Here is a 72,089-nt window from a genome sequence, read left to right on the forward strand (position 1 = left end):
TAGACCTCAGCTGAATTTGGTAATGAATGGTGTGGCTGTTGAACAAGTTGAACGGACTAAATTACTTGGTGTTACCTTAGATTGTAAACTGTCATGGTCAAAACATATAGATTCAATGGTTGTAAAGATGTGGAGAGGTCTGTCCGTCATAAAGAGATGCTCTGCTTTATTGAAACCACACTCCACAAAGCAAGTTCTGCAGGCTCAAGTTTTATCTTATCTTGATTATTGTCCAGTCATGTGGTCAAATGCTGCAAAGAAAGACCTACAGTAGTTTAGCTGCAGCTGGCCCAGAACAGAGCGGCACGTCTTGCTCGTCATTGTAATCAGAGGGCTAATATTAATACTATGCATGCCAGTCTCTCTTGGCTAAGAGATGAGGAAAGACTGACAGCATCACTTCTTGTTTTTTTTAGAAACATTAATGTTGGAAATTCCAAATTGTTTGCATAATCAACATATACACAGCACTAACACACACACTTACTCAACCAGACATGCCACCAGAGGGCTTTTCACAGTCCTCAGGTCCAGAACAAATTCAAGGAAATGTACAGTACTATACAGAGCCATGATTGCATGGAAATACCTTATATCTCATATTGCGTGAGTGAACAGCAAACCTGGTTTCAAAAAACAAATAAAGCAACACCTCACGGCACACCGCCTCTCCCCCACGTGATCTACTTGTTGTGTGTATGTACTGACATATATGTGTAACTGATAGATGCGCACACACACACTACATGTTACTGTTTTTAAATGCATTTTTTGTTATTTGTCGGACCTCAGTAAAACTAGCAGTCGCCATTGGTGTCGGCTAATGAGGATCCTAATAAATCAATCAAATCTAAAGTATACTCGATTTTCTACATTTCATATACTATAAAACTTTGTTTTTTCACATACTGAAACGACCTACTATTTAGGATGCAAGTATGGGTATTTGGACATGGCCAATTCCATGAGGAATTTCATCAGTGCAGTACCCTTTAGACTAAATGGATGAATTTCCTGTATTTAGTCTTTATGTTTGTTCTTTCTCCATCTGTGTTGCACTGTCACATTGAAATCCCACAGGGAAAAGTATGTTTAATGTTGACTTAAACACTGTTGTTGGCTAAATCCAACAAGTTGAAGGACCAATCGATATGGCCTGTCACTTGAAATTATATCAACAAATTTGACATCCAAATGTCATGACACCTTGGGACCACAACTTGTCACATAGTTCATAGAACTGCAGAGTCTAATGTGGTGCATTCATCTACATAGCTACAGCTTCTAACATAAATTCATGGTCATTCGTGTTCCAGGCTGTATCACAACCGGCTGTGATTGGGAGTCCCATAGGACGGCGCACAATTGGCCCAGCGTCATCAGGGTTTGGTCGGTGTAGGCGGTCATTGTAAATAAGAATTTGTTCTTAACTGACTTGCCTAGTTAAATAAAGGTTACATTTAAAAATGTAAAAATTAAAACTCCATCAACAAAGAACAACCAATATTTGCATTGTTTTTCAGTCAGAGGTTATTTAACAGTACAATGGCATTTTGACTTGGTAAAACCTGACAATAAATAAATGTAGGATCTTTGTTTCCATTCGCAGGTATTATATACTGGTGTTTGTTTGCTTTATCCATGGTTTCTTCCAGGGGACGACATGCGAAATGTAAACCGTTCTTTACTGTACAAACACAGCTTAATCACCATGACACTTGAGATTCAGGGTCTAGGAAGGTGCTACAGTTCAATTTCTTTGAATATGAGGCATGAAGGGTAGGCATGGCTGGGGAGGCACACAGCACTGCCACTTTATTTGTTTCATGCGTTGTCCCCCCTGCTTAAGATTTATCACTTTTACTCTGCTCACTGGCTGGTTCCTATAATGGAAACCTCAGGCTCCTCAGTGAGAGGGAAAAGAGAAAGGAAAGAGGATACCTAGTCAGTTGTACAACTGAATGCATTCAAATGAAATGTGTCTGCCGCATTTAACCCAAGAGGGAGATGCTTTAGTAGTTTTATCTCTGTTGTTAAAGGCAGTCAATCGTCTGGATTCTGAGGATCCAAACTAGAGAAGTACCGTATGTCTAATTAGAGAAGAATTGGTTTGTCTTTTTATTTGTCTGAGTTCGACACATGGTTAAGACTTTGAACAAACAGCAGAGAGCGACAGTATGTTCTCATGGGTGATTCATAAATTGTGCTTCGTCTTACATTAGGGGTCATGTATGCCATCGCAATGAATATGTATGCCATCGCAATGCACTACACTGGATTGCCATTGACATTGCAACGAGACTCATTGGGAAAATGCCTCCCCTTTGCTGTGTTCTTACGGCGGGGGCGTGAGACGGACTGTATGCTAATGAAACATTGTCACCATCTGTTGGGTGTCAGGTAGGACAGGCAGCACTTGAACAAGAGACCCTGAGAGGAGCTTTTCCTATCCGATTTCCTTGAATGGTTCTGAATCGAGAACATCTCGAGTCCATTTGAATGTATGGCACTCAATCTCATTTCAAATGAGGCAGAAATGGGAGCGGCTACTGCTATGTGCCCTTACACTTGCCTCGGAGCCCAAACGCTGTGCAGCCAGCAGTGTGTTTAATAACCTGCAGCCGACATGCTGTTTTATGGGCGAACAGGGGTCAATTTCCCTATCTTTCTCTTGATAATTAAGCATAAGCACTCCTGTACTTCGTTTTGGGACATTTATGAGACAATGTCATTGTAGAACCTTGAATAGAGTCAGTGAGGATAACATACACTTAGTCACGTAGCCATGTCACATAGACAGGATGTCATTTATTCATTAGGTATGATAAATAGATATTCCCTGGATTTCTCATGGGCCAGTGGAATAATCAAGTGGAACATTTCTCAAAGAAAACACCAGAAGAACCATAACCACAGACATACAAGTTGTGTCAACCCCATGACATGTATGATTATGGAGCTGAATATCCCTCTTTGTGTGGTGCATCTAAAGATAACAGTGACTTAACCCTGGCACTTTAAATAGTGGTGACCTCAATTAATCTCATCATAACTCAGTTTAAATACACTTGAAGAACAGCTGTATTTATTTTCCTAAGAGGCACTGTTGACGGCGTAATCTTAAGCAATGCAGTTGCCTCATTAAGAAAATACTGAAAAGAAAGCGTGAAAAATGTCCATGTTAAAGGTTGCTTTTAAAACCTCTGATCAAAACACAACTATCCTACTGTCTTTTCATAGAGCAGGGCTGTCCAACCCTGTTCCTGGAGAGCTACCCTCCTGCAGGTTTTCACTCTAACCCTGTTCCTGGAGAGCTACCCTCCTGCAGGTTTACACTCTAACCCTGTTCCTGGAGAGCTACCCTCCTGCAGGTTTACACTCTAACCCTGTTCCTGGAGAGCTACCCTCCTGCAGGTTTACACTCTAACCCTGTTCCTGGAGAGCTACCCTCCTGCAGGTTTACACTCTAACCCTGTTCCTGGAGAGCTACCCTCCTGCAGGTTTACACTCTAACCCTGTTCCTGGAGAGCTACCCTCCTGCAGGTTTACACTCTAACCCTGTTCCTGGAGAGCTACCCTCCTGCAGGTTTACACTCTAACCCTGTTCCTGGAGAGCTACCTTCCTGCAGGTTTACACTCTAACCCTGTTCCTGGAGAGCTACCCTCCTGCAGGTTTTCACTCTAACCCTGTTCCTGGAGAGCTACCCTCCTGCAGGTTTACACTCTAACCCTGTTCCTGGAGAGCTACCTTCCTGCAGGTTTACACTCTAACCCTGTTCCTGGAGAGCTACCTTCCTGCAGGTTTACACTCTAACCCTGTTCCTGGAGAGCTACCCTCCTGCAGGTTTTCACTCTAACCCTGTTCCTGGAGAGCTACCCTCCTGCAGGTTTACACTCTAACCCTGTTCCTGGAGAGCTACGTTCCTGCAGGTTTACACTCTAACCCTGTTCCTGGAGAGCTACCCTCCTGCAGGTTTTCACTCTAACCCTGTTCCTGGAGAGCTACCTTCCTGCAGGTTTACACTCTAACCCTGTTCCTGGAGAGCCACCTTCTTGCAGGTTTACACTCCAACCCCAGTTGTAACCAGCCTGATTCAGCTTTTCAACCAGCTAATTACTAGAATCAGGTGTGCTAGATGAGGGATGAAGTGAAAACCTACAGGGCGATAGCTCTCCAGGAACAGGGTTGGACAGCCCTGTCCTAGAGCATTTATCTCCTGCGGCAGAGGTCAATGCAGAAAAAGTCTGAGGCATTTTATTTAAGATTGCAATCAATGAGAAATGCCACATTTCCCTGTGAGAGTACAGTCCTGGATTTGCGCGAAACATAAACATTTTGGTCTTCACACAGAGGCATGGTTTTTGTTTGGGTGTTGACCTCTCTACCTGTTCCTCCATGAAACACTCTCCATATGATGCTAACTTGGTGATTTTTCCCTCAAATATCAACCAGGCCGTAAATGGTGGACCACTCTTTAATGTCTGAGCCCTATTTACGAGATATCTGAAGTATATACTGTGTACATGTACCACGTTGACCTGTGAGTACTGCATTTTCTCACACAGCAATCAATGGTACAAATTCCCATCTCCTGCAGGTTTAAAACTTTCCGGAAAGCACTTTACATTTAAATATTCCAGCCATCCACGGTTCAATATGGTTGGGTTGATTACCATTTCTGATAATACCTGACTGCTTTTCCTGATAAAAGTCGATATAATTTCCCTAACACTGACGTCAGTACATTAGTAGAGTCAATGTATTGACGTAAGGTTATGATTCAAGCTGGTTTTAGCGCTTGACATAAAGGATGGCTATCAGCCAACACATTCATAATCCACCCAACAATCCCCCTGTGGCCAGCTCAAGGACAACCTTCCAATGGTTCCTGGTCTGCTGGATTTTACTGTGCTTCAGTGCCTTATTGATTAAGTTGATAATTTACTGAATGTTGTAAAAAGTCAACCTTTAGGGCGGGGATCATCAACTAGATTCAGCCGTGGGCCAATTTTATTATTGAGGGGATGGTCAGGGAGCCAGAACATAATTACAAATAATTAGTAGACTGCAAATTGAAGCACAAACAGATATAATGTTTGACTAAAACATAATCATTTCAAAACATTCCTAAATGTTTATATGATCACGTGTCTCTCTATTATGGTTGGGAATACTTGGGAACGGATTTCTTGGTGTTTTTACAGTCTTTCATGTCCAACAATGAAAACTTACTCAGAAAACTTGGGGGGCCAAAAAACTTGGCCTGAGGGCCGCCATTGGTGAACCCTGATTTTGTTATCCAGGAATGGATCAAGTTCATCTCAATCAGGAGGAGGGTGGGAGTTCCTGGAGACAAGAGATAAACACATGCCGCAAGCCTCAATTCTTTCATTCCAACCATCAGTACAAGAGAGGAAGCTGATCTGGCCCACTTCAACCATCCTGAGACAAATGATTCAATGAGTGATTCATTGAATCATTTGTCTCAGGATGGTTGGAGTGGGCCAGATCAGCTTCCTCTCTTGTACTGAGAGTCAGAGGTGTGAATCTGACATACAGTATGCTGGTCTTCCAGCACCTGAGATGGGCAGCAGAGCTCCAAGAAATCTGCTGCTATGAAGCTCATGCATGCAACAGCTGCCAGACTGCCACTTGCCAGTTGGAGGACTTTGGCCTGCAGCCACACAGCAACATTCAGCCTGCATCCCTAATGATCCCTGACAAATGATCCCGCCCAGCATTTGGACGTTTCCACTTCTGATGTCTGACATGGGTTCTATGTTTCTCATGTGTTTCCCCTGCATATCCTTATCTTGTCATCTTTCCAGCCAGAGGAGATGATATCCTTCTATTACTATGTCTCCCAGTTTGTAATACTGGATCACTCTCAAGGCAACATTTATCCAAGCTTAGTGAGTTATTCAGCTGTCTCCTGCGCTAATTTATAACGTGCTCTCTTGACAAACACTATGACTGGTGTCATGTCAGCTGTCAGCAGCACCAGCCTCAGCTGCAGGAGTAACAAGACACATCTTGTGAAATGCTTGAGCCTGAGCATTGTGCCAAGAGGGCTTCTGTGGGCTGCCATTGTTACAGTGTGTTCAGGCAGAGACTTAGCCACCAAAAGTCTCTCCGACTGCTGTCGCAGGTCTTGTTTCTTAAACATGCATACTCCACTCGATGTCACAGTATCCAACTCTACTTGTACATAATATCATAATCCTCTCATTATTCCTCTCTTGCTATTTCTCGCTAGTTTCCTGCCGCTATTCCCTTCCTTGCACCCCGCCTTCTCTCCCCCTTCCCTTTCTCCTTAAATCTGCAAAGTAAGAACTTGGCAGCTCTCTTCTGACCTGGGTGAACCCTCTAAATTGTGATGCACTGGTTCCCTTGGATTGTTGTGCAGACATCAGTGAGGCTCTGTAAATCAGGCCTTTTCCCTTGTACTGCTGCAGGAGGTGGTACTGGAGGTTCCTTTTGCCTTGTGATGGTCATGGTGCTGAGAATTGCTACAACGGTTTGTTTCTGTTTATCCTGATACACCCCAAAGTTGCTATTGTTTGAAATTAGAGATGGTGGCTGAATGAGGATTTGGTAAGTAAGCCATGCTGCTTTTGTGCCATCCATAACATTAATTCCCACACCCCAGCAACGAAAATTATATTTTGAGAATGTTTCCTCTCTCCTTTCCTCTCCTGACATAGCTATGCTGCTCTTATTTCTCAAGTCTTGACATACACAGTCCTTGATCGATATGCCTGGAGATTAAACAGTGGAGTTACCACTTCACAGGGCTCCCCCCAACCCACCTCTGACCCGTGCTAAGGGTGAATGATGGCTATTGAAACAAAGCTCAGTCTTTCATTCATCCCCATGAGGAAAAACAAACCAAGAACCAACAGTAGGCTAAGCTAGCAGGGTCGTTAACCGTAATTGACTCGGGGGCCCCTTCTCTCCCATACATCCCAATCAGCGTTGGAGCCCCAGAGCATTGCTGGAACATGCAGCTGCAATCCATCACTTAACGAAGCGCACTGCAAAAACAACAGCAGAGACAGCTTATCAGAGAATCACCCAGTGTCCTCCCAGAAGTGTGCTGAGATGAATAATGGCTGTCAGAGATAATGGTGGTCACACACAAAGCATGTTTCCTGGTAGAGAGCTATAAACAGAATACAAGGGAATAGGTTGAATGGATAGATAATGATCTCATTGATAAAGAGAGGGAGTTACTCATATTACTCAGAATACCTGTGCCAGCTTTTGCTAGTTGGGAGTGTTATGACAACAATTGTGTGCTGGCAAAACAAGGAAGGTTCATGGATTAATTAGTAACTTCTTTACCATGAGGGGTGGAGGGCCAACTTCACAATAAATATCATTCCTTAGCAATACACTGAGGTATCCCTGTATGCCCAAGAATGTGAGGGTGGAAAGTCACCCAACTGGTTGACATTGAACCCTGCCATTTGTCCATTGTAACCCTGAACGAGTTTGTTGCTGGTATGTTGGGTCTAGTGTGGGCGGTCATGTGGGATTGGAGAGATAGGTTTGATGTGTAAACAGTCACATTACCTTTGTGTGGTCAAGTGTGCGTGAGAATATGAACAAACATCGAAACAATACGTTGCGAAACAAACAGTGTGATTCTGGCACAGTTAATATTCAATGAATTACGATTTGTTTAGTAAGACAGTAAAGATTCAAGTATTCGTGTCTTTTGACCTCTGAATATCCTTAATCCAGGGTCATTCTCTGATCAATTTAAAATATAAAATACTTCACATAAATATTTGGTCTTTCCAATTTGTTTTGCTTTGAAAATGAATACTGAAGACCCGTCGCTGTACCTTTTAAAGGGGCAATCTGCAGTTACTACATACATTTTTGGAATGTTTAATTAATGATAAAGCTTAAACCCATTGATTCTTGAAGAGTTTAACCTTTTACCAAAACAGTGAATTGTGAAAATGTTTTGTTATGGTTTCAACTGCGTGAGCGACATCATTTTCCAATTGTATAGTGTTTCGTGCATTTCTGAGCGCCCAGCGCAGTCGACAGAGAGTGGGCGAGCCGTGTGCTAATTTGGTTCAATTCCCTGCAGAGTGGTTTTAAGCTTCACAAGTATTTCAGTGCTACTGGTGGAGGCACCTCTGTATCACAAACCTTATTGATTCCTCTACATACGTGTAATTTTGAAATACGCTCTGTATTTGCAGTTTAAAGGCCATTCCACTTGCGCACGGGATCTAGACAAGTAACCTTCACTGAAAAAAATGATTCCCAGAACGGTAAGATAATGCTTTCATTATGAATTGCAGTGATAGTGTTTATTAATGGTCTAAATTACATTGGCTGGCAACTTTGTAGTCTGCATTGATAGATGCACTTTTGCGCATAAATTATCTAAAATAGATATATTTTTAAAGTGGTTTAGCGCAGTGTGAGGCACATGAGCCACTTGCTAATAATTGTGCATAATTTGCCCAATTATTGTGCAACGTGATTATCATTCAGTGACTTCAGGCGTCCAGGCTTATGCAATGTTATTTAACATCAGACTTGCGCCTGGAGACGTATATTCGGCTTAATAAAAAAAAATGTATTCATCATTATCACAGTAACAATTGAATAGAAATAGTAGACAATATTATTATTATTTGTTGTTGTAGTAGTAGCTGTAGTGGTAGTAGTAAGCCGAGTGCTATTTATATGATTATTATCCTATTATGTAGAGTAGACTTTATATTTATATGTTATACTTTATAGTTTATGCTATCCCCGCAAAATCTACGCGGAGAGCAAAAAAATTCAAGCCCCTTGGGAGCTGCCATAGAGGTAAATTAGAAGTGCCCATCCAAGAAGGCTCAAGGTCAAATCACGTTATATCTACAGTAACTTTGATTGGACTGACTTTCAAAATCTTAGCTAGCAAGCTAGCAGTTATCATCATGAATCAAGTCGACAATCTACTGGCAAATTCTTTTCAACCCTTGTCATAAGAAGTCAAATGATTGATAAAACGTATCGGTGCTCATCGGCCTTTGGACATAAACATTGCACAAAGAGTTGGAAATCGCAAATTCAACAATGGAAGGAGGGAATCAGGAATCAGTGGCTAACTGCAAGCATTGCAAAGCAATCACTAGCTTGCTATTCAGTGAAGTGGATGTGTGGTCCAAGTCTGGGTTTAAGGGTCTTTTTTACAAGCTTGGACGGATAAACATTCAACATTGGCCATGCTGTCAATCCAGCATGACTTCTGCCGCTTTCAAAACAACTGGAAACTCAAAACTGGGAAATCTCAGACCTCAGTCAAGACAACTGGGAATACGTTTTGAAAGGTCATCCATCTCAGAATTCCAAGTCGGGATCTCTAGAGCTCCGACCTGAAGGTCTCTAACTTCATGATTTGACCTTGTTTTTTTCAAGTTCCCAGTTGTCTTGAAAGCACCATAAATCCAGAGAATGCCAGACTTTGACAAAGTTTGATGACAAAATGTGCCCACAAAGGAACGCAGCTCCACCTTCCTGTTCAAGTGAGCACAGCACAACAAGGTGAGTCCAAAAATGTCTTGTATGCTGCTGCATAAATTATGTAATATGCCAGGGATGTGTGTATACCATCGCTAAAAAAGTAATACTAAGTGTAGCTTGTGTAGTAAGCTGTTAGTAGCCATTTCCCCCTCATACTTTAGCCTACTGTTCTGACTTGGTGGTGCACATGTAGCCTATAGTCTGTTATAGAGAAATGTAATCTTTGAATATTGTAAGAGCTTTCATTGTATGCTTATATGCCCCCTTTATTTATCCTACGGTTCTGACTTGGTGTACAGGGAGAATACTGTAAGAATGGCCCATGTTCTGAATTTTGTCGCTGTACATTTCAAAAGGGCTGAACAAATAGTTATATTGACTACGTCCGTCCTGGCTCGCTCCTTAATGTCTTAATCGAAATTGCCTCTAATCTGCTCGTAGTCCCTTTATGCCATAGTTTGTGACCGACCGCCTTGATCCGGTCTTACGTAGCAACATTTGAAATTGTGTTTTTTACATTGGATAAAAGCAGACACAGAGCTACAAAATGGTATATCATACACTGCATTTTAGGAACAATAATTCTGCTTTGAAAGTTGATCAACTTTTAACCTCACTTTTGAGAAAATGGCCTTTGAATGTTTTGGTGCCTACTGGAGAGCTCTTCTTTGTCTACACCCATTAAGCATCATTCACACCCTCTTAAGCTTTAGTCCCACCCAACTCTTTAAGGGTTGATCCGAGCATTAAAATTGCTACGTCTATCAACAGTTGTCGCAGTTACATTCTAACAACAACAACAGTCAAACACCCAAGCTAACTGGCTAACTGGCTAACATTGGCTAGTTTGCTAGCTACTTCCAGACACAAATGAGAAAATGGCTCACTGACCATTTTACTCCCCTAGCAGCTGGTTAGGCTGTTTTTATGTTATCCAGAGCGTTGGTGACTGCAACTGTGCTGCTGGCAACAATTAAAACATTTTTGCCAACGTTTACTGACACGACACTGGCCATATTCAACAGGCGTTCATAAATTCATCAGTTATTCTGCGCTCTGGCACACTCAGACGAGATTTCTCTGTAATCGGAGTAGATAGCCAGAGCGAATTTACCAGCTACGTCTATCAACAGTTGTCGCAGTGACATTCTATTGAAATGGTTACTTGCATAGTGGAGTCTTTTGTTAAGAAGTGTAGTTAGCTAGCTAGCCAGGTAAACAATGAACCATAATCCCAACTCATGACGTTACTACCCTGCATGAATCTGCAGGTAGCTAACCAACCAGGTTCAATGTTAGCTAGCTAACATTAGGCTATATCTAGCAAAGCAAATGGCTCTGAGATACAAATAATAAGATCAGACACGTAACGTTAGCTAGCGAGCCAGACAGTCAGCTAATGTTAGCTAGCTAGCTAACAGTACACTTTAACTTGAAATGAAAACGACTTTCTGTCAAAATTAGAAATGGGTAATATCTGAAAATGTAGCTAGCTAGACTGTCTTACTCATATACATAATGGATGGACGCCTATCCCTGTCACGGATGCCATGGTTGCCCTTAGTTTGAAACAGGTGTTTCATCCATCTCCTTAGCTATCATACTCTAATTCCACTGATTTCAAAACTCAGTCCTACAGAAAGTGGAGCAACACTTATGCAGTTCTACTACGTGATACATAAAAAAGCCGCGTTAGACAGGATTACCTACACATACTGACCAGCTCCAAACTCATCTCTCGGCATTTCCATTTCTCATTATCTCAGCCAATCATGGCTAGCATGGCTAGCGGAAAGGTTGCTGGCTTTTTCGGTGGCTAAACCAACTAGGCTCGTAATTTAACAATTTTATTTGTATATACAGATGGCATACAAGTCTGTTATTAAGGCACATGGAAGTTCACATGTTCCAGAAGGCATTTCTGCCAAAAAACGCATTTTGATTAAAAAAAACTTTCCATTCAAATGGCTCTGCTGTGAAGTAGTGACCCGCGACATACGCCTAGTTTCCTGAAACAAGTCACATTTGTTTAAGCAAGTCAGCCATATCAGCTATGTTTGTTTAAAAGGCAGTAAATGAGGCTGAATGAACTGTTTCGCTGCCAGACAAGGCTTCGCTGATAGCCAGGTGTAGCAGTGGTAAGGTTTTGAGACTGCTGTTGGGACTCTGCTGTTGTGACAGCTTTATGTAGGCCCTAACAGTTTGTGGGCACCGTTTGTCACTGTTATAGTCCAATTAATGTATTATTCAGTGTTGTGTTGTGTAGTGGCTTTGCTGGCATGCATCTAAAAAAAATGTGAGTTTGCCCCACGAAGATTTACATGTTAAAATCACAACTGATGATCACTAGGATTTATGTTTAGAGATGTTAGTTCGGAGTAAAGTGTCCGTACAGTACTGAGAGCTGATAGGCACTCACAGATTTGGCTGAATGATAATACTGATGGACTGTTACATGTGTTTCTCTTCGCCCTCTGCTCTCCACCCTCCTGTTAGTGGTAGGGGCTTATGCAAACAAAAACCTTGGCTTCCATTGTCACGCAGTAAAAAATGATGAACAGTACTGTTCATAATTTTTTTTAGACCAGTGCTGTTTCCTAAACATCATCCCCAAACACAATCACCTCACTACCGTTGCCTTCTACTGGGAAAGCATGCAAGCAAGATGATAGTTCTTTTACTTTTTGAACATGTGAGAAGAAAGCACTGGGTAACAGTTCAGCATGGCTTATTGCTTCTTCTTTCGTACCAGGTGCTGTCAGAAAGTTACATGCAGTGCATGTACACATATTTGGTACTTGAACATCCAGATGTATTCATATTCACAGAGATTCACCACAGATACACATCAGCTTAGCAACTCACACGCACATATACAGAGTCTCTCTCTCTTTCTCTCTCTGTCTCCCTGAGAGACGTGATCACGGAGGCCAGCTGTAGTAACAGTCCCGTTACGTAAAATGAGAGCTCTTTCTGTCGGGGGTGTCAGTGTTAATTGGGCTAGCACCTAATGGCTCTGTGTGCTCCTCTGTTAGAGACACAGACAGTTGTGTCGTGTGTCTGTCAATGCACTGGCCCACGCACCTGACACCACTCAGAATGACAGGGTTGTGACATCAGGCCCTCCAAGGATGTGGTGCTAATGGGTTCAGTAATCACTGTTTAGAGCAAAGGAATTTTATACCAGCAGGGGTGTCTGGTTGCTGGGATATGCCACAGCTCCTATACTTTACAAGGAGTCCAGGAGTACATTGCTGTAATGCTTTGGTTGGCTTGGTAAACATCAGTGGCTTGCAATTTGTTTAAAGAGAATTTGCCGCAATACGTGCAGACGGACACAGAATGGATGTCGTGAGCAAGTCAAACAGTGTTATCTGAAGTACAAAGTAAAGTGTGTGTGGGCATTGCCCTATGGCACCTGAATGAAATAGATTACTGCCTTATTGTGTCCTGACCTATTTGTGCTAACAGTGAGCCAAAAGCCCAATATGTCTTATTTGATTTAATGGATTGTATTAAAATATGTGCATGTAAAATCTAGGAAGATTGGTCAATGCTTGATCAAGGTGTTCTACTTTTGAAGATTAGAAAATGTATCTGTTTCTTGAATGTTATCAATGATCTTCCAAACATGTTTTTTAGGATTTGTTTGTGATTTTCCATAATGGATAGTGTTTATGTACCGATATCAAGATGGGGAATTTCCTTTTTATCGGTTTGCTGTCTTGAAAATATAAGTAAACAACACAAACATCTTGTAGGTTGTTAATTGGTTACTTTCCTAATTTCAATTACACGTGCAGTATAACTTTCCATTCAGTCATACCCATGATCTGATCAAGCACTCAGATTTAAAAAATCTCATTTGGTCAAAGAGGTCAGCATGAATGGGCAGAAGTCTATGGAGTCCCTAAGTTGTACAGAAAGTTGATCATGGCAGGATAAAGGCCAGTAACGCCAACTTTCAGTCAGACAAGCATACATAAAGCATCTATGACCATCTTATGAGACACCACCCGGCATAGACAACAAGAAAACAACCTGACAACAGACAACAACAAAAAACAGAAAAGTTGCTTAAAACATCCTATCCTGTCATTCACTATGGGACGTTCGCGTCTCGATTTGAAGGGAATACCTTAACTGGTATGTTATTGTTGCAGGTCTTTCTGTTGGCACTTCTACAGTACATGGGAACCCCACGAACAGTTCTCCCCTCATTTCCTTCCCCCTCTAACTTAGGTAGACTTCTAAATTGCCTGAGGGGTTTAATTTGTTTCTAATCCTCCTCTATGGGGATGTGCCAAGGCATAGCCCCGCTGCAGCTGGGCTGAAGATAGACAGCGCATAGAGCTTTTCTTATCTGCGTCGTGTAGAGAGGGAATCTATGAGGTATTAGTGCAAATATGATATCTGAATCTCTTGACCATTTTAAGGACGATATTGGGATGTGAAGCTACTCGCAAAGGTCCAGAAGTCCAACCTTGGGTTTATTCTTATAAGCTACAGAGTTCTCATGAATGTACTGGGGCTTTTACAACCTATTTTCTTGTCGCACCAATTGTTGATGTTAGATTCTTCTTTGATGAGTCTTTGGTCTTGACAGAGTAGGTGAAGTCCTATTTGTTCTGTTTACATTAAGTAGGCTATTGCATTTATAAGGAAACATTTCTTCTCATGTTTACTCAGTCCTCCATATTTCACCTTTGAACTTACTGACCTATGATTTTGACAGCCTAAGTTACTTCCAGGGAATGTCTGCTTAGTGATTGATTAACTGTCTTGCCAAGTCATGGCTGTCATGTCATGTGTTTAATTACTAATTAAAAGGACTAAGGCGCCACTTATGAGGAAATGGGGAAAATGTGCCTATCATCAAGCATTCAAGACAGAGAAAAATAAACTGGGGAATTTAATGACGCCTTCCCCTTTTATTTGGCAATGTGGTCGCCTCATGATTTATCAGGGAAAGATCGTAACCTATCTGTTATGAGATGTCAGACATGGCTATTGTTTGTTTAGCATTATTGTGTGTGTGTGTGTGTGTGTGTGTGTGTGTGTGTGTGTGTGTGCGCATACATTTAATTTGTATAGCGCTTTTAATTACAGAGTTATCTCAAAGCTCTACTGAGGATATTTTTTACAATTATATAATAAAAATAACATTTAGAATCAAGGCAAGTTAAATAGCGATAGTGGGCTAGGTGCTAAATACATTTTAGATTGGGACAAGGACTATCAAAAGTACATAGGCACGGGAGCAGAAGGCTCGGTCCCCCATAGTTCGGAGATGTGACTTGGGGACTTGAAGCCTTATGGGAGTGGCGGGAGTGGAGAGTGCGAGGTGGCTCGCTGATGTAGATGAGTTCGTTGGTTTAGGTGGGGCTCAATCCATCAAGGCTTTAAATACTAGCATGAGGATTTTATAGTCGATCCTGTAGTTGACCGGTAGCCAGTGGAGTTGGACCAGGATTGGGGTGATGTGGTCTGATTAGGGCTGTTGCGGTGAACATATTACCGCCACACAGGTGGTCACGAGTCATGAATGCAGTCAAATTCCACGTGACCGTTTAATCACTGTAATTAGGCTTCTCCAAGCTCTGATGCTCCTGGCAGTCATTAGTAGCCTACCAAACGTTCTAATTACCTGGTACTCAGCACTCTATTGTCCCACTAATCACTCTGACATCAATGTAAATTGCAAAAATCTAATCAAACACTTCATGAGAGCCCATGAGCTCATGTGGCGCAACATTTCTATAGGCTATGCAATTTCAGGAGAAAACAGAGTGATGGGCTCTATTAAAAAGAGGAGGATCCCATCAGCTTTCTATAGGCTAGGCCTACTATATTTATTTCTCACCTCCCTAATATTGAGCACATTGCTTCCCTTTAAAACAGTAGTATAGCCTATCTAGCTGGTATGAAAATTAACCACGGGAAAAGCGTCCTCCATGCATTGATGACATGTATTTTTTCCCGCTGCCCCTGTTTCGATACAGGTGCATGATAATGGTCCATTCTAAATCAAAACAAATTTCACACATATATTATTTAGTATATGTAACGACAAGATTAAATCAAGAATAGTTTGATGGGTGAAAATATTAGCCTATCACTTGTGAATGATATATTATCACTTGATGCCCAGCATAAAGCAGGAAACAATGTCTTTTTTTTGCCACTTTTTCGAATCATAGTCACACACCTCATGTAGCCTAGCCCATAGGCCTATAGGTTTTGATAAGGTTTGTATCACAACTAAAGTGGTCAAATAACTTAAAATTAAGCACATTAATCTGCTTTACAAGGGGTGTAGAGCCTAACTGGCATACATAAGCCGCGCGTGTGTTTCAAGTTTGGGAAAGATAATTTTCACCATAAAAATGCACCTTTAGCCTCCCGAGTGGCGCAGCAGTCTAAGGCACTGCATTGCGGTGCTTGAGGCATCACTACAGGCCCGGGTTCGATCCCAGGCTGTGTCACAGCCGGCCGAAACCGGGAGACCCATGAGGCGGTGCACAATTGGCCCAGCGTCGTCCGGGTTCGGGGAGGGGTTGGCTGGCTGGAATTTTCTTGTCCCATGGCACTCTAGTGACTACTTGTGGCGGGCCGGGCGCCTGCAAGCTGACTCCGGTCACCAGCTGGACAGTGTTTCCTCCACACATTGGTGCGGCTGGCTTATGGGTTAAGCAAGCAGTGCGGCCGTGTTTTTTTCGGGGGATGCATGGCTCTCGACCTTCGCCTCTCCTGAGTCCGTAGGGGAGATTCAGCGATGGGCCAAGGCTGTAACTACCAATTGGATATCACGAAAAAGGGGTACAAGTTCCAAAAGAATAATGCACCTTGTGGCGAATTCCTGCATGGAGCCTTCACCGTGCGCTGCCACTTTAAGAGCGCATCAGCAGTCAGAAAGGAGGAAATAAAGATGGCTCTTCCGGCTCTCTGGGAGGTAACTCTCGGTTGGCGCAGCAGTTTGATTGGGGTGTGCAATGCTGCAGAAGTCTTCTCTATTTTCAGCATGCTGAGTTTGTAAAGTGTTTAACTCGATCATCGGTATTACCTCTCTAGATCGGGGTTGTTATCTTTTGGGAACGCACCAGTTATTGATCGCATGGATAAGTAGCAACGTTGTTGCGAAGCTTTGACATACAAACAAACCATCAGACGGACAGACAGTGCAACTACAAGCCTGAAGTCAACAGCTAAGACCACACTCTCTCTCTATCTTCCCTCTATCGTTCCAGTGCTTTACACTGCAGCAGACTTTCTATTTTTTCAATGCACTTCGCTTTGATGTTCAGTGTCGCTGGACTATTATTGCCAGAAGTATTTGGGTTTACATTGTAGTTAAAAGGGAGGTTGCTTGCAAGTTTATGGTGTATTGCTATTTGAACTGTATTAATGTGGGGTGATACTATTGACATGTGGCCAAGAAGATGTTGGACATTTTAAGGCCTTTGTTTTGTCTATGAACACCCCCCCCCCCCATTCATACCCTCTGCACTCCTCCACTGGGAGGTAATACAGATTATTGCAAATCCTCTAATGTTGATGACTGTGTTCTTTCTTGTAAATTTGTTTCTATGAAGTTGCCGTTAAATTGCTCTGCCATTCTTATTGTATGAGTTATTATTGGTTGGGTTACCCCTGTGCTGTGATGTTTGTTTTATATGGTGTGTCTTATCTTTTCTCTTCACTGGCTATCTGGTAAACAGGCTACACTCTAGGCAGTCTCTTCTGCTGATGTGTGTGGGTCTGGTAGTGGTACTCTCTCTATCCTACTCTTTTCCTTTCGGCAGGGTTAATACCTGCCTGGCACAGGTATTTTTACCCCCTCTAACAATACCGCTACAACCTTTATAATAAAAGCATTACATGCATAATCGCATTTGCGGCCACTTTTGATGATGATGTTTTCCCCGCTAATGGAACATTTGCGCTTATAGCCTACTGCCATGTGTACATTGCTGCGCTTATAATGTGAAGAAATAGCTTAATACTTTATCAACATTGAAAGCTAAACGTGTTGATCTGTTGTGTCAGCCACATTGCGTAAAACCTTTTTTTTATGGTAGTGTTTGTATTAATTTGGGATCTGTCGCATCCCACAACTCTCCCAGACTATGTTTGGAATATTTATTTCTCACACAGAATAGAATAGGTCAACTTTTATACTATGGGGATAGTAGATTGACATAGGATAGTGCTTTTCCTGTTCGTTAGGCCTACTCATCTTGTTGGCTGACGAAAAGTAAATGTGGACAGTTCTTCCAATATCTTCAATATGCACCTTGGAATTTGTTAAAGAAATGCGCAGTTGCATCCTCAATGTGTCTGTCTTTACTTGTAGCCTGTGAGAAAGAACTGATCACGTGATGGAGAGCCATTTGAGTGACAGGTGCTTCGGACCGTGCAGCACTCAGGGAGAAGGGCACAACGCAGCTCTCCGGGCCAAGGGCACAACGGCCACTGGCCGCAAAAGGCATGGATTTTTTTTACGGTGCATTACGGCCACACAAAGGGGATGCCGCTGTGAAATTCGAGGGATTATCAAGTGATTGTCAAATTGTGAATGAGAGACTGATGAAGTGTGTACAGCCTGCGCAAGAAACAAAGCAGAGATCATGCCTTTCAAGAGCCTTTTTTCAAGTCATCATTAGAGTCGCATCATGCAGCGTTACAAAGTATTAAAAATCAAAACATATAATCCAACATTTATAGAACAACTAAAGTTACATTAATAACTCTAAATTAAGCATATAGGAGTACCTATTTCTTTGTTAATCACTCAACAAAGAATAGCCGCATGTGCGCACTTCCCTCAAATCGTTTGGAGAAAATATCCTTTCTATTTTATTCAGCTTTGTTCAATTGTATTCTTCAAACTATCAAATAAAATAATGCCAAGGAATTCTAAGCAAATCTTGTCTGCTAAATTAACTCGTGTAGCCCACAGCCATATGGCATAGCCACATCAGGGTATGCTATTCTGTTTTTCTGAAATAGACTATTTAAACCTGTCTTGAATAAATCATGGTTTATTGTGGAGGTGTAGGTTATATTACATGGATTTATTGGACTTTTTTAAATGTAGATGTTCCAAAGGTCTGCATCAGTGGCTTGTAGGCCAGGAGATACTAAATGTGTTTGTTAATTAACGCTCAATCACCGTGAGACCCACAGTTATTTGCTTGACAATCACTGTCTGATGACATTTCGTGCCCTGGGTCTGACTTTTTGGTCCTGGTCAGGACATTGGCAGCACTCTTCTGGATTAGTTGAGTCCTCTGGAGTGATTTGGCTTGGAGGCCCCCAAACAGCGTATTGCCGTAGTCAAGCCGAGAGAAGATGAAGGTGTGGATGAGTTTCTCTGCATCTGGCTGGGAGAGTGATGGTATGACCAGGGCAAAAAAACATGTTTTACATTTTGTTTTATGTCGACATTGAAGGACAGAGAAGGATCAAACTTGACTCCTCAGCTGAAGATGACAGAGGACAAGTGGATGGCCTGGCCGCTGATGGTAGGGCAGATGTTTCCAGCACTGGTGACCTGCTTGGGTGTCCCAATAAGCATAGCCTCAGTCTTGCTACTGTTCAACTGGAGGAAGTTCTGACTTATCCCCAGTGGAGGCTGCTGAGGGCAGGACGGCTCATAATAATGTCTGGAACGGAGCAAATGGATTGGCATCAAACACAGGGTAAGCATGTGTTTAATGTATTTGATTCCACTCATTCATTTCCAGCAGTTACCTCAAGTCCGTCCTCCCCTATTAAGGTGCCACTAACCTCCTGTGATCCATACCCATGCGTGTGTGTGCTTTTGTATGGGTGCCCACATAGCCGCCTGTGCGTGTGTGTGTCTACAGTATGTGCGTGGGTGCTTAGCAGCCTACCATTTGGGTGTGCACAGGACGTACATGAGATGTAAGGAGAGTTGCATCTTTAGCCATCTTTGTATACATTCTCTTGGAATGTTATCAGCCCTGATGAACTTCTTGTGGAGACGTGTTTTATAAAAGCAGACAGAGGAATCTGTATATCATAGTCCAGTTCTCTGTGGCCTACAACCTCTGTCGTGCAATCCTGTGTCATTGAAATTGTAATTTAACCAGCCTTTTCTCTTTGGCATTGGGATGTCTTATGATTTATCAGGAAAATAATGTAAAGTAGCCTCAATCTATTATGTATGCACAGACACAATGATCTCATAATTAGAGCCAGGAGTTTTGGGGCACTTTTTGAGGCACTATGTTTTTACTGGTAATTCCAGCATTGTCCACTAGTGTTGCTGGTTGTGCGTGTACAGTATGTTCGGTAGGGGGGATTGCCTAAGCCAGGGGCTCTGCAAACCTTAATCACACAAAGTATTCCCTGACAAATAATAGGCTATTTGTAGATCAGTGATTCTACACTTCACTTTGCTCAAGCTGATCCTCTCCAACAGACTCAGAAGTTGTATCTAAAATCTAGGTCATGTTTGGGCAGTTTAAAAATATATAGAGATTTTTTTTATTATAAGTATTATTATTATTATCTTTATTTAACTAGGCAAGTCAGTTAAGAATAAATTCTTATTTTCAATGACGGCCTAGGAACAGTGGGTTAACTACCTTGTTCAGGGGCAGAACGACAGATTTTTACCTTTAGGGATTCGATCTTGCAACCTTTCGGTTACTAGTCCAATGCTCTAACCACGAGACTACCTGCCGCCCAGAGTTAAAGAGGAGAGTCAATGAAACCAACCATGGAAGTACATTGGAGCGAATTCAGGGGGGTAGCCCCGACCGGTACTCAAACCGATGTCCAGTAACTGTCAAGCCAACACCTTAACCATTACAGAACATTTCCTAGGATTTCCTACTAGCAGCAACACTAGTGGACAATGCTGGGAATACCAGTAATAGCATAATGCCTCAAAAGTGCCCCCAAACTTTTTTATGAGATGTCAGACACTGTGTTTTATCATTATTGTGTGCCTGTGTGGGTGTGTGCTTGCGTGGGTATGCTGGCTTGCGTGCCTGTGCATATCTGCATGCATGTCTTTGCCCATTTCTGTGTACTTTGCCATATAGTATACCGGTATGTGTGTGTAAACATGTGGAAATTACAGCTTTCTCTCTGAAGTAAAAATCACAGTGGTTACTATGTGGACCCCCCATCCCTCCCTCCCCTCCTCTACACAACAACATGATTGAAGATGGATGTCACACAAGGAGAAGGGCCAAAGGGTCCACAGCTTCCTGTAACTTTCCTCTGCTCATCAGAGCTCTGATCTGCCTCAGAGATACTACAACAGCAGGAATTCAACAACAATTCCTCTCCTCTTCCCTTGTAAGCTATAGTACTGAATCTGACCCCAGCTTCTGAGTTTGAATGTCTGAATTTTAAAAGGCATTAATTATTCTTATCTCTGTAGCTTACGCCATTTTTTAAATATGCTGCTTGCGTGTCAAAGTGCTAAAGCATGGAGAACGTTTATTTTTTCCCTGCTGACTGTGTCTACAGTAGTGGCGACCCCGTCATTCGGGGCAGGTTTTTGAGCCCCACCTGTTTAGCTAAAAAGATATATACAGTACCAGTCAAAAGTTTGGACACCTACTCATTCAAGGGTTTTTCTTTATTTTTTACTATTTTCTACATTGTAGAATAATAGTTAAGACATCACAACTATGAAATAACACATATGTAATCATGTAGTAACCAAAAAAGTGTTAAACAAATCAAAATATATTTTCTATTTTAGATTCTTCAAAGTAGCCACCCTTTGCCTTGATGATAGCGTTGCAAACTCTTGGCATTCTCTCAACCAGCTTCTCGAGGAATGCTTTTCCAAACATCTTGAAGGAGTTCCCACATATGCTAAGCACTTGTTTGCTGCTTTTCCTTCAACTCTGCGGTCCAACTCATCCCAAACCATCTCATTTCGGATGTGGTCGTGTGATTGTGGAGGCCAGGTCATCTGATGCAGCACTCCATCACTCTCATTGGTCAAATAGCCCTTACACAGCCCGGAGGTGTGTTTTGGGTCATTGTCCTGTTGAAAAACAAATTAAAGTCCCACTAAGCACAAACTAGATTGGATGGCATATTGCTGCAGAATGCTGTGGTAGCCATGCTGGTTAAGTGTGTCTTGAATTCTAAATAAATCACAGACAGCGTCACCAGTAAGGCACCCCCACACCTCCTCCTCCATGCTTCATGGTGGGAACCACACATATGGAGATCATCCGTTCACCTACTCTGCGTCTCACAAAGACACACTGGTTGGAACCAAAAATCTCAAATTTGGACTCATCAGACCAAAGGACAGATTTCCACTGGTCTAATGTCCATTGCTTGTGTTTCTTGGCCCAAGCAAGTCTCTTCTTCTTATTGGTGTCCTTTAATAGTGATTTCTTTGCAGCAATTCGACCATGAAGGTCTGATTCACGCAGTCTTCTCTGAACAGTTGATGTTGATGTCTGTTATTTGAACTCTTGAAAGCATTTATTTGGACTGCAACTTCTGAGGCTGGTAACTCTAATGAACTTATCTTCTGCAGCAGAGGTAACTCTGGGTCTTCCTTTCCTGTGTCGGTCCTCATAAGAGCCAGTTTCATCATAACGCTTGATGATTTTTGTGACTGCACTTGAAGAAAGTTCTTGAAATTTTCCGCATTGACTGACCTGGTATATAGAAGAGAGCCCATCTTCTATATACCACCTCTACCTTGTCACAACACAACTGATTGGCTCAAACACATTAAGAAGGAAAGAAATTCCACCAATTAACTTTTAACAAGGCACACATGTTAATTAAAATGCATTCCAGGTGACCACCTCATGAAGCTGTATGAGAGAATGCCAAGAGTGTTCAAAACTGTCATCAAGGCAAAGGGTGGCTACTTTTAAGAATCTAAAATATATTTTGATTTCTTTAACACTTTTTTGGTTACTATATGATTCCATATGTGTTATTTCAATGTTGTGACGTCTTCACTATTATTCTACAATGTAAAAAATAAAGAAAATCCCTTGAATGAGTAGGTGTGTCCAAACTTTTGACTGGTACTTGTATATGTCACGCCTGCTCCCGCTCCCCCTCCCTGGCGCTCATTACGCACACCTGTCACCATCGTTTCGCACATCAACGCTTCATTGGACTCACCCGGACTCCTTCACGTTTTTGATTGCCTCCCCTATATCTGTCTATTCCTCAGTTTCATCCCTGTGTCAGCATTAATGTCGTTTTGTTTCCCCTGTCCAGACGCTGTTCATGTTCTGTTTCATGTCCGTTGTGTATTAAATGTTCACTCCCTGTACATGCTTCTCGTCTCCCAGTGTCTGTCCTCACAGTATATTATATATATATATATATATAAAATATATATATTTGTTTTGTGTGGCTGTTTTGCATGTTATTTTGTTATTAATATATGTCACATATCAGTTTGCAAACAATGTAAAATAAAAAAATCATAGAGTTAATAAAGCCGCATACAAACATGGTCTCTTTTTTGCTTTATTGAGTAAGGCAGCTCCATAATGCAGGTGTTTCAGCCTAGCTCAGTGCTTTCTGCGGTGGTGGGGCAGCCAGCGGAAAATATGGTGCGTAGGGGTTGGTAATGTTCTCTAGTTGCGCCATGTTCTGTCACTCATGGGGACACTACGTCGCCGCAAAATCTACAGGGAGAGCTAAAAGGTTCACCCCCTTGGTGCTGCCATAGATTTACATTAGAAGTGCCCATCCAAGAAGGCTCAAGGTCATTGGCCACAGAAAAAACAATGTCAAATCATGTTATATCTACCGTAGCTTTGATTGGACTGATCATGTCAACATCGTACTTTCAAAATCTTAACTTGCAAGATAGAAAATAAGTCATGATTATGAATCAAGTCGACAATCTACTGGCAAATACTTTTCAACCCTTGTCATATGAAGAGAAATTATAGGTAAAACGTATCGGTGCTCATCGGCCATTGGACATAAACATTACACAACAAGTTGGAAATCGCAAATTCAACAATGAGTGGTTTGGATGGAATCAGTGGCTAACTGCAAGTGTTGTAAAGCAATCACTAGCCTGCTATTCGGTGGACAGGGTGTGTGTTCCAAGTCTGGGTTTAAGGGTCTCTTTTCCAAGCATAAAAGGATAAACATTCACATGCAACACCATTTGCCAAAAAAGTTTGAATACATTGGCCATGCTGTCAATCTAGCATGACTTCTGCCGCGTTCAAAGCAACTGGATACTCAAAACTGGGAAATCACAGACAACTGGGAACTCTGAAAAAAACGAGCTCCGACTGGGAACATATGTTTTGAACGGTCATCCAACTCGGAATTCCAAGTCGGGAACTCTGGCCTCTTTCTAGCGCTCCGACCTGAAGATCACTGACGTCATGATTCGACCTTGTTTTTTTACAAGTTCCCAGTTGTCTTGAAAGCACCATAAATTTTGATGACAAAATTTGCCCCCTAAAGGAATGCCGCGCCACCTTCCTATTCAAGTGAGCACAGCAGAACAAGCTGAGTCCAAAAATGTACTGGATGCTGCTGCATACATTATGTAATATGCCAGGGAGATATGTATACTGTAGCTGAGAAAGTAATACTAAGTGTATGTTGTGTTGTAAGGGGTTAGTAGCCCATGTGCCTCACCCTAATAATTTGGTCCTTTTCCCCCTCATAACTTAGCCTACTGTTCTGATTTGGTGGTGCACATGTAGCCTATAGCCTGTTTTAGAGAAATGTCATCACTGATTATTGTCAGAGCTTTCATTGTCTGCTTATATGCCCTCTTTATTTATCCTATGGTTCTGACTTGGTGTACAGGGAGAATATTGTAAGAATGGCCCATGTTCTGAATTCTGTCGCTGTACATTTCAAAAGTACTGAACAAATAGTTTGACTACATCCGTCTTAGCTCGCTCATTAATGTCTTAATCGCAATTACGGATTGCCTCTTATCCACTCATTGTTCCCTTATGCCATAGCTTGAACAGCTCAACAGTCAGTAGAAACCACATTTGTTAAGCAAGTCAGCCATATCAGCCATGTTTTTTTAAAAAGGCAGTAAATGAGGCTGAATGAACTGTTTTGTTGCCAGACAAGGCTCTGCTCATAGCCAGGTGGAGCAGTGGTAAGGATTCACTCCATGGTGCTGAAAAGAAATCTCTGCTGTTAGGACAGCATTATGTAGGCCCTAACAGTTTGTTGGCACCGTTTGTCACAGTTATAGTCTAAACAATAATGTATTGTTTAGTGTTGTGTTGTGTAGTGGCTTTGATGGCATGCATCTAAAAAAAAATGAGTTTACCCCACCAAGATTTACATGCTAAAATTGCCACTGGTCTACAGCACTATAAAGTGAGCAGTGGGTTATGCTGGCTTGCCCCAGCTTGCCGTAGATAGACGGCCTCTGTCTGTCAAACTGGTCGGGTCAGGTCGCACCCGTCCATTGCCCTAATTATGCACACAAACTCAAATCCCCAGGTCTAATCTTTCCCCTGTTTGAAGCTGCCGCACTTCCAGGCCTTAGTGTTATTACCTTAGTCACAGATGATGAGTTGGAGGGGTCACCGAGGGCCACTGGACTGACCTGAAATAGCCCTGGTGTTAAGGAGATCCAGTAGCCTAGCTCTGATCCTTTTACACCCTCTGCCAAAACAGTTTCCTGTTTGACCAGGGTGGAGAGGGTCACACATCATCCACCCTGTTTTAAAAGCATGTCTGCCCTTGATGACAGAAAAACTGTGACAGCACTGGTCAGAGACAGTCCCTCTACTGCAAGTTACACGCAACCAGAACCCCTGGCTCATGTGCTTCCTATTACTGTTTGTGATTGGTGAGAGATGCCAGCTTCCATGGACACAAGATTAACTGTATTGTAGAAGCTTGGGAAATAGGAAAAACACAACCTGAAAAACGGTGGCGCAGTTTAGATAACACAACTGTCTAGATATCCTTAAACCTTGTGTTTGGTTGGTGAATTACTTGCAGTTCTCTCTTGTTTTCATTCTCAAAAGACTGTGACTCTACCATATATGATCAGGTTGGCATTGATACATGAAGTCATTGACATGGTAAGTAGACCTGAAATACAATAACTAAATAACCGTCTAGATCTGTGCACTATAGACACTATATCAGCCAAACTCTCCAGGCTGTCATTGGTGAATATTACACCACTTCTTGACAGTCCCATTTTACGTCTTTCTTCAACATCTTCATCTGCTTATATTTTTGTCCATTTGACTCCAGACGAAGTGCCGAAGCGATATTCTGTTTTTCATAGTCATAGTCATTTGGGCTTAAAATGCGGTGTAGTCTAAGCCTTTTATCATTACAGGGTGACGGAGGTTTGCCAAAGACACATGAATAGAATCCGTTGTCTCCTTCAAAGCGTATCGTCAGTTAAAACCTGGGCCAATGTTTTGAAGGAAGCATAGACGGAGGACATTTCTCACATCATTTCATCTGGTGGATTGAAGCGTGTATGTGTTCCTTCACTGGGCCAAGCATATCACTGCCAACACAGTGCAGGGATGGATTAAACCTACTTAACCTACACACAAATGTCAAAACATTGCTACCTTATCACCCCTCATGAAAGGAGGCATGATTAACATGCCATTAATTATATAAAATACTCTAGATTCTATCACTTTTTGAAAATCACATGTGGTACCTTGATGAAGAGTGTCTGTACTGTAGCTTGGTTTTGAAAAGTAATTTCTTCCTTGACATAAGTCATCCGTGCTATGTTGCCTTTCTCCCTATTCCTCACGTCTCACAAACTTTGTCCAAATCTGTTATGGCAGCCCAGGTTGTCTCATGATGCTGCCTCTTACCCGTCTACATTCTGGCGTCAGATAGGTTCGAGTTTGAGTGGTTTCCTGCCAGGTATGACTGGCATTGAGGCAGGTTATCATCATCATCACTCCCATCTCATGCCAAGAGAGCTCTTTGTATAGATACAGTCTATGTGCATACTGTAGCTGTACATTCCACTGAGACCCTACAGAAAATACCTATTTTTCAGATAAGTCTGTAATTGTTTACCTAAAACCCCAGCAGCTTTAACAGTAGGATCCCCTGGATGTTTTGTGAGATGAATTCCAATAATGAGAATTCAATCCTGAATATTCTGGCAGAACGTAAACTCTCGTAAAAAGTCATGTTTTATTCACCGTGGTGCACTGAAATTGCCCGAGGCCTCACTAACGAGTTGGGTTTTCATTAGGATTCATTACTGTGCAAATATGACCAACCACATAATGAGCAGGCTCTCACCCATCAGATGTGCAATCATTTCCTCATATGTTATAATGTAACATATTGTCTGTTGGATAATATGGAACTTCCTTTTCTGTTTTGCACGGCCATAGTACGTGTAAGGGGTGGATTAGGGTTCAGTAGCTTGACTGACATGTTGACTTAAACGAAGATGTGTTTATCATGATGAGATGACATGGTAATAATGACCTGTCAGGCTGTTATATGTCGGTTCTTGGTTTTAGTCCAACACCTTCACGGGTCAAGAAAACCCTCACAGTTCGTGTGCTTGTTCAAGAGTTACTGAATAAGTCAATCCAGTGGCATCTCCAGCTTTGAACCTTAATAGTTTTTGTCAGAGCGTTCTTCTGAAGTGAAGTCGAGGCTTTTCCTGGTGTTTTGAAATGGCTGCGCATAGTTTGTGCAGGAATAAAGTACCGACGGTGTACTTTGGATCACAATCTGTGTTTTGAGTAGCTACTCTTGATCTTGTGTGTATGCTACAGTGTTTGACTGCAGACTTACTGGATTTTCTTTTGTACAGAGGGAAAAAATAGACACCTGCTGGGAATTGGCCCCTGAAAAGAAAAACAAGCTAGATGAAGGCAGGATACTGTGCAACTCCCCCTCAACTCTTTTATGCCCTAAAACTCAAACATGTCATGTTCGATAAATGTACACAGTTGGGGTTATTTTTGTAGATGTAGAATGTTTTTCAAATCATGAGAGATGTAATACATCACAAGAAAAATAGAATTCAGAGAAAAATAAGTCTTGCCAATGTGTGTAATGCTCGTAATAAGAAGGAGAAGTGGACCAAGGCGCAGCGTGGTAAGTGTTCATGATACTTTATTTCAAGAAACACTCAAACAAGAATAACCAAAAGCAACAAAACGAAAGCGAACAGTTCCGTCAGGCACAGACACTAAACAGAAAATAACCTCCCACAAACACAGGCTGCCTAAGTATGATTCCCAATCAGAGACAACGATAGACAGCTGCCTCTGATTGGGAACCACACTGGCCCAAAAACAAAGAAACAAAAAACATAAACTTCCCCACCCGAGTCACACCCTGACCTAACCAAACATAGAGAATAATAAGGATCTCTACGGTCAGGGCGTGACAATGTGACTGATGTTATGCATACAATTTCCAAAATCCTTGTGAAGGAAAAATTCTCCATCTTAAAAGGATCCTCTGTGTGCATGAAGCATGGCCCCAAAAGGAATAACTCTTTGTAAAAAAATGTTGCTCCCCAACAATGAGGTTAGTACAGTACAGTATGTAGATTGAGGGAGTTACTGTGTAGACCAATGTGTTACAACTCTTTAAGTAACATAGAAGGCACAATGGGGACAATATTTTATGTTCAGTGTTTGTATTCTTTTATTCAAATTGTTTTTTTCTCCACAATTTTGTGGTATACAATTGGTAGTTACAGTCTTGTCTCATCGTTGCAACTCCTGTATGTACTCGGGAGAGGCGAAGGTCGAGAGCCGTGCATCCTCCGAAACACAACCCAGCCAAGCCGCACTGCTTCTTGACACAATGCCCGCTTAACCCGGAAGCCAGCCACAGGAAGGAAACGCAGTGTCGGAGGAAACACATGGCGACCGTGTCAGCGTGCATTACTCTCGGCCCGCCACAGGAGTCGCTAGTGCGCGATGGGACAAGTACATCCCTGCAGGCTAAACCCTCCCCTAACCCGGACGACGCTGGGCCAATTGTCCACCGCCTCATGGGTCTCCCGTGGGTTTCCAGGCCGGCTGCAAGAGAGCCTGGACTCGAACCAGGAACTCTAGTTGCACAGCTAGTGCTGTGATGTAGTGCCTTAGACCTCAGCACCACTCGGGAGGCCGTGTTTGTATTTTTTAAGATAATTCACACAGTGTTTCACACTGTTTAGCACAACACCCCCCACAAAAAAAACATTTAATAATTGACCATAACCCGGTCATACATGATTGAACAGAACACTTTGTCTCTAGATACAGACATGCAGCTTCTTCAGAGCTATATTTAGAGTTAGGCCAACTTTTAGAATTTTGAATATTGTTCTAATTCTAGACATTCAGTTACATAGCATTATACCATGGCATTGTTGGATATTCGTTTCTGATCGGCTTGAAGGGCATTCTAGATTGTGCATTATTTCCCCATAACAGTGTATTCGCACGGTAGAATTCAACGGCTATAGTTCATTCTTACTAGTTTGAACTGCTTTTGAAAGCAGAAGTGGAATTGAAAACATTATTGGCATTGTTGAATTCAATTTTCTTAATAGCAAGCTAGGACTGATGGTTTGGTTAGTTAAACTAGCTAGTGTGTTTGTTTGGTTACCAAGGCAACTACTGTAGCTATCTAGTATACTTGCTAGTTACTACAGTAGCCCCTCGTTGATTTATCTGTTACTTGTTTAAATATTCCCCATGTAATATTCATGGCTGCCATAATTATGTTGTAGCAACATGTAAATGCATCATAATGCAGAAACCTCAATGTCCTAACTCTCTAAATACAGTATATGGCTCTGGGCTTCTTTATGTAGATGTTTCCAAGATTACAACGATTGGCCCTCCCATCAGATTGTTAGATAGCACTCTGGTTAGATTTCATTGAGATGTCTTTGGGAGACTTGGGTGTGGACATGATTTCAATGCTCAAATTAGCCTACACTACAGTAGCAACAAAATGGGTGTCTTGTTGTCACAGTGTCGTTGGGAAATAGTGGGCCGAAACCTCACATGCTCTAATCAGCTACATGGCTTCATTGGCCTTCATGGATTCATTAATGATTACATGTTGATTGGGCTCATTAACATTTGAACTAAGTGGCTACATCACTTATAAATTCAAATATAAATTCTCATCTGCCACAATTATTGGGCCGGCATCATTGATCCCGTGCCATTACGTTTTTACTTCCTTTCCACAAATCAAATGCCAAATCCTATTCCCATTGTGGACCACAAGCTTGTTTTAGCCTAATATGTGATAAGAATTGTAACCCAAACCATATTGTGTGATTGCTCTGTTCTGTACACAGCAGGTCTAACTGGTTGTGTGTGTTGTTTTGCAGGGTGTGGGCTATGGGGTGGAGGTCTGAGGCAATGCCTGGTTCTGGCCCCCCTGGGTCAAAAACACCCAGCAGCCCTGAGATGATGAGTGGCCCTCTACCCTGGCACTCCTCTAAGTGATGAAGACCCCTGCCATCCTCATCCTGTCTGTCCTGTGCAGAACTGTGGTAGGCACATTTAACTTTGTTTCTGCTCATTACGGCAGTAGTGATTGTACTTAACATTACTTTCCACCTTCAATCCATCCATAGAAGTGTGTCGTGTCATTAGACGCTTCCGTCGTTAGTTTGTTTCATTGTCCTCAGGAGCTGTTATGAAATGTAAGTCATGTGAAGATGATTCACCGTTCTGAATCACTGCAGGTAATAATGGTCTGTGTGCTTTATAGAACATAATCAGAGTGCTGGGAAGCTGATCTTAACACCAGTGTCAGTTTAATGTGCTTTGCATCCTCAATCAATGCAGCTGGTTTAGTGAATGTATGTGTCAGCTTTTATGGAGAACTTAAGTTACAACACTACACTAAGCCAAGGCATTAGTGCTTTATATCCAGTCAGGTTTAAAACCCAGTTAGGTATTGTAGGGCTTACCCAGAAGAACCCACTGGGGTTGACCCCTGACCCTCAATCTTGTGATTTATGACCAGCAGCTTGTGTCAACGAAGACGGTGAAGCACACGGTGGAGGAATGGAACAGATACAGGAACGAGTGCCTGCTGAGAATGAGCACGGACCTCACACCCCCAGGTAAGACGCAAAAACAGACGCCTGACCTAATCAGACACACCCCATTATGGGTTTTTAAATCGAATAACATCTAAAACGTTATCGTCTAGAGTAGACAGTAGAATTATGCAGTTGGCTTCACAATTATAATGGCATCATCACCCCTCTCCCTCAAGCAAATATATATTTCAGAGTCCACAGAATCTACCCAATTATTAGAATAAGTACCATGAGTCAGGCTTCGACTTAACATCTGACCCAAAGGACTGCATCCATTGCAGGGCAGTATCCTCATCATTACTATTGTTTTCCCAGGTGTTCTTCATCCAAAAACTAAAATGTCTCTATCCTGTTTAGCTTCAGACAAATTAAGGATTCAGGGTCTGCTGTCTGCTTACTTATGGCTTACTTATATCTTCTCTTCTCCCCCCAGGCTTGTTCTGCGGCCGTATGTTTGACATGTACGCCTGCTGGCCGGAGGGTGTCCCCAACACCACGGTGAAAGTACCCTGCCCGTGGTACCTCCCCTGGTACAACCAAGGTACTGGTGTGGCATTGGTTAGTGCTTTATGGTTCGGTAGGATCATTGAGATTTTGTTTCATCCGACTTCCAGCTAAGAGGTTAATGCTAACACTGTTTCTGTCTAAAGCCGTACAGAATCAGGCCCCCAGTGTCCGGTCTGGAGCGTGAAATCACAAGCTCTGCTGCTCGGCTGCTGCGTAGCAACCTAGCGGCGCCAAAAGCCCTGGGGCCGTATTTATAACAGTGCCCATTTCTGATATAATATTGATATTTATTAACTTCGCACATGACATACATACATACGCATGTTTCCCATTATAAATCAGCCTTGTCTTAAAACAGTGGATGCTTGAATGAGCATTAAAACTTTGCCTGGAAAACGCTTCATTCCCCTTTTATGATGAAAATAATGACAATATTTGCTGTATAATTTGGAACTATTGTCATTAGACCACAGAATGCAAAAGACTAATTGTTGTTCATTAGTTCATCAATAGATTATTGGGTTTTTGGATTTCCTGCCTTGGTATAGACTCTGAGATGAAATAGGCAATGATGTCGCGCTCCTATCGACACAGCAATACTGTAACCTACTCATACTGTCAAATAAGCTACCGGTCTATTTACTGTGTTGGCAGAATGTTTTAATCTTTAGCAGTAATTTATGCTGTATCTGGAACAGGACTGTGTCCGTTTCTGAACGAGAAAACAATCGCAAATTGTTGGGGACCCGTCAGCAGAACATTTGAATTCAACAATGTTTTATGATGGACTGCCCACGCATTCTGAAACATTGTAGGGTTACAAAAGAAATGACAGTGCTTACAGTTCTATTTCTTGTGTGTTTTTGTTCTATTTGGCTTTTTATTTATTTATTATAGTACTACTGATTTTTATTACTGAATTGTTTTGAAAGAGCAAGCAAGAAAGGCATTTAGCTGAACGAGTCGTGGCCAAAAGTTTTGAGAATGACACAAATATGAATTTCCACAAAGTTTGCTGCTTCAGTGTCTAGATATCTTTGTCAGATGTTACTATGGAATACTGAAGTATAATTACAAGCATTTCATAAGTGTCAAAGGCTTTTATTGACAATTACATGAAGTTGATGCAAAGAGTCAATATTTGCAGTGTTGACCCCTCTTTTTCAAGACCTCTGCACTCCGCCCTGGCATGCTGTCAAATTAACTTCTGGGCCACATCCTGATTGATGGCAGCCCATTCTTGCATAATCAATCATTGGAGTTTGTCAGAATTTGTGGGTTTTTGTTTGTCCACCCGCCTCTTGAGGATTGACCACAAGTTCTTAATGGGATTAAGGTCTGGGGAGTTTCCTGGCCATGGACCCAAAATATCGATATTTTGTTCCCCAAGCCACTTAGTTATCACTTTTGCCTTATGGCAAGGTGCTCCATCATGCTGGAAAATGCATTGTTTGTCACCAAACTGTTCCTGGACGGTTGGGAGAAGTTGCTCTCGGAGGATGTGTTAGTACCATTCTTTATTCATTGCTGTGTTCTTAGGCAAAATTGTGAGTGAGCCCACTCCCTTGGCTGAGAAGCAACCCCACACATGAATGGTCTCAGGATGCTTTACTGTTGGCATGACACAGGACTGATGGTAGCGCTCACCTTGTCTTCTCCGGACAAGCTTTTTTCCGGATGCCCCCAACAATCGGAAAGGGGATTCATCAGAGAAAATGACTTTACCCCAGTCCTCAGCAGTCCAATCCCTGTACCTTTTGCAGAATATCAGTCTGTCCCTGATGTTTTTCCTGGAGAAAAGTGGCTTCTTTGCTGCGCTTCTTGACACCAGGCCATCCTCCAAAAGTCTTCGCCTCACTGTGCGTGCAGATTCACTCACACCTGCCTGCTGCCATTGCTGAGCAAGCTCTGTACTGGTGGTGCCCCGATCCCGCAGCTGAATCAACTTTAGGAGACGGTCCTGGCGCTTGCTGGACTTTCTTGGGCGCCCTGAAGCCTTCTTCACAACAATTGAACCGCTCTCCTTGAAGTTCTTGATGATCCGATAAATGGTTAATTTAGGTGCAATCTTACTGGCAGCAATATCCTTGCCTGTGAAGCCCTTTTTGTGCAAAGCAAAGATGACGGCACGTGTTTCCTTGCAGGTAACCATGGTTGACAGAGGAAGAACAAGGATTCCAAGCACCAACCTCATTTTGAAGCTTCCAGTATGCTATTCGAACTCAATCAGCATGACAGAGTGATCTCCAGCCTTGTCCTCGTCAACACTCACACCTGTGTTAACAAGAGAATCACTGACATGATGTCAGCTGGTCCTTTTGTGGCAGGGCTGAAATGCAGTGTACATGTTTTTGGGGGATTAAGTTAATTTGCATGGAAAAGAGGGACTTTGAAAATAATTGCAATTAATCTGATCACTCTTCATAACATTCTGGAGCATATGAAAATTGCCATCATACAAACTGAGGCAGCAGACTTGGTGAAAATGTATATTTGTGTCATTCTCAAAACTTTTGGCCACAACTGTACTTGTGCAAGTGACAATTAAAATGTGAAACTTGATTCATAGGCCTACTTCAATGTAACCTATATTTAACTAGGCAAGTCAGTTAAGAAGAAATTCTTATTTACAATGATGGCCTAGCCTGGCCAAACCCAGACGATGCTAGGCCAATTGTGCACCGCCCTATGGGACTCCCAATCACGACCAGAAAGATCAGCTGTTAAATTTGACTGTAGCCTATATCGGTATTATAAACTGTCCTGCCTATGACTATACATATAGCCAGGGGCGCAACTTTCACTGGGGACATGCCCCCCCCCCCCCCCCCCCCACACATTATGAAATTGCATTTTTGTTCCCCCCAGTTTTATTATTGTAATGTCATACAAAAACAAGGCAACGATGTGCTTTAGGACCATGCAGACGCCTCCGAGCAGTCGGGTAGACTGTTTGGAGTGTTTATCCGACTAGATAAAAAAAATTATAATAATGATGTCCCCCCCCAATTCTAAAAGTTGCACCCCTGCATATACAGTTGAAGTCTGAAGTTTACATACACCTTAGCCAAATACATTTAAACTCAGTTTTTAACAATTCCTGACATTTAATCCTCGTAAAAATTCCCTGTCTTAGGTCAGTTAGGATCACCACTTTATTTTAAGAATGTGAATTGTCAGAATAATGGTAGAGAGAATTATTTATTTCAGCTTTTATTTCTTTCATCACATTCCCAGTGGGTCAAAAGTTTACATACACTCAATTAGTATTTGGTAGCATTGCCTTTAAATTGTTTAACTTGGGTCAAACGTTTCGGGTAGCCTTCCACAAGCTTCCCACAATAAGTTGGGTGAATTTTGTCCCATTCCTCCTGACAGAGCTGGTGTAACTGAGTCAGGTTTGTAGGCCTCCTTGCTCGCACACACTTTTTCAGTTCTGCCCACAAATGTTCTATAGGATTGAGGTCAGGGCTTTGTGATGGCCACTCCAATACCTTGACTTTGTTGTCCTTAAGCCACTTTGCCACAACTTTGGAAGTATGCTTGGGGTCATTGTCCATTTGGAAGACCCATTTGCGACCAAGCTTTAACTTCCTGACTGACATCTTGAGATTTTCCTTCCTCATGCTGCCATCTATTTTGTGAAGTACACCAGTCCCTCCTGCAGCAAAGCACCCCCACAACATAGCCTTCCCTGTGGCTCAGTTGGTAGAGCATGGTGTTTGCAACGCCAGCATGGTGTGTGCAACGCCAGGGTTGTGGGTTTGATTCCCACGGGGGGCCAGTACAAAACCAAAAAAATGCATGAAATTAAATGTATGCATTCACTACTGTAAGTCGCTCTGGATAAGAGCGTCTGCTAAATGACTAAAATGTAAATGTAAACATGATGCTGCCACCCCGGTGCTTCACGGTTGGGATGGTGTTCTTCGGCTTGCAAGCCTCCCCCTTTTTCCTCCAAACATAACAATGGTCATTATGGCCAAACAGTTCTATTTTTGTTTCATCAGACCAGAGGACATTTCTCCAAAATGTACGATTGCAGTTGCAAACCGTAGTCTGGCTTTTTTATGGCGGTTTTGGAGCAGTGGCTTCTTCCTTGCTGAGCAGCCTTTCAGGTTATGTTGATATAGGACTCGTTTTACTTTGGATATAGATAGTTTTGTACCCGTTTCCTCCAGCATCTTCACAAGATCCTTTGCTGTTGTTCTGGGATTGATTTGCACCAAAGTACGTTCTCCTCTAGGAGACAGAACGCGTCTCCTTCCTGAGTGGTATGATGGCAGCGTGGTCCCATACACATTCTCATCTCAAGTAAAATTTGAATAAATGCCCACTTTTGTGTGAAGACTGGGGCACACTCATTTTGGGCTATATTTTGTACATATGCACAGTTTATAAATGAGGCCCCTGATCTGCCATAGAAAGCCTATACAAATTGATCAGCCACCCCCCCAAAAAAACTGATGGCCATTTTGGGCTCAAAAATGTGTTTATTATGATCAAGTTCGATCCCCACTGTCAATTATTTTAATGTCCGCTACAAATCGCGATATTTAATTAAATCGTGATCCATTCTGACTGCTACATACATTTTGTCGTCACACAGGACCACGTGCGGACACAGACCAATCATGGGCGGGCAGGCTACGAGACGGCGCCCGGTGACTCTCATGCAGGATGAAAATCACTACATCGACCATGATCCTTTGCTAGTTATGCTAGTTACAGACACTTTCACCATGATGCTTAGCAATTTTGGGGTGCCATTCAGTCCCATTCAGCAATATGGCGCGCTTCAAATTCAAATAGTGCGCCACCGAGTTTTCCATAGGAATACGTGGATGACTTCAGCGCTATCACCATCTACTGGTTTTAATGTCTATGTACAGAATTTAATTTGTCTCATCTGTTTGATTTCTTCCTTCATCTCTACCTCCCCATCTCTGTGCAGTTCGTAATGGGCATGTGTTGCGGGAGTGTGGGCCTGATGGCCAGTGGGCCGTTAACAACACCAGTAGCACATGGAGGGACCACTCCCAGTGCAACGCAGACAACAACCAGCAGGTGGCACAGGTAATACCCATCATGCACCATTCCTGAAATAGACCCTCTTCTCAGAGCACATAATAACACACATGGCTAAGAGGAGAACAAGATACTTTCAAAGGGTTAATGCTTTTAATTACTGTATGTGATTTTTAGAAAACGTCACCAGTAGTCTTAGGAGACCCTCCAAGTACTGACAGATGCTTTGAGAGGTGAATTATTTCATAGCCAAACAGCCATTCAAAAAGCAATGAGTAATAGAATAGGTATTCCAATGGCATACCACCTGTAGGGGACATAGAAATGCAATTACCAGAATGGCCATTCTTGTACGATAATGCCCGAATGCTCTCATTGCTTATGGATGTTGAGGTGGGCTAGCAGCAGTAGTTGCTGTCCCCTCATGTTGACTTCCAATCATCCCTATCAGCATGTTCAACTCAAGTCCTCCTTACCCTCTCTTCATTTCACATCTAGTGCTGCACTCCAATTCGAGCTCAGTAATGAATGGTCCACTCACTACATCAATATAAAAGATGTCATTACTTAGTCAGTAAAATGAATACTTAGGAAGAAAAAGGTGTAGATTCACACACAGAGCACGGCAGGTGTTTAGTTCGCCAGAAGGCAGGAATCGTGGTCACAGGCAGGCAATGGTCATACACAGGTAGGTAAACAGGCAGGTGAATCAAAACTAGGACTGAAAGCTATAACTGGTTCTCACAAACGAGCTATGAAAAGGCTTAGTAGAGTCAAAATGAACAATACCTCACAAAGGCACAAACAGAATGAACTGAACTAAATAAGGAGCTGATGAGACCAGGTGAGTAACTAACACAGGTGAAATCAATGAACAAAAATGAAAAACAGGGCAACATTCAAGAACACACAGAAACAGAACACAAGGTTGACTAAGAACATAAATACAGAACCTTACAGTCAGTACTACATACTGGATTATAGATCTGCCAGGGCTTCAGAGTGTGAGGGGTGAGCTCTGAGAGACACACAGTCCTCTCTTTATGAAGAGGGAGACAGCCGTCACCTAGGGGTTATGTTTTTGCTGACAACCAATGATGCAGTGATGATTTGCCTCATTGGCCCCACAGCTGAAATGTACTCCAGTCTGCAGCCAGACTCCCTGATGATAAGAAAAATAGGTTGGTAAACGCTGATTGCCGTTCGCAGTGAATAAAATAACGCTCCCTATATTTCCAATGCATTTTTCCACGATAGGTGAGTAAATGTGCATTTACGCTCCACTTCATCACTGTTTGACACCTGTTACTCTCACATGTTCCAATCTGTGAGATTCATAAGCCTAGAGTGTACATTAATGCATTTTTAATAGGAGTTTATTTAGTGTACTGAGCATCATTAAAGTGTTTATGAACATTTTCTAAGGCATAATAGGCAACAAGACAAGAGGACTTTTTGCGGTCAGCGCATCTGCTTTGTCTGTATTTGTCTCTGTTTGCACTCTACTAAAAGGACAGGACATTAGTACAGCACAGCACACCAACAGTAGAGTCAGAGAGTTATAGGTGAAAACAGGGTCACGTCGTTCCCTCATCTACTTGGGATTTGAGTGCAGGTCTATGTTTGTCCACAGGAGAACCAGATGGTGATCTTGGCCTACTTCCGGGTGATGTACACTGTGGGCTACTCTCTGTCCCTGGCCAGCCTTTCCCTGGCCCTCATCATACTGCTCATCTTCAGGTAAATACTGGCTCTGACCACAGTCATAAACAGTATACAGTCCATATTTATATGTCAAGATTTGACTCTGACTATGGGACTGTTTGTTTGGACTAAGGCAATGGCTTCACTTCTAGTCATCTGATGTGAATTAGGTAAATGTAAATCATACAGATGTAGGATCTTAATTTGAGCCAGTTTGCTACAGCATGAAAATAATCCTGCAGCAACAGGAAATGTGAATTATGTTTATTATAATTAATGGATATTTCTTGTTATGGCAAGTTCTGAAATTTTAAAGTGGAAATTACAAACTTTAGAAGCCTTTTTAAACTTTGAATACACTCCTGCTGTGCATGAAAATTCTCATCAACAAAAGAGTGATCAAATTAAAATCCTACACTTGTACATGACATATACTGTACATGATGCTGGAAAGAATTTTGTGATACAGTAATCTCATTGTCAAGTGTTGTACCCTAGGAAACTAAGGTGCACCAGGAACTATATCCACACCAATCTGTTTGCGTCCTTCATCCTGCGAGCCATATCCATCCTCACCAGAGATGCTGTTCTCACCAGGGACACCCCAGAGTTCAGAGACAACAGAGACGTGTCCAACATCCTCAGTGATAAGGTCAGAACCAAAGGCTGTACACACTAATGCACGTTACAGAAACACACACACTCAAACGTACCGTTTAAAGACGCAATTCGTCTCTCATACATTAGACAGCCATCCTTGACCTCCACCCCTGACATTTGACCCCTGACCTTTGCCCCCAGGCCCTGTCTGGCTGCCGTGTGGCCCAGGTGCTGATGCAGTACTGTGTGGGGGCTAACTACTACTGGCTGCTGGTGGAGGGCCTGTACCTTCACAACCTGCTGGTGCTCATGGTCTTCTCAGAGAACAGCTACTTCTGTGGATACCTCTTCATCGGCTGGGGTAGATACTCACGCATGAACACACTCACGCATGATAAATAATGTAAATGCTGTTTCCTGACAGTAATGTATGGGTTTATGGCACTGTGTGTAGGATCCCCAGTGTTATTTGTGGTCCCCTGGATTATAGTGCGTTACCTGTATGAGAATACACGGTGAGTCACTCTCATGTCCATTCAATCTTATTTCCTCATCATCTGTTACTGAAAACGAATTCCAACAGAGAGATTGTGACATATCTCCTCCCAGGTGCTGGGAGATCAACGAGAACATGTCGTACTGGTGGATCATCCGCACACCCATCCTCCTGGCCATTCTGGTGAGTGTGTGTGTGACGTGTGTGTGTGTGTGGCGTGTGTCGACTGTGGTGTGAGCCCTAAAGCAATGGGGGTCCAGGGGTTAGTCATTCGTCAACCCACCGCTCCTCTCCTCTTCCACCTGCAGTCTTGTCTCTTTGAAGTTAGCAGACCGTGACAAGCCTGGGGAAATTGTGCAAATGTGAAAGCTGAGTGGGCATGTTTTGGTCCCGGAATGCACTGTACATTAAAATGAATGGATGACTCATCAACCCAGAAGACAAAATGAATGTCACTTGGTTTCTTTTCTTTTCTTAGTAACACTTAACATGTTCCTTGAAGCTTGATCTAAAGAGTGTTTTAATTAGCGTCTTTCAGTGAAACTCTGAGAGGAAGAAAATATCATTTTTTTCTACGGTATTTTGCATCAGAAGCAACATGCCAGAAGAGATGAGGATTCTCCTGTCACAGATGATTTGTAATTTGTCCCACAACTCTCACATTTCCCCTAAGGACTAAATGCCTAACATGTTTTGACATAGATAGTAATGTTAGACAGACTGTGTTTTCTATCTCTGTTTTACTTTTCATATTGTATTGATGTGTATATTTTTATAATTACAAGGCTCATCTGTACAATAGCATGACAGCCTGTCAAAATAAAGGTTAAGTAAATAGGAGTAATTCACACGTAATATGACGTGCAGTTGCACTCTATCACCTGAACTTTGCAGTTAATACCCCTAACATGTTGCAGTCTGACTTTGGAACTCAAACTTATTGTGGAATTCTCACATTCACCCTGCTTCAACAGTAGCACTTATCCTTGTTTCTTTTTCTTATATGATACTGAAATGCCAGAGAACAGAACAGACCTATTTGGATACACATCCTTTTTTTCTCTCTGACATTAATAAAGCTAATATTTGGTGGTTTAATGTTGATTGTGTTTTATTGATGATTTTTTTGGTTATTCCAGGTCAACTTTTTCATATTTATTCGGATCATACAGATCCTTGTCTCCAAATTAAAGGCAAACCAAATGAGGTACACCGACTATAAATTCAGGTAAGAAAGATACAGCACCTTCTAATCCATGAATTACATAAAAGCAGATCAAAATAAAAACACAACACACACTGTATTGTATCTTATAAAAACTGATTTAGTCAACTCATTGCTTACACATGTTTATGTGTTTCTTGTCATGTAACTTTGTCTATGTCATACCTTGTTAAACCCTGTCCCATTCACGGAACATTACTGTACCTTTGGCAGCGTCGTTGTCACCTATCCTCCAGCCTAAACACACAAGGACTCTACTCTTGTGCGAGTCAGCAGACATTATGATGACATACTATCAACACAATTTGTTTTTGCTTCAAACTCCGTTGACATCCATTACCTCAATAATCCATCACTAAGTTAACTTTCACTTCTACTAGCCCTTTATGGTATACAGAGTAAAGGGAGCTGTGGAATCATTTGATGTTTCTGTGGTATTCAAGGGGGCTTCCTATCCTTTGATTGTAGGACGTGGTCCTTGGAGACGGTATAGACTTTTTAGGAAACCAGCCACATCCAAGAGACCAGTTGCATGCATAATCCTCTGGCCTAAGCCTGGCCTCGAGGCACGCTGGATAACATGAGTCTAATTGGAATCTAAGCACAAGTGCAGCTGATGCACTGATTCTGAGCCATCAAAGAGTCATGGGAAGAGAATGCCTTTTTGATTTCCCAAGATGCTTCGAAGCCATTACTTAACATTCCTGCTCTGAGTCCAGGTGTGGAAGTTGTGGCTTTCTTTGTTTGCCGTTTTATGTGCTTGTGTGAAAAGTGAACCATCCATTGATGTCATTAATGAAAGAGATTCACCATATAGGACCAAACAGACCTCTCTAATAGTTGCCCTTGCTTGGCTCTGTAAAGGATGCTCTGTGTGTGCAGGTTGGCTAAGTCCACTCTGACCCTCATCCCTCTCCTCGGAATCCATGAGGTTGTCTTTGCTGTGATGTCAGAGGAACAGACCGAGGGCGTCCTCCGAAATATCAACCTCTTCTTTGAACTTTTCTTCAACTCTTTCCAGGTAATATGATGAGATTCAAAAGTTATTCGTCTATATGGGGGTGTGTTTGGGTATGCATGCGGTGTGAGTGAGTGTGCATGTTCTTTCTCTCTGTGGTGCTTCTGTTAGGTGTTGGATGGGGGAAGATGGAGGTAATCACTCTTCTTCTGATACCTCTCACTCTCTCGTCCCACAGGGTCTACTGGTTGCCATCCTGTACTGCTTCGTCAATAAAGAGGTGAGTAAGGAAGTGAAGTGTGCTCTCAACAAAGCCCAGGGCAAAATGAGTCCACTTGAACATCCGTAGCAAACACCTGACTTTACGACACGTTCGTCTCTGTTTGTTCCTATGAGAAGCCAGCGCTTTCTGTGACCTGCTGGGTACGTCACCCTGTCACTGTGGGTTAGCTGTCACACAGAGAAGCTCACTACCTCAGTCCACAGGGCAACGGGGATGTCACTGAGGGGTCCAGCCATGTCTTGAGTCAAGAAGTGGTTAGGCCACTGTGTGACATGGAAGGTCTGATGTATTTCCTGTTAAGATATGGCCTAGTTTGGTTGAGGTAGCTTACATACTGTAGTGCTTAAAGAGAATAAAAATCAAATTTAGATACAATTTGTCTTGTGAAACGTTTTTCCTGGTCAGATCATAAGGTCAGGAAAAACTCATTACCTTCCCTTGTTCATTTCTCTCCATCTCTCCCAGGTGCAGTCAGAGATAAAGAAGAAGTGGCAGCGATGGAAGCTGGGCATGACCGTCCTGGACGACCTTCGCAACACCGGCAGCAACACGCCACAGGGGGGCACCGGCGGCGGGCAATGCCACCACGACCCGCCCTGCCAGCCTGACTGTCCACAGGAGGATACCCACAACCTCTTCACAGATGCCTCTGCCTCGGGGCCGCATCCCCCCCCGCGCCCACACAACCACCCAGGGGCCAAGAAGGGCAAGGCCTACTGCTACATTTCCGCCCGCAAGCAGGTGCTGAACGGCCTTGATGGAGCTCCGCTGGGAAACGGGGGTGGAGAGGGAGCTATCAAATACTCTGAGAGCTACTGCTGAGTGGCTCGGTGAAGGGGCTAACGACTAGCTGGCTAACTTTGTAATTTCTAGTGTATGGAATTCAAACCAGACAAGCGCCTGCTTCAGCTGTGTACTTCCAGATCTATGTGGCCTACTGTAGTTGGTGTTTCATCCAACCCATGTCTTAATAGTTGTGTGAACATGATCCGGGACTCATTGGATGATTGCCAGAGTGTTTTTGCTGCACTGGCCAATCAGTCTGTGTGTTGTGACTCCTATAGGTTTTCAGTGGCAGATAAGATGACCCATCCCAAGTGCAATATCGCCTCAATCGACCTAGATTGACTTTTTTCATTTTATTTAACCTTTATTTAACTAGGCAAGTCGGTTATGAACAAATTCTTATTTACAATGACAGCCTACCCCGGCCAAACCGGGACGACGCTGGGGCAATTGTACGCCGCCCTATGGGACTCCCAGATGTTGAGGAAAGCTACTTAAATTAGGAAATGAACACCGTCCAACCTTGATCTGCTCTGATTCGACTGTTTTGGGGGTTTGCTTCTTTTGTTTTCTACCTCTTGCTCTACTTGTGGACAAAATGGAAACGTTATGTGCCAACCGTGGACCATCTTTTCATGTGCAATGGATAATTCTAACAATAGTGTGTTTATATGTTGGTATTGGACAAACTCAGTGAGGGACTTAGAAGGCAAGAGGTGAGTAAACCAATATTGTCTTCCCCAGTGAGCTAGCCACACAAACACTATGGTTTCCCTTGGCAACACTGTATTTCGAATTCTTCTCACCCAATCGTTTAACATCTCTAAAGCCCCTTGCTCACTAGTCATACACCTATAAGGTTGCAGTAAATGTAACTGAATACAGTGAGCAAAGGAACCGCGCTCTTACGCAATATCGTAGACCTAAAGGCCTATCATGGTGGTGGCTGTGTGTGAGGCATGACTTCTGCAAATGAGAAAGATGGATTCTCTGATTACATGCTCTATGTGGAAGATAACTGGCAAGACATTCTTCAAATGATGTCAGTGGGGGAGGGGGAGTTTCTTTACTGCACTGTCAAAATGGGTTGAATTATTTGTAAGGTCCTGTTGACATAGTTTTCACTATCACAGAATGGAAGGTGAACGTAATCCAGTGGTCTTTTAAGCACTATCTACATGCAAATGAAAAGACGATAACTGGAATGGCGTAGTCTGTGGCACCTTCTTCTTTAATCTTCTCGATTTATCACAGGTTTATGCAATCTGGAATGTAAATTATCTCTATCGTGGTGAGTTCTGGTAGCCTGTTACCCTCCACAAATGGTTTTGTCTTGTAGGTTTTCCAGACTAACCATAACTACTTACCACCCAGCTGACAGTTTTATATCCCCCTGAACACAGGTCGTAACATGCCTAGAGGGAATCTCTCTTCTGCTTCTGGGAATTAAGGTCCCAGTCCCCAGTCCCCTGCTGCCATGTGGCCTAAACACTATGGTGCAATGGGAAATGGCTCTCTACATGATAAACCACAGCTACAAAATACACAAGTATTCTACTGTATGTGTGTTGATGGTATGTAGGTCTGTGTCTGACAGCACGTTTGCAAAGCTAGGATCCATTCTGTTCATCCTACGTGAAGACGTCTGTTACATTACATATCTGTGTAAGGATGCAACAAACTCAGTTCTCCAGGCTGGAATCTGTGACAAACAAAATGTTTTGCCCTGATTACGCGCTCACCCTCAGTGAACATTTGAAATAACAATATGAGTTGCGCTAAAGGCCACTTTTTTTTCTTCTTTTGAACCCAGCTAACAATCCCCTACTCCTATTTAAAGACTGGTTTTAATCTAAAACGAACACAGCACAACCCTAACTTCTCCAGATATAGCTTGACTACTCTGTGTGTATGGATCTGTCAGAGCGTCCAGAGCCCTCGACTCATTTTACGGTTTGTCATTAGTCTCTTCTTGAGGGTCACATTGCACCTAATGGCTATCCACCGGTTGAACAGTGGTTCTGTAGGCAATTAAACCAGGCAGTTGTCAACTTCCCTTTTTAAATGGCTTCTCTAACCCACATACACACAAGCCCCATCTTCACACATACCAATGGAGTAATGAGAACTTTGTATTTCTGTCTTCCCGTTCACTCCAAATGGGACCAAGCCATTACCCAAGCATGTCCACCATCCATCTCAGTGTCATCAAAATGTATTATGTCAAACAAATGAACTAACTTTTTTTTTTTCCACTAGCAGTATTCCTACTAGGGTTATTACTGGTGCTTGCCTCGATGCCTCTGGTGATATAGATCATTACTCGAATGGTGTGTGTGTGTGTGTGTGTGCGATATTATCTTAATTTCCAAAGTGGCTTGGCTGAACCTCACAAATTCTGAAATAGCATTCACAAACTGAGCGTTGTACTTCACAAATATCTTCTTGTATAATGTATAATGTACCTTTTGGCAACAGCACATGTAATCTTTGGCATTTCTTTGGCCATCATTACAACATGTTGTGTTGTTTGTAAAACTGCTTATGTCAGACATTGACTCTTCAATAATGAAACGATCAGATGTAGCATAGGGTTAGTTAGCGTTGCTAGTATGTGTTACAGTGGTGCCGTGACCTAGATCTAGAGAGTGGACAGTAAACTGTGGTCAAAGGGAGGTGGATTCCATGGATGCCTACGTTAGAACCATGGGGTGAGTTAGTCCTGGACTGTCACCCTGGACCCATAGTACATTGGGTCCATTGTGGCACGGGTGGAACATATTACATAAACAGACAAGACCTTCTGACTTAACTCGACATGTTCTATATACCTGTCAACAGGTAAAGTGGATGCACTGACACTCAAGTGATATTTCACTGTGTGAATATGTTATCACGGGGCAATTACAGTACAAAGAACAGCACTAAATCTCACATACTGTATAAGACTATGTGACATGAATGGACACTATTTTTATTCACTTTTTATGTACATGTTTGTTATTTTCACAAGTAATTTAAATGATTCTTAATCTGCCAGTTTAAGTACTTGTCTATTGTTTGTTTTTTGTATCCAACAACAAAAACAAAAAAAATCGACATTAATAAGGAAAGATATGACCACTTTGCTGTTGAGCCTCCTTATTCAGAAAATAAATCACATTGAATTTCATCAAAATGAAAAGCTGTTTGATCAATTAAATATTTGCTGTCCTGAGTTTGACATAGCATGTGTAGGGGCGTGCCAGGCGGCCAATAAAGTAGGATACTACAGTGGCATCAATTTCCTCTGGAGGTTTTGTGCCCCTGAAGGTGAAGTGCTGAAGAAGGGAAGTAAAGAATAGGAAGAGCACCATCCGGGGAATCCCCATTCCATCTCCCAGGCAGGACCGCTTCCCTGAGGGACAATGAGAGAGGTTACCTTCAGTACTCAACCTACAATCCTGGGACTGAAACCTACATATTTTTCACTGGTCATCCCCAAAGCCAACACCTGCTTTGGCCGCCTTTCCTTCCAGTTCTCTGCTGCCAATGACTGGAACAAATTGCAACAAAAAAAACAAAAAAAATCACTGAAGTTGGAGACTTATATCTCCCTCACTAACTTTAAGTGACAGCTGTCAGAGCAGCTTACCGATCGCTGCAGCTGTACACAGCTCATCTGTAAATAGCCCATCCAACCAACTACCTACCTCAGACCCATATTTGTTTTTCTGCTTTTTGCACACCAGTATTTCTACCTGCACATCCTCATCTGCACATATATCACTCCAGTGTAAATTACTAAATTGTAATTACTTTGCCACTATTGGCCTATTTATTGCCTTACCTCCTTACTTCATTTGCACACAGATTTTTTTTTTTTATTGTGTTATTGACTGTACGTTTGTTTATGTGTAACTCTGTGTTGTTTTTGTCGCATTGCTTTGCTTTATCTTGGCCAGGTCACAGTTGTAAATGAGAACTTGTTCTCAACTGGCCTACCTGGTTAAATAAAGGTGAAATAAAAAATAAATAAATAAAATAAACACATTGGCCTTGTTTGATATGCAAAACATATCAAACAAGATGTTAGCAATGTGTATGTATATTGTGTGATGAGGCTTTTTCTCTGAGCTACTACGGAGTGGTTCTTGTTTTCACATTCTCATATTATTTTATTAGCCACTTGTAACATGATCTTACCCAGTCCAAAAGCAAGAAATCCATTGTTTTCCTTAAAGCGTCCATTTTCATCCAGGAAGTTCTCTGGGTCAAACTCATCTGGCTTCTTGAAGAGTTTGGGGTCAAACAGCACAGAGGACAACAGTGGAAACACCGTGGTACCCTGGAAGAATTACGAAAGAGCACTTACATAAAGCAATTGGCAGTTTAACAAGTACAAATAATAGACGTTTGGGATAGGTTTTCAGAAATGGTGGTCACCTTTGGGATGTGGTAGTCGTGGAACGTTGTGTCTCGGGTCATTTGGTGAGGGACAGCAGTGGGAGTAAGACACATACTTCTCTGAATTTCGTGGATGACAGCGTCCGTGTAGGGCATCTTATGTCTGTCGTCAGCCGTGGAGACTCTGTTCGAGCCAATCACCTCGTCTATCTCCTTCTGAACTTTCTCTGAGGAAGAGAGACAGTCAGACATTCATAGCATTTGGGTTCTGTCATGTATGTTTATATACAGTGTTTATAGTGTATTGAGAATGAAGAAATGCCAGCATGTATGTGCTGCTTACATGGTATGTAATGTAAACTCTCTGTTGCAGCTCTTATTTGGCTGGTTTTCCAGACCCAGATTATTCCTCTGACTAAAAACATGTTCAATAGGGAATCTCCATTCATTATAGCGCGTTTTAGTCCAGGAAAAGGCTTAATCTGCGTCCTGGAAACTGGCTCATTAAGTTGGGTTGCAGTATTATTTGCTATAAATTAGTATAACTTCAATAACAGTGATACAGAAGAGAGGATACCTTGGATGTCAGGGTACTTGATCATCATCAGACAGGCGTGTGATAGGGTGGAGGACAGGGTCTCTGTGCTGGCAGCAAACAGATCCCACACACACGGAAACAAGTTGTCATAGTTGAACTCAGTCCCGGGCTGATCTTTCTCCTAAGGAAAGTTTGAAGATACCTCTAAATCATACACTGATAGGAGATTTATGAGAAAGTTTGTGAGAAACTTAATCTTTTTGCAAAAGTCTCAGACACAAGTAATCATTGATCATATATTTAGGAAAACAGGGCCTTCAGGTGGCTAGTTGGTGCTATTACATTATTTTGATACTGTAAGATGTTCAACATTAAATTCCAGAAATCAATCACTGTTTTACCTCTAGCATTTTAACCAAGAATACATCAAAGTAGTCCTGGGGGTTAGAGGTGTCCAGGCATTTAAAGCGACGATCTGCTTCCTGTCGTATGTAAGCTTTGGCCTTGTCTATGGCCTTAAACAGCTCTTGGTGTTTTCCTGGAAAGCACTCAACTATTCTGGGGGAAATGTTGTACAGCTGGAAGAGGAGCAACATAGGAAACATGGGAAGGAAAGGGTGGTTGTTATACTTTTGTTATCATTATCCATTTTGGCAGGCAAGCTTATAAGACACAATCAAGCCATGCTTTGGAAGAGCAGGTGGTAGATAAATAACAGGCACACGGTGCATATCATAAGTATTCACCCCCTTGGATTCTTTCACATTTTGTTGCATTACAAAGTGGCATTGAAATGGATACAATGGTGATTTATTTGTCACTGATCTACACAAAATACCTCATAATGTCAAAGTGAAAAGAACATTCTATAAATGTTTTCATATTAATAAAAAAATGAACTAAAATGTATAAAAGTATTCACCCCTTTGTTATGGCAAGCCTTACTAGGTTCAGTAGTCCAAATTTGCCTAACAAATCATATAAATAGTCGCATAGACAATAATAGTGTTTAACATGATTTGTGAATGACTACACCATCTTTGTACCCCACAAACAATTATCTGCAAGGTCCCTCGGTTGAGTAGTGTTTTTCGAGCACAGATTCAACCACCAATGCCTTGCAAAAAAGGGCACTGATTGGTAGATAATTATTATTTATTTAAACAGACACTGAATATCTGCTTGACCATGGTAAAGTTATTAATTAGGCTTTAGATTGTGTATCATTACAACCAATCATTTAAAAAAATATATATAATAATAAAAAATGTAAAACATGTTTTTTTCTTTTTTTTTTAAATCGCTGAGCGGTTTCCTTCCTCTCCGGCAACTGAGTTAGGAAGGACACCTGTATCTTTGTAGTGACTGGGTGTATTGACACACCATACAAAGTGTAATTAATAACCTCACTATGCTCAAAGGGATATTCAGTGTCTGCTTTTAAAAATGTTACACACCTACCAATAGGTGCCCTTCTTTGCGAGGCATTGGAAAACCTACCTGGTCTTTATGGTTGAATCTGTGTTTAAAATTCATTGCTCGACTGAGTGACCTTACAGATAATTGTATGCGTGGGGTACAGAGATGAGGTAGTCATTCAAAAATCATGTTAAACACTTATTGCACACAAGTGAGTCCATGCAACTTATTATGTGACTTGTTGAGCACATTTTTATTCTTGAACTTATTAAGGCTTTTGAATACTTATTGACTCAAGACATTTCAGCTTTTAATGTTTAACCTCAAATGTAATGGCAAAATGTAGGTTTCCGCCTAAATAGACATACCCAAAAGTAACTGCTATTCAAGCTATCACATGATTCGGACATGCCAAAACGTGGTATATTTGGAAAGATGACATCTGGGAGATTATGAGGAAATTATCAGAAGATAGATAGGAGTTATAGTTCAGAATACACAAGATCAAGCACACATAAAATAAGTTTTTTTGTTTTATATTTTGAAAGTCATCTTTCATTGACAAGCTATAAGTGAATTATTGATGCCCAGAGCTGGAAACACATCAGACGGCTTCCACAACATGTGAACAATATCAGAAAAAAAATGGGATTGATAGACCAAACAGATGTTTTAATAAGTGGTGTCAGGTGTGGTCACGGGTCGTTTCCAAGTGTCTCTAAACCTCTCCAAAGTAACATATGTCTGTAAATTAGATAATACCAGTGCTATTACATATTTGCAATCCCTAAACACTATTTGTTCACTATAAAAACACAATTTCTACCATATCAACCTCACTCAAACATTGTGCTGGTGTTATGGGGTATCCAGGGTACATTCAAGTGTCCTTTCAACCTCTCCAAAGTGTCCGAATGTGGTAATTGCACTGTTTTTGCACACTGGATGTGCCTAAAAGTCATTGTTCACTATAAAAACTAAATATCTACAACATCAACCTCTCTCAAACATTGTGGTGGTGTCAGGGGACATACAGAGTATATATCCAAGTGTTTTTTCAACCTCTCCAAAGTGCCTGAACGTTTAGCCTAGGCATATCCAATGTATTGGTCCCACATACAAATTAACTGTTTACAAAATACAATATAAAATTAACAGATATACACAAAAAATATATAAAATGTCTTATTAAACACAAACCTTGTTACACATGTGTCCTTCACTAAAAAAGGTGCAAAAATAGAAGTAATCTGAACTATTTACAAATGGCATTCGTGTTTGTTTTACAACCCAGGTGTAGATTATTATATTTCACGTTCACCGTAGCTTGTGCATGTCGTGATAGGCTTTGAAGCAGTCCATCTCTGCCAGGAAACAAAAAGCTGGCATTTCGGACAGAAAATCAGCCATTTCACCCTCCCCCCGTGTTTTGTTCAATGTTTGCAGTTCTTCCTTTTGTCTTTTGGCATGTGTGTTGGATAGTGGCGCTCACCTTGAGTGTGGGGTCTTGTGATGGTTGTGAGGTTTCTTTGGGCCCCCAATTCAGCCATCTCTAAAACCAGCTGCTCTCTGAAGGAGGGGTTTGACCTTTTGCTTTGGCCATCTGCTTGTGGAGAATGAAAGCATTTACTGTAGCAATGTCCACAAAGTGGTAAAAAAAAAGTATTATACCACTTCCTGGTCTTGTGGAGGACCTGGTAGTAGACTATGAGAGCATCAGATAGGTCGACACACCACATGCTGACATTGTAGACCTTCACAGAAACATTCTTCCTTTTTTACCCTTCTTGAGACACGGTTGTTTTTGAATGCCTTATACTGTGTGGTGAGCATGGTTACTTCCCTAGTATCCTTCCATTCACAAAAAGCAGCTTGTTAGTCCTGTTCCAACGTATGGTCCCCTTTTCCACTGTCTTTGTTATGTTGTTTACCTTGGTCTTGGGGAAACAGTTTGGACAAATGGTGCCACAAGCCCTATTTTCTTTTTCAAGAGGGTGACTGACATAGCAGTGGGGGGTGAAGACCTTGACCGGCAGGGGTGCTTGCTGGGGAAGGGTGGCTCCCAAATGTCATGCATCCTCCACTCTGTGGTGAATAAACTAAAGGGATATATTGTTTTAAGACACGCAGAATTACTGTTGACTAAATTTACAAAACAACATTACTGTAAAGTAAAAACACCAAGCCTAAAATGTATCTGTACGGTGACTCACATAGGTGTGAAGGACACACAATGCAATCAGTAACACTTTGGAGGCAAAGGCAGAGGTGAGAATGACAAATAAACAATGGCCATGACAGTTTAGTGGCCTCTCCAAAGTTACAAGGATGAAACTTAGAACAGCAAACAGTGAACTAATATGAAACATAGACAATAACTACTTTAGAATTATGTAACATTGAAATGAATTGTTACATAGGCCTATGTAAACTAAATCCAAAGCACAAAAAGCAGACAACTTAAAAATAAAACGAAATACATATACTAATTTAGCAATATAAAGTAATGAAAATAATTTACTTACAGATCTAAAAGTGGATCCAATCCTTCTAGAAAGCAATCTTCGTCGGCCGAGTCGAAATACTCGTTGTCCAAATCGCTCCCCTGATCCGAGTCCAACCAGTATTTTATTTAAAGTTTCTATGTCGGTATACTTATTCATAGCTGCCTTTTTTTTAGCTGTTCTATATTCTTAGTTTTGACAACAAAAAAATCCCCCTTGAGAAGCGATCTTTTATGCTAAAGAGATTAAATGAACGCGATGAAATCTGTTTACAATGTAATGCAGTGTGCTTGGTGCGTCTCGTCTCTGAACCTGGTAGAAATAGTTCGCATTACGCATAAAAGTTTCTAGGCCTTGCTTTGGCCCACCCAGGTCAACTGTGTATCCCTGGAAAGCCTATCTCATTGGCTACAAGATTGTCAAGGTTAGCAGTTGTGTAATGGATGCCTACGGCGCGTAAGCAGGCAACGCCATATTTTTGATGCGCAAAGATATAGTCACTCTGTGGACATTCGATGTTGCCATTAAGTCGTACATCATCAGATAACATTGGTAATAGACTAGATATGTTCCGACCAACCCAAGGCTTAATTTCATAACCCACATTTAGCTATAGCTCAAACACAGACCAAATCGAAGCGTACCTTGTAAGATGGCTGGTGAAAAGGTTGTGGAAAATAAACATTTTGACTCTCGGGGCTGGTGATCAATAACGGTAGGTCACAGGCAGACAAAGAAGATATCCTCATGATTTGTGGAATCCCGGCTTTCGGTGTGAATCGACGTATTCTGTGTTTATTTCATTTATGCTCCACAACGGTAACCAGAATGTAGGTGGCAGCCATCTTGAAATGAAGTCTTTGGCTCGGCCTGCCCTTATACATTCGCATACCCATTTATGGTAGTAAGTCACACCAAATATTTTAAGGCACAGATCAATAGCCAATATATTCAGCTTTTCGCAAACACCCTGCTTTTGCAGATAGGGGCTACCGTTCTCATATCAGACTGAATTTAATAAAACATCTAATAGGGTCCCCAAGTATGGGGACTTTACATTTAAGAGGTTCATTAATTTGTAGAAATGTATAAAACATAATTCCACTTTGACATTATGGGGTATGGTGTGTAGGCCAGTGACAATTTTTTTGTTTAAAATTCAGGCTGTAACACAAAAAAATGTGGAAGAAGTCAAGAAGTGTGAATACTTTCTGAAGGCGCTGTATGTGCTACCATACCGTTGACACTTTGCTTTTAAGCATGTCGAAGTATGTATAGACAGGCTTGTAGAAGATCTGAAACTCAGGGTCGTTGTATTTAAACCTGCGCCCAAAGACTATGGACCAGAATAGGTTGATGATAGAATGGAACAGGAGCTCTTTGGGGTTCACAGTGGAATCTGGAAGAGACAGCAGACAAGCATAAATACGCATGCATGCACACCACAGGAGGTTGGTGGCACCTTAATTGGGGAGGACAGGCTCGTGGTAATGGCTGGAGTGCAATTAGTGGAACGGTATCAAATACATCAAAAGCATGGTTTCCATGTCTTTGATGCCATTCCATTTATTCTGTTCCAGCCATTATTATGAGCCGTCCTCCCCTCAGCAGCCTCTTTTGATGCACACACACAAACAGATGTCACAGACAAAAACAACATACCTCCATATTCACTGAAGGCTTTCACTAGACTCTTAGCTTCCTCTTGGACCCTCTCCTCGAGGCTCCTGCATCCTATTCCAAGGTTTTTCAGGGAGGTCAAGGAGAAGCTGCGAAGAGTTTTCCATCTCTGCCCATTACTTGATCCCACCCCTAGATTGATGAGTATGACAGGACAGAGGCACAGACAGATAGGATGAATATAGCACAGTAGCTCCCTCTTCTAAGCAAAGTCAATTTTCACACAGATTGACTATGACACGTGTGTCACACCATCCCGCTTCCATTCATTTCACTCACCGTGCTCGTTAAGGAGTTTCAGGGTAATGGCAGGGTTGGCTCTTCCATTGAACTCTTCTCCTTGGTCTACCAGAGCTTCCTTGATGGCCTGATAGCCAGAGACCACCACTACAGGTTTGGGGCCCAACCACACAGTAAACACTGAGCCGTATTTCTTACTGAGCTGATGAGAGGAGGTGAGAGGAACCCATTGATTCTTGAATAATATAACTTATAACTGCTTCATGATCTTAGTACAACTGTCTTATCCCCTCACAACCCCAAATAAGGCTGTTTAATCCCATTGTCTCTAAACAAATGATCAGGGTTGGTTAGATTACTTTCTGAATGTTGCTAGTTACCTGCCCAAAAATATAATCACTAATGTAACTTTTGGAATACACAAACTCAGTAACATAATCTGATTACTTTCAGTTACTTTTGGATTACTTTCCCCTTTAAGAAGCAATAGAAAAATAAAAAAAATATCCCACAAATGGATTTGGTGTGTCATCATATTGGTCTCTGATTGTTCCACTTGCTCAGGTGGAACAAACTTAAACGTTTTCCTTTTTTAAACGCTGAATTGAATGTCATTGAGGGGGGGAAAAAAATAAAACATTCTCGCATTCATCTTTTCTGAATTTAAAAGTAAACCAATAATTAATCATCTCGTTTTTCAAAAGTTGCTCTAATCTGATTACAATAATTTGGGTGGTAACGTAACTGATTACAGTTAGTTTTTTTTATAATCAGATGACATGTAACTGATGACAGTACATGTAATCAGTTACTCCCCAACCCTGCAAACAATGTATACTGCAGCTTCAAATTATTAAAACTATCATATTGATCTATGACTGCAGCGCCTCCATAGCTCCATCTATGACTGAGAAAATCAGACAGCTTGTGGCTTTTAACTGACCTCCATGTAGGACTTGTCCGGTCGTTTCAGATCCATTTGTAGCAAGTTACCAAGAAGAGGAATTAGTGAAGGACCCGGTGGCAAATGTCCATAACTGCTCTGTTTCCCCATGTACTTCCAAAGTAAAATAATAACCACTATGGCCAATATTATGGACAACATGTCAGTCTGCAATACATGTTGTAAATCCATGTTCAAGTCACTTGAGGATTAAGATGTGTCAGAGCAACGTGGCAGTTACTCTTAGCTATGTAGGTAGAGAGAGAAAGACCACATGAAACCTAATAAAAAAATTAAAAAGCTGCTACAGGTTAGCTGTGGTTGGAGGATAAACAGGAACTATAGTTGAACAAGAAAGACGTGTTCCCACAATACCCTTAGGGTATGTACACCCTCCTGCACTGTATATAGCCTATTTTAACAGACGACTTGCATAACTGTTTTGTAAACATTTTATGTAGACAAAATCATTGAAGAAAATACCCACACAATAGACAACTTCAAATCGAATTGTATTGGTTGCGTACACATATTTTGCAATGTTATCACAGATGCAGTGAAATGCTTATGTTTGTAGCTCCAAAAGTGCAGTAGAACCTAACAATACAAAACAATACAAACAAATACAAAAGATAAAAAGAAAGTAATTAAAAAATATCGTAACGAGCAATATCAGACTCCAGAATATGAATGTATATGTATATGATGGTGTGTATAGAGATTATGGACAGTATGTGAATAGAAAAAGTGTGTAGTTGTAGTAATATAGGAAATAGGAGCCTTGACTAGAATACATTAAATACATATGAGGTGGGTAAAACAGTATGTAAACATAATTAAAATGACCAGTTTTAAATGATTATATATAAAGGGCAGCAGTTTATAAGGTGCAGAGTAAAGTACTGGGTGGTAGCTGGCTAGTAACAGTGACTAAGTTCAGGGCAGGGGACTGGGCGGAGGCTGGCTAGTAACAGTGACTAAGTTCAGGGCAGGGTACTGGGCGGAGGCCAGCTAGTGGTATCTATTTAGGAGGCCAGCTAGTGGTATCTGTGTGAAAATGTAATTGCCTCCTTCCAATCAATAACTGGTTGTGCCACCTTTAGCTGCAATGACTGCAACCAAATGCTTCCTGTAGTTGTTGATCAGTCTCTCAAATCGCTGTGGAGGATATTGGCCCACTCTTGCATGCAGAACTGCTTTAACTCAGCAACATTTGTGGGTTTTCAAGCATGACCTGCTCGTTTCAAGTCCTGACACGTCTCAATTGGGATTGGGTCTGTATTTTGACTAGGCCATTCCACAACTTAAAATGTGTTGCTTTTAAACCATTTTCATGTAGACTTGATTATGTGTTTTGGATCATTGTCATGCTGCATGACCCAGCTGTACTTCAGCCAGACCCAACCACAAATATTCCAGTAACAGAGTTCTGATTCTGTGGATAGGGCTGTGGCATCATGAAATTTGGTCAGCCGGTGATTGTCAAGCAAATAACTGCCAGTCTCACGGTAATTGACCGTTAATTAACATAAACACATTTAGCATCTCCTATCTTCCACACATAGCCTACAAGCCACTGATGTGGACCATTGGAACATTGTCACGGATTCCCCGGTACACTGCTGCTCATTCCGTTCACCAGCTCCGGAAGTCTAAGTCACCGGCCTTATAGGAGTCACTGAACTGGATCATTACCACCAACCCCAGGCTGTCTTGTCTCATTACACACACCTGGTTCCCATTCCCCCTGATTTGTTCCACAGACATGTGACTAACAGAAATGGAATAATGTGTCCCTGAACAAAGGGGGGTCAAAATCAAAAGTAAGTCAGTATCTGGTGTGGCCACCAGCTGCATTAAGTACTGCAGTGCATCTCCTCCGATGGACTGCGCCAGATTTGCCAGTTCTTTCTGTGAGATGTTACCCCACTCTTCCACCAAGGCACCTGCAAGTTCCCAGACATTTCTGGGGGTAATGGCCCTAGCCCTCACCCTCCGATCCAACAGGTCCCAGACATCCTCAGTGGGATTGAGATCCGGGCTCTTCGCTGGCCATGGCAGAACACTGACATTCCTGTCTTGCAGGAAATCACACACAGAACGAGCAGTAAGGCTGATGGCATCGTCATGCTAGAGGGTCATGTCAGGATGAGCCTCCAGGAAGGGTACCACATGAGAGAGGAGGATGTCTTCCCTGTAACGCACAGCGTTGAGATTGCCTGCAATGACAACAAGCTCAGTCCGATGATGCTGTGACACACCGCCCCAGACCATGACGGACCCTCCACCTCCAAATCGATCCCACTCCAGAGTACAGGCCTCGGTGTAACGCTCATTCCTTCAACGATAAACGCGAATCTGACCATCACCCCTGGTGAGACAAAACCGCGACTTGTCAGTGAAGAGCACTTTTTGCTTGTCCTGTCTGGTCCAGCGACGGTGGGTTTGTGCCCATAGGTGACGCTGTTGCCGGTGATGTCTGGTGAGGACCTGCCTTACAACAGGCCTACAAGCCCTCAGTCCAGCCTTTCTCAGACTATTGCGGATAGTCTGAGCACTGATGGAGGGATTGTGCGTTCCTGGTGTAACTCGGGCAGTTGTTGTTGCCATCCTGTACCTGTCCCGCAGGTGTGATGTTCGGATGTACCGATCCTGTGCAGGTGTTGTTACACGTGGTCTGCCACTCCCTGTAGCGCTTAGGCGTCTCACAGAACGGACATTGCAATTTATTGCCCTGGCCACATTTGCAGTCCTCATGCCTCCTTGCAGCATGTCTAAGGCACGTTCACGCAGATGACCAGGGACCCTGGGCATCTTTCTTTTGATGTTTTTCAGAGTCAGTAGAAAGGCCTCTTTAGTGTCCTACGTTTTCATAACTGTGACCTTAATTGCCTACTGTCTGTAAGCTGTTAAGTGTCTTAACGATCGTTCCACTGGTGCATGTTCATTAATTGTTTATGGTTCATTGAACAAGCATGGGAAACAGTGTTTAAACCCTTTACAATGAAGATCTGTGAAGTTATTTGGATTTTTACGAATTATCTTTGAAAGACAGGGTCCTGAAAAAGGGACGTTTCTTTTTTTGCTTAGTTTAGTTGCGGAGTCCCTGTAATCCTAGAATCAGATCATTCAGGCGAGAAAAAACATCACCCAGATAGGCCACTCATTTGAGAAACCTTTTTAATCATGCAATGCTGTTAGATAAGCGAAAATGATGGTCAGTAAAGAAAACTTTAACTTCTGTCAATTTTTTAAAAAACGTGTCAATACTTTGCCCCTTGTTAACCAGCGCACTTCTGTATGTTGTAAAAGCGTTACATGGTCACTGCCCATATCATTGCATAGTGCAGAAAATACATGAGAGTTCAGGGGCCTTGCATTAACAAAGTTAACCATTTTCACTGTAGTGTCCAAAACATATTTTCAAGCTGTCAGAAATTCCCTTGGCAGCAAGAGCCTCTCGGTGGATGCTGCAGTGGACCCAAGTGGCATCGGGAGCAACTGTTTGCAGGCGCATTACCACTCCACTATGTCTCCCTGTCATGGCTTTTGCGCCATCAGTACAGATACCAAAACATCTTGACCACCAAAGTCCATTTGATGTCACAAAGCTGTCCAGTACTTTAAAAATATCCTCTCTTGTTGTCCTGGTTTCCAGTGGTTTGCAGAAGAGGATGTCTTCCTTAATTGACCCCCCATGAACGTAACAGACATATACCAGGAGCTGTGCCAGGCCACCACGTCTGTTGACTCATCCAGCTGTAACACATAGAATTCACTGGCTTGTATGCGAAGCAGTAATTGTTTCAAAACATCTCCTTCCATGTCACTGATGCGTCGTGAAACAGTGTTGTTTGATGAAGGAATTGTCTGTATAGTTTTTTGGGCCTTTTCCCCCAACATTGTCCCAGCCATATCCACGGCAGCAGGAAGAATTAAGTCCTCTACAATAGTATGGGGCTTGCCTGTCCGAGCCACTCGGTAGCTCACCATATAAGACGTTTCTTGCCCCTTCATATTAATGGTATCTGTTGCTTTTATACGTATTACTACTCAAAAGTCGTCTTCCTTCTCACTCAAAAAACTCCCATGATTTATTTTTGAAATTGGCATGTTTTGTTTTTAAATGTCTGCGCAAGAGTTAAAGTTTCATCGAGTTGTAAGATTGTACTTTTGCACATATAACACACTGCGGCTGAGGAAAGGCACTACTCCCAATATAAGTGAACCCCAAAACAATGTAGTTCTCATCATATTTACACCTCTTCGATGGTCCAACATCCCTGTCTGTTGTTCGGTGCTTTCCCGGGTAAGGGGGCAGTAGCTATTCGGCTGCATCAGATTCACAACTGTCAGTGTCCATGCTAGCTGGGCTAATGTAGAATTACTGATGCTAGCATTGGATGTCCTCGTGGAAGCAGAATAACTTGTGTCGTCGACAGGTATAGGTGTAGTACTGCTGGTAGTAGCAGGATTACCAGTAGAGCTGGTATGTGTCTCTTACTTTTTTAACCATTTATCCATTTTCGAGCAAACGGAATGAGCAGCAGCTACGTTTGGCTACATATGGACCATTAGTGGAATTCCCGCAGGAGAGTAACGGTTATATGATTGGATGTTAATTATTTGACATGGTGTTATTTCACTGAACACTAGATGGTTTCATTTTATTTTTGGCAGTGAAACGAGGCTACTCAGGCGAGAGAAAAAACTCACCCAAATGTATAGCCTTGTTAGAAAATATAAATGGACTGTTAGAAAATGTGAAGAATATATATATATATTTTTTAATATATATATATATATTTCTACAATTTCTTTTCTTAAAATGCGATTTTAGATTTAACCCTAACCTTAACCACACTTATACCTAAACCTAATCTTAAATTAAGATCAAAAAGCTATTTTTTACCTCATGAGTTTTTAAGTTTTGGCCAATTTTGTGGCTGTGGTAACTAGGCGAATTCCTGTGCCAAGGAAGGACACTCAAAATTGTGCTCGTAGCCTACGTTGTGTATGGTTGTGGTCCATGCGTGTTCACGCCCGTGACGCAGTCACAGAGAAAGACCTTCGCAGCATTATAGCAGCATCCTCAGCACCATTGCTGTTCTCATCTAGCTGAACCGCGAGGAAAAGCTTGAGATAATCAAAAAGGATTGTTTTGAGGTAAGATGAATATCATTCATGCATATAAGATTCAAATTATTGGATATATTTTGTTTGATAAAATGTATTTGCTTCCTGTGTTTTTCACAGCATGTGTGTTTGTCTTGATACCGAGCCTAGAAAGATGGATGCTCTGAAAACACTGTTCCATGAAATCTCACTGGCGAATGTTTTTTTTTCGCCCATTTTATCATATAAGCGCAAACATAAGAAATCAGCGCAGATATTATGCGTCTTCTCATTGTTATTGGAACAAATGAGTAGTTGCACATGTGATCTGTATATTCCTCCTCCAGTATATTTCTCATTGTTTGTCAACGGGGCGTTTTTTCTAGTTTTTTTTCCTTTTATCATGCACGTTGTGGAGCAATGCAATATGCACATTTTGCGTTATTGCTCATTGCAACACTAATATATTGTTTTTATTTATTGTAAATGACTCAAACATACAAGCTCTGACCTATTGTTTTTGTCAAATTGAGTAGGATGGCATTAGTGTGACCCAGCCAAATGGTAAAATGCTATTCATTCCATTACAATAGGTATTGAATAGAAGATCAAAATCTGTAAGGTTTGTTGCACCTGTTGTTCCTCATATTTTGCTATCTGAATGTATTTGCCTCCAGGTTTTATACATCTTGTTGACTCATATGAGCACTGTTGCATAAGATTTAGTCATATAAGGTACTCGATTTAATTAAACAAATAATATGCTCTTGCTAATTATACATCACATTTATTCCAGTGAAAATGCTGTCTGTGACTGAGACTTCATTTATAACATTACATCATTACATTTTAGTCATTTAGCAGACGCTCTTATCCAGAGCGACTTACAAAACACACTACTGTCAGATCAGGGGTAGGAACTAGGAGGAGCAGGGCAACTCAGAAGAGAAGATGATGGCTGCCATTACTGGACTCTGTTAGTAGAATAGTCATAATTGGTGACAGGCATTGCACAGCACAGGTATAGTTATCTACCAGTCATTGGACCCTGTATCTTGGATACCCTTTGTTTCAACATAATCCTTTTGGGATGTCAGGCAGCTTGTTGTATCACCCATTCTGCAGTGGATATTGATTCAGCAGCAAATCATGGGAAGCACTAAAGTATGTCTATAACTAAAGGAATAAATCAAAGTAAAATGTAGGAGCTTGTAGGTAAGGTGACTCACTGCGCAGGGACAGTTGCTCCCAAATCATCCAGGCTATGATATCTCTTGACTATGTATCCATGTTATGTATCCATATCCAAACACGACTAGGAACCCCCCTCAATATGATGCAACTGAAGGAAACGGGCAACTCGTAGAGTTTCAGGAGGATGGTATCTGCCTGAGGGGGGGGTGTTTATTTGGCTTTGAGTCTGTATCGCAGCAGAATCAGTCTCTGTTAATGTAGTTACCCTAAGCATAATGAATACAGCACAGACCACTGTATGGCCTCTGTTTTGCCTCACTGTTTGACCCGATAATGCTTGAGTTGGTAGACTGATACAGTAGCAGAGCTGCGCAATAGTATAAAGGTTTTACTGATTGTGTGATGAGCTCTTTCTCTGCCTCTCTTTCTCCTCTCTCTCTGGACTTCTTTCAAAATCCTAAAGGATTAGCAGAGGCATGGATGGACAATATAGTCTGTGTATTAGATTACTTGGCAGCGTAATAATTTTCAGGCCGGATGGATCTGTTTTAGATACATGTGGTGTGCTCACCGTGCAGTCAGACTTTGGAGGAAGCAGCCCTTGGACGTGACAAAAAAAAGACCCCGTGAATAATTTACACTATCATAGACTGTTCCCATTTCAATGTTGGGATAAACCGTTTCTCAGTTGTGTTAGTGGTTCTGTTCTAAAGGGGTGTTTATAACACATACAGGTAGCTTATTCTCTGGCCCTAGATTGAACATTTATTTCACGATGGAAATCCAGTCAGGCCATATCAACGTAATAGGCTAAATGGTGTTGTGTTGTATATAAATTGCATTAGCATTGACATCCTGATACTATAAGGCTTTTACATAGATGTTTTACTGTTTGTTCAGCAGCACCTCAGAAATGAGTGCTGCAATGTCCCAACACATACTGTACAGTACATGTATCCCTGATTTCCCATAGTCGGGACGGATGTGCGAAATCTGCTGCTGCATATGCTATTTGTAAAATATAGCTCAGCCCTTTAGCTATGTCCAGAGCAATGATGGACATTAAGACTTAGTATTAGCATGCACTGACATGGTACAATAAATTAGACTGCCTGTTAGCCTGTCTGCTCTCTGAGTCTCCTCATCTCTTGTCAGTAAGTGCAGTTCTCAGTGAGTCACTACCGACCGTCTCTCACAGGCCCTAGAGCCAAACATAGAGCCTGTCTGCTCTGAGGGTATAGACTTGCCAGAGTAGATAGGCTGCCATGGGAACAAGACTCTTGTAAGCAACTACTTCATGTGACTCTTGGCTGAGTCACAGACGCAGGAGAACTGTTCAGAGAATCCTGCGATGGAGCTGTTTGTTTTGTAGTGCCACTCAAGGAATGTTTGTCATCCATCTTGTTTTCCAGGCCCGCCAACGTCTAGCAGAATGACTAAAGAGCAGACTGCCGAGGTGGAGGAGGAGGCCCAGCCTGCCTCTGAGTACCAGAGCCCAGTTCACGAGCCCCGGAAGAGGCCCATGGTCCACCCATCTGCCCAGGCCCCCCTCCCCAAAGACTATGGTGGGTCCTAGGCCTCAGGCTCCAGGGCCCGCATTCACAAGAAGTGTCTCATAGTAGGAGTGCTGATCTAGGATCAGTTTTGCTTTTTAGGTCATAATGAATAAGATTATATGGACAGGAGTGACCTGACCCCAAATCAACACGTTGGGACGTTTTGGGAATACAGGCCAAGTCCCTTTGTTATAATGCTCCCTACTCAACACTGCTTTATATGTAACAGTGGATTTTGGGATCTGGGCCATGTGCCACTGTAGCCTCGGTCCACAAAGAGCCTTTCACCAAGCACAGACCACTGCCTGGTCAAAACAACCTTTGCAGATTCATAGAAACATAATGAAAAGATGTAATAAAAAGTATCTGATCTATAAATAAGTGAACAAGGCCTTTTATGGCATGTTATTGATCCTTTCAGTAGATGGATCTTGACTTTGGGGCTGTTATATGCAAACAGTATGGTATTGCTGGACACTATGCAAATGAATGTAAGTGGTTTCTGCAGGCTAAAATGATGTGAAGCTTTTTATTTCAGTTTGCCCACAAGCTTCAATGCATTTATTATGATGGTGTATTATAAAAACAAAGTAAGATCAATTGTGTTCCCACTTCTGTAGGGCTTCAATCTACCACATGCTGCTTTTAGAAACGGTGCTTTTAAACAGAACAGAAATATTGGATGTCCCACAGAGAACTCCATAAGTAATTAAATAGAGTGCACGAACCGGCCTACTGAAAAATACAACCCAAAATACATGTATATTTTGTAATAATAAAAAAATATGATATTTAATATCACACATTCAGAATGAGTCAATATGCTGTCTGACATAGAACAAAAAATAGCAAGAGAGGCACATGTAATACTGATTTGATGAGGAGGGTAATTATCTTGTTGGAATTCCCTACCATTCCAGTCTTCACATTCTTTGACCCAAATGATCCTGCGTGTCTGGAGATCCTGCTGGATCCGCGCACCACCATCCCAGAGCTGTTTGCCATCATCCGTCAGTGGGTCCCACAGGTCCAGCACAAGATCGACCTCATCGGAAACGAGGTGAGTTACTGCCGGTCGGATTTTCAGCAGACTACAGGCCTGACTACAGCTCACACAACACTGGCACATGTAGAAAGCTGTAGGCCTAGAGCAGGGATGGGCATCTTTGATGTGGGTGGAGGCCACAAAAAATCTGAACTCAGTGGCTCATGGATCTGCACCACATTCATACCCACACATGCCGTCAGAGCCGGCCCTAGCCTTTTGTTGGGGGGCGGGGGAACAATTTACATTTTAAAGTAAATTTCCTCCAATACTACACATTTTACCATGGGGCGTAGAAAAAAATATTACAGTTATAAAGCAAGTTTGCTGCTATTCTACAGGATTTGCCATGGGGCGGAGAGAAGATTATCGCAATTGTATAACTCATTTAATGCAATTCTAAACATTGTGCCATAGGGTGGAGAGAAATGTTTGCTGTTTTTAATGTGTTATCTGAATGAGAGTGACTAACAAAATCAATAGGGGCCACCCAGTCGGTAATTTGGCTATGATTAATACAAGTTTAAATAGCTGGTTAGACTAATTTACTGATTTAAATCATGATAGCTGACATGGGCTAGTTGAGAAAATGTCCGACTGACATAGCAGGAGAAAAATTGCTGATGCACAACCAAATTTGCACCTTGTGTATTCTAACATTGTAACTGTCAACAATAAGTTGAGATCTCGACTGAGTTCCTTTTATGGAAATGTATCCGCGAGCCTACAAAAGAGGCAGGATGCCAGATGCCCATCCCTGGCCTACAAAGTTAAATTTGGCGTTTCACAAGGCTCTGTGCTTGGACCCATATAATTGTTTTCTTTATTTCTACTGTACATAACAGACAGATGCAGTATATTACTGCATAGCGCACCAAAGAAACAGGTCTCCAACCAAAATACAATACACACAGGAAACAAAATTCACCATGCAGTCATTAGTTGAAGAGAACATGGAGACGCTCATCAACATACTGTAACACACAACAATGCACACCTTTTAGCTCAAATTCATTGAAATCTCATGAACAATATCAATGTATTAAATCCCTTACTGTCTAAAGAGCAGTGGCCTTTCAGCTGCATGCAACCTTCTAGAGTTGGTCACCATCACCACATGCTGCATTTGCAGTAAGGAGAGAAGTCCATTGGTCTGTGCTCAGCTTGCTACTCTGCTCTCGTGCTCTTAAGAGCTGCCAACAGGGCAGACGCATCAAGTTCCTTGATCCCTGGAGGAATGCAGTCGATACAGGCCTAGTAATTGTGTTGTTCGACCGCTCTTTGTGGTGAACTCCTGCGGCTCTGAGCCAGTCAGCAGCGGTACACTGTTGTTGTTGGCCAAGGTCCTGCTAGAAGATTACAGACTCGTTATCACACTAACCTAGTAAGAGAGTGTTTTTGACAAACCCACTAGTTGAGCCTCAACGTTGGTAAGGCTCCACAAAGAGAACCTATTAAGGCACAAGGCAAGCATAAGATTAGTATTTCCCAGTCCCATGCCCATACACAGTATGTGCTGTTGAATAAGCATGTGTATGTGTATGGGCATGGTATTGGGAAATACTCATCTTATGTTTGTCTTGTGCCTTAATGGGTTGTCTTATATTGGGATCAGTATTGTGGGAGGCTTGGTGGCTTTGGCTTCAGTTGGAGGCCTGACATACACAACCACTTGGGGTACTTTAGCAAAGTTGAATCTTAACTAGTGAACTTTTCACAAAACACCTTCTTACTAAGGATGTTGTCATGTAAGGTGTAGTTTATGTTTCAGTCGATTCCCTTTTATATTGCTGTTGCTCAGATGAAAGTGCACAGCTTTAGCTCAGGACCAACCATTACTGCAGTGTGAGTAGTGTTAATGTGACCATGGGAGTAGGAACTCTCATAACCCTGAAGAGGAAGAGTGATGAGGGTGGGATGTGAATCAACATAAAGAATGCATACTTCAAGTTTCAGACTCATTCCCTAATCCCGCCCTACTGTCTTGGAGAGAGGGAATACATGCCCCATAAAAACACATGTAAACACACCAAGCAAATACACACTCTTAGTTAACTCGGTTTCCTCTTAGCCATGCAGCTTTAGTGTTAGGATTGATCGTAAAGTCAGCCTCAGTTCCTGTGTGTCCCCTGGGACGCCATGATAGCTGTGATTGATGGCTGAGATAATAGGGTCTTTCCATTACCCAAACAGGCTCTGCACTAAGACAGACTCTAAATCAGACCAGGCTGTCAGATATGGGCAAAGAACCACTCTGCTGCACTCTCAGTAAACAACCCCAGCCCTCTGGCAAATAGTCAATGTCTTTTTGACAGTATTTGAGAGTATTTTCATTAACTGAGATGCATTGACTTATCTGCAAAAGGCTTATGTGGATGTAGGCTTTTGCTCCAATCAAATCAGTAACGCACCTGATTCAACCTAACTAAGTCCTAAATGAAGTCGAATCAGAAGTGTATGGCTTTGGCGCATACCGATTGGCCACCGCTTCTTTACAAGCTACTTGGACAGTAAGAATTTCCACCAATATCAGTTACTAGCCCCAAATTCCTTTTCGACAATGTTAGCCTCATGTTAGCATCGCAGCTACAGGGATCCATCTTATAGAATCCATGTTGAATCCATGTTGAATTAATGTTGAATCGTGAAGGTGTGCATGGTGGTGTGATCGTTAAGCCTCGGGAGAGGACCTGTCTGATAATATCATGTTCATTCAGTTGGACTACATGTCTCTGTATGAAAAGGCATAATCTCCGGGTTTGAGGAGAGTGTGCTCATTTCGACTCTCTTGATTGACACTGGTGGATATTGAACTGTCCCGAGATAGTTGCTAGTCCAGTTCAGGAATCAGGATGGGTCCTTTTTCACTCGTCACTCGACACCCGTCACTGCTGTCTGCTGGCACCAGAGGAGAGAGCTAATTAACTGGAGTTTCACTGCTTCTTCAAATCTTCACCGTTGGGAATATGGCTTTACATAGCACACCTGACACTCAGCAAGACATACAGTAGATGGAGGTTATTCGACGTTGTAAAGGATGCCATGAATAGTTTGCTGTTATCTCCTGTTGGTACTGTTTCCAATGTACCGAGTACAAGCTTAGATATTCAGTTGAAACAGCATAGTAAATTAATGTCACTTCCAGTAACGACTGCCATCATTTCAATATTTGTGTCCCTCAAATGTTTTACCTATCCAAAATGGCTGCCGGTTCCTCATGTAGATGGATGCTACTCAGCAAGGACAGCCTCCGATGAAGTTGCAACGCAGTGGTAATGAACGTGGTGCTTAAATTATGACGCAGTAGGAAGCCATCCTCACCTTCCCCATCGTTAAGAGTTCACTAACGCGTGTCGTCTGTGCTATTTGGGTGTGAATGGCTCATCCTGCTAATGTGGCTATGCTAAGAACAGGGAGCATCACTCAGAGAGATGAGAGGCTATGGCCCTGGGGTGGTGTGGTCTGTATGTGTGAGTGATGACTGGCCTTAGTGTTTCATAGTGTTTTAAAGGCATCTGGTAGTACTGCTCTCTCTGCCTTTCCCCTAGCCTCTCGCTTTTTCTTCACTGAACAGTCCTTGTCTCCTCTCAGATCTTGAAGCGTGGTTGCCATGTCAACGACCGTGACGGACTGACAGACATGACCTTGCTCCACTACAGTTGCAAAGCCGGGGCCCATGGAGTTGGTGAGACTCTCAAAGCCTCAACTGATTGTTCATTTCAAATGTCTGAATCCTCAATAAAGCTTTCACAAAATAAAGTGTTTTTAGTTTAAGATTCAATGCAGTTTTACTGTAGTATCCTACAAATTTTGTCCATCTTGTGACCCCGTCCAGGTGACCCTGCCGCTGCCCTCAGGCTGTCCAATCAGCTAATTTCCCTGGGGGCAGACGTGAGTCTCCGCAGCCGCTGGACCAACATGAACGCCCTGCACTACGCCGCCTACTTCGACGTGCCAGAGCTGATTCGCATTCTCCTCAAGGCCTCCAAACCCAGAGGTGAGTAGCGTCAACACAACCCATGTAGTCTACCTAGCCAACTAACAACATAGTCAGTCTTCAGGAGCTGTTGGAGACTAATAAACCTCCTCAAACACTCCCCAGACGACTTTCCTCACCCTGTTCGCACACTCACTCATATACTGTATACACACACACTCACACACACTCCAAAGCTCCTGCTTGGGCCTGTCCTGTCAGTTCTAGCATGCTCCTGGTGTATGTCCTGTATGTCTCCTCCCTCCCCTCCCTGGACTTCCAATCAGAACTAACACTGCATCCAGCCCCTACCAGCATTGATCCAAGGCCATTTCATTAACTCCTACATTGATTTATCATCGCTCCACCACACTGACCATTGATTGTGGCCGTTTTGTCTCATTGTTATTCTCCTGTCTACGGACCATGGGGCTCAAACACAACACGAGACTCCTACGAGATTAAATTGGTAATGCTTTCAGAGACCCCTAAGAGAAGGAATTGGTTTACGCTTTTAGAATAAAACTAAGATAATAGCTGACATTGGCTTTGCAATTCAGATCGATTTGATCTGAACCTGGTTGTATCTGTCTCTGTAGTGCTGAATTCCACCTGCAGTGACTTCCACCATGGCACAGCCCTGCACATCGCTGCCTCCAACCTGTGTCTGGGGTCCGTCCAGTGTCTGCTAGAGCATGGAGCCAACCCCACTGTCAGGGTAAGAGCACTATTGACTAGACCTCTCTTTTGTACGTCTCTTTCTCATGGTAACTAACTACAAACAGAAATGATGAAATTGAATATGGCATATACACTCACTGGACAGTTTATTAGGTACTTGATCGCTCCTACAGACAGTGAATCTTATGGCTTGCTATATAAAGCAGGCAGACAGGCATCGAGGCATTCAGTAACTGTTGGATTGAACGTTAGAATGGGCAAAACAAGTGACCTAAACGACTTTTGAGTGTGGTATGATTGTTGGTGCCAGGCGCGCCGGATAAAGTATCTTAGAAACGGCTGCCCTCCTGGGCGTTTCACGCACGACAGTGTCTAGGGTTTGCCAACAATGGTGTGACAATCAAAAAACATCCAGTCAGCAGCTGTCCTGTGGGCAAAAACAGCTTGTTGATGAGAGATGTCGAAGGAGAATAGCAAGAATCGTGCAAGCTACACTCTTAGAAAAAAGGGTTCCAAAAGTGTTCTTCGGCTATCCCCATAGGAGAACCCTTTTTGGTTCCATGTTGAACCCTCTGTAGAAAGGGTTCTACCTGGAACCCTTTAATTTTCTAGATAGCACCTTTTCTTCTAAGAGTGTAACAGGCGGGCAGCAAACACAGAAATAACGCCACAGTACAACAGTGCTGTGCAGAACAGCATCCCGAGAATACACAACTCGTCTATCCTTGTCATGGATAGGCTATTGCAGCAGACGACCACACCGGATTCCACTCCTATCAGCTAAAAACAAGAAGAAGCTGCTCCAGTGGGCACGCGATCACCAACACTGGACAATTGAGGAGTGGACATCGCCTGGAACATGACAGCGAGTTCAGTTTATTTTGAGTGTCCTGGTCAGTCCCCAGACTTCAACCCAATAGAACATCTTTGGGTTGAGATGGAACGCGCTGTTCGCAGCATGAATGTACCGCTGTCCATTCTGCAGCAACTGCGTGATGCCATCGCGTCAGCATAAACCAACATCCCTGTGGAACTTTTCCGACACCTTGTGGAATGCTCAGAAGAATCCAGGCTGTTCTGAAGGCAAAAGGGGGTCCGACCCGGTACCACAGTAGATAGGTGGACCTAATAGAATGGGTGTGCATCTGAGGTTTCATGTCCATTTCATATGATTTGTTGGTAACTTTAAAAGGGAGCTGAACTTCCTGATTTGGCTTCGTTTTTCAGCTTGGTCATTAAGAAATAACTGAAGCCAAACGAGAGTTGTCTTGGGGGGGGTGGTTTAATGTGTGCGTCTCTTTTGTGTGTGTGTGTGTTTGCACGTGGAAAGCAGTCTTCGGTTTGTACATTCACTCTCTCAAAATAGTACACGGTTACAGTCACTCACCCTTCTAGATAACATGAAACAGTCTAACAGGTCTTGAAGTCGCCTAGGAAAGCTATTGCTAGCCAACTTCTTTCACCAATTAGCTTTAGCCAGCTGGTGTGCGACCGTGGCAAGTTGGTTTGACATTTGATAGCTCTGGGGCTTGTTAGGGACCATAAATAATTTACACAATGTAAATGGCGCAATATTTTTATGTTGCCCACCTTTTAGTTGTCTCATTAAATTATTTAAATATTTGTATTTGAATTTCTACAATTTATAGTTGGTTTGAGGTTGTTAGGTCATTGAAATTTGGAGCTATTGGCATTTAAAAATATTGTCCCATGTACATTGTGTAATTTACTGATGGTCCCTAACTAGCCCCATAGGGCTATCGAATGTCAAACCAAATTGACCATGGACATTATGATTAGGTCTCATGCAGCTGTGTGCCCAATTGATGATTACTTGGGTGCTGCCAGCTGAAGGCAGGCTTGAAATAAACCCAACCAAAGCTAAACTGTTACAGTACCCTTTATTCCGTGACATACACTTTATTTCTATCATCTTGCAAATCTCAGACTGATTTTATGACCAAAACTATCCTATTTAGACTTTGTAGTCAATTTTGACAGTAGAATAAATGTTTATGACTCATATCGATGCCACATAGACCATTTTCAAAATGAGAAGTTGCTTTTTAGGGGCAGTCGCTCTTTAAAAACACTGTTTCAGATAAAACAGATTCTGTTTCGGTTTTATGTGGGGATGACTTCGACACAAATATGCCAATTTATTTCTGATGTCCCTTTCTCTCTCCCTTTTTCTCTCCCTCCCTCCTTCTCTGTCTCGCTCTCTGACAGAATGATAAGGGCCAGGGGCCGGCCGAGGTGGTCCCTGACCCCATGGACATGACTCTGGACAAAGCGGAGGCGGCCATGGTGGCCAAGGAGCTGAAGCAGCTGCTGCTGGACTCTGTGCCCCTCAGCTGCAACCTGCCCCGCGCCACCCTGCTCAACTACGACAACATCCCTGGCAATCTAATGCTCACCTCCATCGGCCTGAAACTGGGCGACCGCGTGGTGCTGGACGACATGAAGGTGTGTGTGTGTGCGGTTTGTCAGGATTGGGAGGCAAAGGGTGAGAAATGGGTGCCTCAAAGACTGAAAACAGTGAATTAAAATAAACTGCTGAATTTTGTGAGCGCGTTTTATGTGCATAAGACCATTTAAATGGCTTTCAATTATCTTTCTATATTTTTTTATAGTGGTCAGTATGAGGTATCATTCATCCTATATGGTGGAGCCCTGCTGCTTGTTGTACTGTGTGAGAAGAGAACGTGAATTCTAGCAAACATTTATTCCCACTTGTGTTAACACATATAGCTGCCCAAACAATCGAGCAGTGATGAAATTGACATCTCAGCTCTGCATCACCTGAAGCAGGTGGGTAGCCCTCGACCTGTCTACTTGCATAACTGAACACATTTAATCGTGTTTTCAGGTGTATTTCCATGACTGACCGCATTACTGACTGCATTAAACGACGTAGTCTCCCTTGGTGCATTCATTTGGTATTTACTACGCATCACTAACTGCACTTCAAATGCATTGGAAACCTATGTGTGGCCTACTGTATGTCAGCAACTGGAATCCACTAACTTGAAATGGTGCCCACATACTTTTGCATATATAGTGTATGTCCTACTGACCACAACATAATCACTTAAAACCTGTTATTGTGTTGAGATGGGTAGATTACTAACCATATCCTAGTTACAAAGCTGTCCAACCCTGTTCCTGGAGAGCCACCCTCCTGAGGTTTTTCGCTCCAACCCCAGTACTAACTAACCAGACTCAGATGATCAACCAGCTAATTATTAGAATCGGGTGCGCTAGATTAGAGTTGGAGCAAAAACCATCAGGGTGGTAGCTCTCCAGGAACAGGGTTGGCCAGGCCTGGACCCTAGTATCTCAGTAGTAAAGAATAACAGAAAAGTAGAAGATAAGCATGCTGCCCTGGTCTAGAGATGTCTCTGAGACTAGTCCTGCCTCAGTGCTGTGGAGAAGTGTTGTTAACTATTTAATCCTGCCTGGTATCACCTTCAATAATACAAGAATGAAAATCACATGTTTTGTTCGATGAGCCCCTGTGGGGATCAATAAGGTTAATTCAATTTGATAGTCAAAATCCAATATAAATGTCAGACCTCACACAGTCTCTCCTCCACAGACGGGCACCCTGCGCTTCTGTGGGACCACGGAGTTCGCCAGTGGCCAATGGGTAGGGGTGGAGCTGGACGAGCCAGAGGGCAAGAACGACGGAAGTGTGGGGGGGGTGCGTTACTTCATCTGCCCCCCCAAATTGGGTAACCACCTGTTATTTCACTCACATTTTGGGAATTCTTAGTTAAATCTATTGAAGTGCGCTAATATTCCCTGTGAGAAAAGAGCAAAGAGAAGACTTGATTTCATAACTTTTTTGTCAATTTTATGCAGGTTTCATGCAATGCAGGTTTTTCAGGGTTTTCTCTAATCCCTTCTATTGTCCTGAAGGTATCTTTGCTCCAGTGTCAAAAATCGCCAAAGCTGTTGAGCTGGCCCCCTCTGTCACCTCCACACCCAAGACGCCCCGCATGGACTTCTCCCGCGTCACAGGAAAGAACAAGAAAGAAAAGAAGGAAATAATGGAGAGAGAGAAAGGTACAAGAAAGGGAAAGGGGATACCCAGTCAGTTGTACAACTGAAATGCAGCTTCCACAAAAGAGTTTCCCCATCAAGGGCCATGGCATTCATTCTCATAGGAGCACAACAAGCCATCTGTTGATTCACAGACTTTATAACACATAAATAACACATGACTCATAGACTTATAACACATTATAAACTGGGTGGTTCAAGCCCTGAAGCTGATTGGCAGACAGCCGTATACCACGGGTATGACAAAATATATATTTTTACTGCTCTAATTACGTTGGTAACCAGTTTATAATAGCAATAAGGCACCTCGGGGGTTGGTGGTATATGGCCAATATACCACGGTTAAGAGCTGTATCCAGGCACTCTGCGCTGCGTCGTGTATAAGAACAGCTCTTAGCCATATACCACACCTCCTCGTGCCTTATTGCTTAAAAATAACATGTTATCTAACATTTGATTTCCTCCATCAGCTCTGAGGAAGAAGTCTATGTCCGTGGCCAGTCTGGACCCAGATGGGGTGAAGGTGGAACTTGGAGACCAGGTGCTGGTTGCTGGTGT

At 42.3% G+C, this 72,089-nt stretch overlaps 3 protein-coding genes across 8 annotated transcripts in view; 2 read left to right on the forward strand and 1 right to left on the reverse strand.

Moving 5' to 3' along the window:
- The first annotated feature begins 7,736 nt into the window (after nt 1–7,736).
- LOC115206008 (glucagon receptor) lies at nt 7,737–45,361 on the forward strand. Of its 4 annotated transcripts, none has more exons than XM_029772514.1 (14): nt 7,737–8,292; nt 29,880–30,044; nt 30,527–30,623; nt 31,036–31,143; nt 36,064–36,185; nt 37,771–37,877; nt 38,340–38,493; nt 38,643–38,802; nt 38,896–38,956; nt 39,051–39,120; nt 40,077–40,165; nt 41,045–41,183; nt 41,359–41,400; nt 41,869–45,361. In XM_029772514.1, the coding sequence occupies exons 2-14, from the start codon at nt 29,997–29,999 to the stop codon at nt 42,223–42,225; spliced, it is 1,554 nt and encodes a 517-aa protein (XP_029628374.1). In that variant the 5' UTR covers nt 7,737–8,292; nt 29,880–29,996; the 3' UTR covers nt 42,226–45,361. The 4 variants fall into 4 exon arrangements, with proteins under 4 accessions (XP_029628374.1, XP_029628378.1, XP_029628375.1 ...); XM_029772518.1 differs by having other exon boundaries at nt 7,738–8,292; nt 41,520–41,959; XM_029772515.1 differs by lacking the exon at nt 7,737–8,292 and adding an exon at nt 9,473–9,559.
- Nucleotides 45,143–54,203, reverse strand: LOC115206009 (cytochrome P450 2M1-like). The gene is made up of 9 exons (XM_029772519.1): nt 53,900–54,203; nt 52,996–53,158; nt 52,699–52,848; nt 52,275–52,435; nt 47,515–47,691; nt 47,153–47,294; nt 46,615–46,802; nt 46,375–46,516; nt 45,143–45,586 (listed from the first exon to the last, which is right to left on the reverse strand). Exons 1-9 carry the CDS (start codon nt 54,089–54,091, stop codon nt 45,387–45,389), a joined length of 1,515 nt encoding a protein of 504 aa, XP_029628379.1. The 5' UTR covers nt 54,092–54,203; the 3' UTR covers nt 45,143–45,386.
- Nucleotides 54,204–58,937: 4,734 nt separating this feature from the next.
- LOC115206010 (CAP-Gly domain-containing linker protein 3) overlaps nt 58,938–72,089 on the forward strand; it is a 17,132-nt gene continuing 3,980 nt past the window's right edge. For 2 of the 3 annotated variants that reach the window (XM_029772520.1, XM_029772522.1), the window contains exons 1-11: nt 58,938–59,065; nt 61,621–61,773; nt 62,685–62,824; nt 66,401–66,494; nt 66,645–66,806; nt 67,385–67,503; nt 69,696–69,932; nt 70,218–70,277; nt 71,065–71,200; nt 71,388–71,534; nt 72,002–72,089. The exon at nt 72,002–72,089 is cut by the window's right edge and continues 47 nt beyond it. In XM_029772520.1, the coding sequence (XP_029628380.1) occupies nt 61,641–61,773; nt 62,685–62,824; nt 66,401–66,494; nt 66,645–66,806; nt 67,385–67,503; nt 69,696–69,932; nt 70,218–70,277; nt 71,065–71,200; nt 71,388–71,534; nt 72,002–72,089 (1,316 nt within the window). In that variant the 5' untranslated portion in view covers nt 58,938–59,065; nt 61,621–61,640. The remainder of the gene's footprint in view (nt 59,066–61,620; nt 61,774–62,684; nt 62,825–66,400; nt 66,495–66,644; nt 66,807–67,384; nt 67,504–69,695; nt 69,933–70,217; nt 70,278–71,064; nt 71,201–71,387; nt 71,535–72,001) is intronic. The other variant, XM_029772521.1, reaches the window with a different exon arrangement.

This window comes from Salmo trutta, chromosome 13 (assembly GCF_901001165.1).
Source record: "Salmo trutta chromosome 13, fSalTru1.1, whole genome shotgun sequence".
NCBI lineage: Eukaryota > Metazoa > Chordata > Actinopteri > Salmoniformes > Salmonidae > Salmo > Salmo trutta.

What these genes read in the sequence shown, in the direction of transcription:
- LOC115206008 (XM_029772514.1), top strand. Translation starts at nt 29,997, where the DNA reads ATGAAGACCCCTGCCATCCTCATCCTGTCTGTCCTGTGCAGAACTGTG. An exon ending in ATCATACTGCTCATCTTCAG is followed by an intron (nt 37,878 to 38,339) that starts GTAAATACTGGC and finishes GTTGTACCCTAG; the next exon opens with GAAACTAAGGTGCACCAGGA. An exon ending in TTTTCTTCAACTCTTTCCAG is followed by an intron (nt 41,184 to 41,358) that starts GTAATATGATGA and finishes CTCGTCCCACAG; the next exon opens with GGTCTACTGGTTGCCATCCT.
- LOC115206009 (XM_029772519.1), bottom strand. Translation starts at nt 54,091, where the DNA reads ATGGATTTACAACATGTATTGCAGACTGACATGTTGTCCATAATATTG. An exon ending in TCTTGGTTAAAATGCTAGAG is followed by an intron (nt 47,295 to 47,514) that starts GTAAAACAGTGA and finishes AACTTTCCTTAG; the next exon opens with GAGAAAGATCAGCCCGGGAC. An exon ending in ATTTCTTGCTTTTGGACTGG is followed by an intron (nt 45,587 to 46,374) that starts GTAAGATCATGT and finishes ATTGTCCCTCAG; the next exon opens with GGAAGCGGTCCTGCCTGGGA.